The following is a 72,089-nucleotide window of genomic DNA, read 5'->3' as shown; positions in this document are numbered from 1 at the left end:
ATAACATTTGCATACAAAACGCGTGTTCGTATATTCATGCGACGACGCGCCATTACACAGCGGCGGCTGAGAGGTGGCGCAAATTCTACATTTAATTCAAATAAATAAAAAAAAATAAAATTAAATTAAAATTGTGCTTAAGTAGATATTAGTCTCAAAAGATTCAGTACAATCTACTCTGAACCGGCGGCGTGCGTGTAGGAAACGATTGATACGTAAATGTGGCGGAAGCAAGAGAAGTGTGTCAGAATAGAAGCAAATGGAATTCCGTAATCTCTGCTTACCCCGGTGGGAAATAGGCGTGAGTTTATGTATGTATATACATATTTTATTCTCATTCATAATTACGTAAACGAATATTTACCTTACTAATTTATTTTTCGAATTTCAAGTATTATTATTACAAGGTATTTCGAATTAGAATTATTTCTTTGTAAGTATTACAAAAAGCATTTTGTAAAAATATACCTAATCCTTCATAAGCCTGCGTTAGCAATTTTTGCTTGTTTAATAAAGGTACTAATTAATGCTGACGTAAAGTTATATCCGGGTTTTATATGGAATAATTTTAACGTAATAGACAAAATCATACAGGGTGTTAGTGACATCGTAACGAAAACTTTGAAAGATGATTCAGACTATGTTTCTGAGTGGATATCAAGTGGAATTTTCCGTCACAAAAGTATGGAACTGAAAATAATTTAAAAAACACTAAAAATTTTAAGAATTTTTCGTCAGAAATTCCACTTGATACCATTTCAGAATCATAGTTTTAATTCCTCAAGGTTTTTGTTATGATGTAAGTGAAATCGTAACCAATACTAAGGCGGATAATTCGGCTTATAATTCTGAGTTAATATACATACATACATAAACTCACGCTTATTTCCCACCGGGGTAAGCAGAGACTATAGAATTCCATTTGCTTCGATCCTGACACACTTCTCTTGCTTCCTCCACATTCATCAATCGCTTCATACACGCACAAATCGCTTCATATAAGTAAGTTCTAAGTTGTAAGTTCTGAGTTGTTATATCAAGTGGAATTTTCCATCGTAAAAGTATAAAAACAATAAAAAAAAAACAATTAATGAATTTTGCAACCGCTAAATTTCACTTGATATTAACTCAGAATCATGGTCTGAATCATCCCCCTGAGTAGTCGGTACGACGTCACTAACATCGTGTATATTATACTAGAGAAAACATTATCAAGTTACATGTTAACTGATATTTTTAGTGAATCCCGGATAATAGCCCGCCACGTCCATGGTAATAAAATAATATACTTGACTAACTATATCCTGAGAGTGCTGGCAATCATTCGGACGACCCTTGTCACGCCGGGAATTGAACCCTGGCGGGATAAGTGCTGCAAATGACTTCCAACAATACAGTACATAATATAGACATCATTGACGATATTATAGCCTCATACCACCCTTGGTATTATTTGGACTATTGTTCCCCGTCTAATTGGAGTAATAAGAGCCATTAGCGTCCTGTCAGTCCAGCTGAACACGGGCCTATATACCTCTACAAGATTGGGAATAGATACTACCAGTATTGTATTATTTTTGTCCCAAAACCTAGATTAAATACATATGTACATCATCATCAGCTCATTGCAGTCCACTACTGGACGTAGGCCTCTCCCAAGGTGCGCCATAAAGCCCTATCCTCAGCCCTTCATATCCAGCCACCTTCTGCAAGACGTCCACTCACACTGCGTTTCCCTAGACACGGTGTCCACTCCAGAACACGCTTGCACCAGCGGTTGTCGGTTCTTCGACAAATGTGGCCAGCTCACTGCCACTTCAGTTTGCTAACTTTCAGAACTATGTCGGTAACTTTTTTTCTCTGTCATACACACACTCATATGCATAAATCACACCTATTTCCACCTATTATTAGTTGGGGTAGGCAGAGAATAAGAATAAGAATAAAATATTTTTTTTGCCAGTAACAATTTACATTTGCTGTATGAACTAGATAATAATGAATATTGCGACACTTACTACGATCCTGACACACCACTTACACCTGCTCTTGTACAAACCTGCTAGTGTTCGCATGACAAAGATACGTCATTATACTGACAACCCTGATATATTGCGCGAGTCACGATATTCTTCACCATAACTGACCGTGTAAGTACCTCTACAATGAGAAAATTGAAAAACCTTATGTCTAATCTAATGGTGGTGGGTTTCGCATTTCCGCGGATATTGTAGAGTTCAGGCACAATATTCGTCAAAGGCAATAATGCTTTAAAATAGAATTCAGCATCTATCATATGAGCAGAAAACAAAAGTATTTATAACAACGACGCTACAGTAACAATACAATAACACCATTTAACAAAAAAAAACAAATATGATGTTGGTCGCAACTCTCAACGATCATAGGTAAATGGCGGTATGATGCTCAGCGCTCATAGGAATGGAAAAAAAATCTCATTTAAATCCTCTTTGATCGTCGTTTATTTAGACAGTATCTGCAAGTTGACTGTAGATGTGTGCAAATATAATTCCTTCCCTTAGCTTCTCTGGAAAAACGTGTATCTACGATATTATGTATAAGTAAAACATGTCCGGGTCAGCGCAGACCGAGAGCATCTTTTTTTGACGTGACCTATTTTAGATTTGTTGCTAATGGCATTATCTACTTGGCCGAACAAATGGGAAGGAGGAGGGCTTTCACCATCCGGTACTAAAATTTAAGATAACAGACCTGCGGATGCCCAATTGGAAGCGAATTTCGACTCAGGGCGTCGTTTGAAAGGGTTATATTTGAAAGGAATAAGCGACGACTAAGTCGCCCACGCCGGCGGGATCGGTATCGGGGTCCTGGAGTGTTTGTTGTCGCGAGCTGTTTAGCCGCGTCTACCCCGAGAGCAGCGAAGAGGCGAGCACTTTCCGAAACACTGAATAGTTAATAACTTTATTAACGTTACCATAAAGAAGTGCTCTGGTCCGTACGAAATATATGACCACCTCGAGGTGTCTCAAGCCCGCAATGATCAATTTGTCGTTGTCGAACTATATATATAGCATTTTATGAGTATGAATAACGTTAATGTTTCTGTGATATCAAAAAGAACCGCTCCTTCGCTGCTATTGGTTTGCGCTGACTCTATTAAAGTGATTTGGTTTAAAATCTAAGCCGACTTTTTTTCCTTAGTGACCCGATGTTACTTATATAAATCGATCCAATTATTACTAATTGGTTGAAATGATTTTAGAGGTATAAACACGTCATAAGCGAATAAAAAAACAAATGATCCTCCAACCTGACTATTAAATTATTTCTTTGCGATTTCCTTATTAAGATTTAAGATGGAGTTAGGCAATAGGCATATCTAGAGACGATTATGTTCAACAACCTATCTATAAATATAAATACGCATTCATACAACTTCCTTATACAATAACTAGCTTTCCGCCCGCGATTCCGTCCGAGAGGATTTCGTTTATAGCGCGCGATGGATACTTACATACTATTTTTTCATCCCGTTAAATAAACCCCATAAGGGATAGTTTGTATAAAAACTATCCAATGTTCATCCCTAGGTCTATCTTCATACCTCATCTAGATCAGTTCAGCGGTTTCAACAGACAGAGTAATTTTCGCTTTTATTATTATTTATGCTACGGTCTACGACGTAGCTGGATGCTGGTGTAGACCGTAGCAAGTCAATATATTTATGAAAACATTATGTATGTGCGTAAAAATGTATCTCTCCTTCCGAGAAACTGTGAAAGGCATACTTACAATACAAGGAATAAAAATAAAATTGTTGTTCAAAATTCTAGATTAAGTAAATTAAATTCATCTTTTTTGGGGTTATGTATACGTTTTTACAATAAAATACCAGATAATATTTTAGATTTGTCAGAGAATAAATTTAAAGCTTCACGTGAAGCTTACTTTATGTAAAAAAGCTTATTATAAGATTAATGATTACCTAAATGATAAAAATGTCTGGTATTGAATGTGTTCCTCTAGTTATTAAATAACTTGTAGTGTACCCTCATTGATTTAAAAGATGTGTTGCTGTTGCAGTTTCTTGTCAATTCTTCTCCTCAGCCATAACACCTTGCGAAATGACGTAAATTCAAAAATGTTACATTGACCTTCAACAAGTTTATCCATGATAATTACGTTGAATAAATGATTCTGATTCTGATACTGCTATATATACGTGCCACTGCTACGCACAGGCCTCGCCTCAATCAACCGTAGGTAGGAAACATTTACATTTTTTTATTTATTTCCACGTTGATTGATGAATGATCATTGATTAGCTAAATTAGGACGAATCTGTTCCCGACGCTACAAGGTCAGACGTCTGTCGGTCTGGTTACATTAATTTTGTACCTCTCCGGAAACGAACAAGTACTAATCACAATTGGATGGGGAAAAACAAGGGGAATATATAGGTACGTACTACACGTACCTTTTATATTAACGAGTTATATAAAAGGAAGGCAGACGAGAAACAGTTTGTGAATGCTCCACGGTTGTATCGGGCACGTGTTTAGCAATCAATAAAACTAATAATCGTGTTACTGGACAGAATAAATTGTAATTTTATATTTTTTCGCGACTGTACCCAGCCACCTAGGCGTTTATTAAACATCTCATAAATCAATACTGGCCGTACTGCCTCCGATTTTGAGGCGGAAACAAATGCACTTCATGCAGGTACACGTAATTCTTTTATGAATGTAATAAAAAATCAATTTCATAAATTCTTGCGTGTTCACGGCTGGATCCTCGACAGTTATATATCATATAATAACGGAATTGCTAACATACATAAAGGCACAGAAGATTCCCCCTATTTAGCAAACTATCTATGTCCTAAACACAGTTCGCTTTATAACTGCCCAAGTAGCCCAGTAGGACCCCGGTTAAAAAATGAACGCTAACAAAAATGTAAATGTTCCATAAAAACAAGGAGACACAGGCGTCCCAACGGAACGCGATTTGTCACTGTTTTACTGAATACAAATTATTTCTCATGAACTGTCAAGAAAAAAAAGAAAAAATATCTTTTGAATAATAAACGACTTCAATTAGAACATAGACAAATTAATATCATCGTTATATTTTAAAGAAAGAAAGAAACGTTTATTATAAAGGGACACCACAGTAACAAATATAAAACAAATAACAAATATGTAATATAAAACACGGAATAACACATAACTTACAATCAAAACACATAATAAAAACAACGTACACGAGCAATACAAATAACTGAGTGTATGGACTGGTCAACGATGATGGTGGTCCTTTATAAAAGGGCCTAAAGGAGCCGCGGCGCGAGGCACGACCCTGGTATTCTGTGGACCCTGCTATTTGGCAACACTGGAAATATATTTAGAAAAACATTCATTATTATGAACAGAGTGAACATAAATAACTGTTTATATACAAATTACAAACTTAAGTTTGATGTAAGTACTTATTAGTAATACAAAGTTTTGTAGTCACTCTACTTTGACCGCGAGGCCATTTGCTGAAATTATTTATATCCGAACACCTTTCAACCCACCTCACGTACCCGTATATTTCTGACGTCTATAGGTACTCTTAATTGAAGCGAAAAAAAGAATTTACATGGTTAAACCGCTAGACCAATTTGAATAATGATGACTTATAAATAGATCGACACCACGGGGTTCGAAATTGCTGCCTGAACAATAACAGGCTCGGTATTTGCCAGAGAACCATTGAACGTAGCATATTGGGCTTTCTACTGATAGACCAAGACGGAAAATTTACTATACGTTCTCAGAACAGAATGACAAAACATAATTATATTAATTTATTACCAATGGTGGAGATGGAGCTTCGTGGTAGACGACGTCTTTTGACAGATTCTACATTTGACATCATAGTCTACGTTTGAGAAATTCTACATTTGGATTGAGTTCATACCCCCGGTTAATTGACGGGAGGCCTGTGCCCAACAGTGAGACTTATGTTGATACATAGGCACAAGCCACCCCCACAGCCTAAGCTGTTTGTATTTTCTCTGTGTGTGTATGAAAACCAATAAAAATAAGTATGTCATTCGGCATGAGTGAATCTACTTATTCTAATACAAATTTTCTAGAACCTTGAAAGTATGTTTGCTGTTCGAGCGCTGCATACAAGTAGTTTCAAAGCCAAAGTCAAAATATTTTCTAGCTATTTTGTAGCTCAAGCATGTCAACTATGCAGAAAATAATTTCAGACTCTACGATCTAGCTCTTCATCTTTGCCCAAGCTTTATCCCGGTCATTCCGGCGCCCGGTTACCTATCCTGTGCTGGGTTTTCACAAAAGCGCGCCACTTCTAGCCTTCCGAATTCCAAATTCCAAACTTACCGAAATATTCAACAAAAATTCAAATTATGTCTCATGCTCCCAAAAACACTATTTATCCGGTTTTGAACATGATTTTCTTAATATAATCCACAGATAAACTAAATTTAATGTAGGCACATGCAGGACTTAGTCACGCAGCATCGATACAAGCACAAAAAGTCAACCTTTACTATCACACACTATATATTATATGCTAATAAAAACAAAACGCGATACAGTCGTGATGCTGTATGTCCCTTCCGTAACCCCCGTCCATATATTTAAGTAAGTAAGTAAGTATGTCAACATTGCAACACCGCTTTTGTATCGCTACTTAAGAGCATTTGCATCGATGTAAACGCGATACATCATCGATGTTGCATCGCCACTGAATCGATACGCGATGTTATCGCGCTGCTGTCAAACACTTTAAAATGAAGCAGCGTAAATAAGTTCTTGTAGAACCAGAAACTTTTGTTAGTAAACGTCTTTTTGCCTTTCTAAATACCATTAGACCCTGTCATCATTAGCTTTTTAACTTAATTTCCCAACTATATAACAACAAAAACACTACCCCACGGACGCTACGAACTTAAAAGCTTTGGTAACTAACTGAACGTAACTCTTTTTACGAAATGTGCGTGGAGGACTTTGAAGGGGTCTGAAAGCACATCCTCTCAGAGGCAAGCGGGATTCAATTAGCGGTTGTTTAGTGTGACGCAGTGTTTGTGTGTCAACACGGTCGCATGATACCACCCCGGATTGGGTTTTTTCACCCCTTCGCCGTCCCCCCGGATAGCCTGTGGCACACCCTCTAGGAGACGACAAAATGGTCGCCGTAGTAAAAAAAGTGTAGTCAATAAGATGAAAATATAATACCATCTATTAGGTACTTACTGTACCTGTATTTGATAAAAAAAATCTGTCTTTTTATATTAGCAGCATTAGGCTCACGATCTGGAGGTCCGGGTTCGATTCGCGATGTCAAAAGTAACTTTGTGAGACTGTCCTTTGTTTGTCTGGATGATTGCAGGCTGAATCACCTGTTTGTCTGAAAAAGTAAGACGTTTCCGAGCTTCGGAAGGTACGTTAAACCGTTGGTTTCTAGTCCAAATGGAGTATGCTCCATACACCCATCGGTTAATTATCGATCGAGATACCTATGCCCAGCAATGGGACGTATCATCATCATCATCAGCCGTATGACGCCCACTGCTGGGCATAGGCCTCCCCCAAGGATCTCCACGACGATCGGTCCTGCGCTGCCCGCATCCATGGGACGTATACAGACTGTTTATATTTTATGTTAAAAAGGGTGAATATTTACATCGGTGGATAGAGACGCAGTCGTGAAACTATGAACTTTTCTAACTTATTCGATTCAATTAACACATATCTAAGTGAAAATTTGGTCTGAGGCCAAGAGCAAACCCATAAAAGGTAAAAAAAAAAATAGATCACGAATGCCGTTATAAGGTGATAATTATACTATCGTAACATGAAACATATACAGCCAATATATATTATACAGTACCATCCCCCTACTGGGCACAGGTCTTCGGTTGATGTACCACTATGAATACTAAAATTTTCCATGTTAATTTTTATTCGTTAGTTCGCCTAACAAAGATCATCAAACTTAGTCTATTATACTCCGGGGATAGTGTAGGATTCATAAAGGAATTTCCCAGTTCTTTCAGAGAATAGTTCCAGTTCGCTATAAAGATTACCTCCTACGTACAAGGAACACTTCTTTACAACGCCTGGATTAGTGTAGACAGTTCCTCGTGGCGGATGCGAATACGAAATCCAAAGGGGTTGGTCTCAGATAGTCTTAGTACCTACATTAAAGACAACCGATTTAAATTTCAGGAATAGTTACAAAAATAAACGTTGTATTGAGTCATATAGCTATTCCAGAATCTAGTCGTAGGTATTGTACTATAAATGTCTCTAACAAACTGTTGAATAAATAAAACAAAATGAAAGCCACAATCCGTGCTGAGTGCGTGTACACACGCGACAACAGTCACTGTTTACATAGGTAAGTAGGTAAACCGTCACACGCAAGTTGCAAGGTTTTTGCATTTACCATGACTATACTGGGCATCAGTAACACTGTAACGAAAAAAAAACGGTTTTTTTTTGACGTGACTTATTGTAGATTTGCCGCGGATGGCATTGGCTACTTGGCCGAACAAAAAAAATTAGAACGTCTACTTGATTGTACTAAAAATGATGGTGGGTGTTTTTCTTGTCGGAAATGTTTTCGCTGCGCTGCAATGTACATCGAACCACGCAAATAGTCGCGACTACTATTTTATTTTAAAATTTAAAACTGAAAATAATACAACAACTATGAATTTTCCACTTGGTATCAACTTTTCGTTTAACCACGTTTTCGTTACGGTGTCACTAACATCCTGTATAGTTTAGGCATTATAACATAAGTAAGTATGTGGGAGTGTTCTTTACATTGCGCTCATTTTGAATTGTGCGGTATTCTTAATTAAAATTTAGGCTATTTTACACGACGTGGATATTGTAGCGGTGCACCGCGCGACCAGGCGGTATTCGTATATTAGGCATCAGCGGAATACATACAAGTCACTGCGATCTTACCGACCGCTTCACCGCCAACCAGGCAAATGCGTGATATCGTCTGAGAATCACCTAAATAAAACTAGTCAACGAATGTCTACAAACTTGGCATAAAACAGTCGATGGGAGACTCGATCCGTCAGGCACAGAGATGTGGTCGTGTCGGTCCTCAAATTCAACTTAAGCCGAGTTGGAAGTTTCAAGCCGCAGCGGCTACTCGGAGACTCGTACAAGCCGTCGGTACATTAATCAAGCCTCCCAATGAACGGACATGGATCTGTTTAATAGCAGAACTTCAGAACTAGCTCCATTTACCATCCACTGACTCCAGCACTCGGGGATTTTTAAAGTGAATTTTAAAAGTTAAAATGTCTGGCGACCGCAGCAAGTTTTATGATAGTTACTAAGTTATTCCCGCGGTAAGTGATTAATCTAGATTTTGTAGAAGTTTTTTATTTTAGTAAGTGGTTCACTCGCTGTATTTTAAGTTTTTAAATATAGTGATAAAAGGCACTATACTGCCACCTACCAGATATCTACAAAGCTTGTACGTACATTACAAACCTATTAGTAATAAAAAGAAACAACTTAACCTAAATCTTTTGTGAAGGTTCCGCGTGAAGCCTTTTCCCTGGCAACAGAAGTGTCCGGAAGTGACGTGACGTGCTCGAGGGTCTGACGATCCCCTCTGAAGAAGCAAATAATGAGATCCATTTGGGAACCATAAACTAAATTGAATCTAACGTATATTATATAATACAATAGAGAGAAAAATGTTTCCTTCCTCTCCCCAATAACGACTTTTCTTTTAAAATATTACATCTTAGAACGCAAGAAACACGTGGTATTGAGTCTTCATTATAAAGATGTAAATAATGCAAGGATATTATTTAAAAAAAAAGTGTTAGAAAGATGAAATATGCGTTTTTTTGAATGTTTGCAGATTTTCCGCATATGGCTTTAACTACTGACCGGAGAAATGGGGAACGGAAAACTAAGACGAAGTACGTACTGGAGGTATTTAAGTTAAAATATCATAAAAATAGATAAACGTTTCGTATGATGCTAGACAAAGTTAAATAAAGATCTTTGTAATGATTCCAGAGAATGATTAAAATACAAATTCTAAAATTTCAAATGTTAATTTAGTGAAATACGTCAGGTGCTAAGAAAACAGAACAATGTTAATTGAGGGCGCTCCCGACAGTTTGAACTTAATAAACTGTCTCATTTTACCTAACATTATCATTCCATTTGTTTATGTTCAATAAAACGAAATAATAAAATTATTTGATCAGAGACGGTCTAGTTAACAAAGTGAATAGATAGATTGTAACAATAGAAAATATATAATTTTGACGCGATACGATAAACTTAACAGAGTAGAATAATAAACTGTGCCATAAAATATACGTTACTAATATTTTTTTAAAAATAAAAATAAATAAAAAAAAATAATTTATTCATAAAAACATAACAAAGTTCGTTGACGAGACTTCCCAGTAAGTAACAGTAGTACTTGTGTTGGGAATGACTCGCAAGCTCCCTTTGGATGGCACAATCGGAGAATAATAAATTTTCCACACTATAATATGAAACACACAAACAATTATTACATTGATTATAACAAATACGTACTAAAAGTAGGTATTAAAGTATCTACTTACTAAATAGATATTAACAATTTATAAATCAAAGACATCGAATTCGATAGAATCTTTTGGTGAATAAGGAATTTATGGTCAAGAATCATTGGCTAGTTTTAAGTTCGATGCCTAGCTTCATTTACAAGGAATTCCAAATTTAAATGAATTGTAATGTAAAACAGTTGAAGTTTAATTAAACCCAATATTTCATTTGTTTTTCACTTTTTATTTTTCTTTCACGTCGCTGTTTCTGTAATAATGGAAAATCGACAATGCGTATTAACCACTTCGGTGAAGGGATACTTGCACTGCACACAACTTGTACTGTTTAAGCATTCCCTATGGTATTCATCACATAGTTGTGATCTGTGGTACTCATACAATAAATTCTAAACAGCCAAAATCGAATACCTACCTAACACAGTCGAATCTCGTTTTACATAACACAACATTACCTTATCATTAACGTAATATATCATAAACAGCCCATACACTTCCCACTGCTGGGCTCAGGCCTCTCCTCAATGAATCAAAGTATACTTACTACACAACGCTGCTCCACTACTGGTCGGTGGAGGTATTTTAGGGCTAATTGCCGAGCCCAACGGCTTAACGTGCCGAAGCACGGAATCATCTTACTTTTTCAGACAGCTCGAGTAATATCATTAACGATGCGTTCAAAATAACAAGACATGAAGACATTGATATTGCTTCCGACTAAAAAAACAAGTCTACGAAATATCAAGTTACCGCCCGTATCGCATTATACGTTTTGCCAATATGGTAAACAACTCCAACTTTTAGGAAAAATCGCTTAAGAAAATTCAATTAAGTGAAGACTACATTTTCAGACAACCCGGTTTAAATAAACGATCGTTGTAAACGTAATGGAATATTAAACAAGGGACCATAAAGAACTTAAATAATCAAAACAAACAATCTGAAGCGAAGTTCGATGGCAGTAAATCAGAGATTATTGCAACTTGTGAACAACAGCTCTCCAAGTACGAGCAGCTAGGCTGGGGGCGGCGGGGGAGGCGGCCACACTTGAAAACTGTTTCACATTTGCGCCACGCTTCATCTTGACCTGCTTCCGATGGGACGCGTGGAAATTAATGAGTTGAATGAAATTAATGGTCTTCCGAGGGAGAGCGGGGCGCGGCGGGGCGGGGCGCGGGCGGGAGCACATATTGCCGCCGAGATGTATGTCCCGAGGAAGATTGACTCGGCTTTTAACCGGCGGCGAGTAAATCATGCGCGTTGCTCCGCTAATGGGTGTTTACCACTCGATACCACCTGCACACTCCACTCGCAGGTCAATGCCTCAAGCAGCACTCACCTCGCTCTACACTTGATTTATTATAAGATTTTCAACACTCACTCTTCTCTGAACTTAACAGACATTTATGCAAATACATTCTTATTAAGTTCAGTCGTTCTCAAGTGCGCTCTCGGTTATTTAGAAGACACTTTAAATAATTAATTTAGGAATCTATCTAAAATTCATATTAAGTTTCAATCGAGCCCTGATTTCTTGGAATACATTCTAGTTCAAAATTAATATCGACATAATTCTCGACCGTCTGTCAGTAAAGGCCGCAGCTCTTGACAATTACTTCAATTACTAACAACGATGAATAGCTGTAAACTCGGATGGAGCTGCCAACTAGCAGATAAAGTAGAACGACTACAACAGGCGACTAGCTCGGAAATTAAATTAATTTCCAATAACTCGTAGGTAATCATACTTGGGATACGACTTTGAAAAGACATCAAAATGGAAGTGTTCAGACGGCTGAGCCGCTATTTGCAAAACCATCGACACTATCCAATTAAGGTTTTACGAAAGTTTGGTCTTCTCTTCAGAACGTTAAGATTCAAGATATGTGTGAGGAAAGTTTGGCGGGCGCACGAGTAAATTTGTCGATAGCAGGTTCATAGGGAGCGATCATAACATACGCTCATTCTAAAACGAGACGTGAGCTTTAAGGGGTGGAATTAGAGTACATTATAGTGTATATGCCGGTAGCTTAGTTTTTGAATGTGTAAATGTACCTTGGGGTGTTATCAGTGTCCGTCTGGATAGTTTCCAGCAGGGATTCCGGCGGGACAGTCCTGGTTGGCATTACGTTTATTTTGGGAAATTATCCCGCTATAAGACTCACTATCCGTCACATCCATTTACACAATAAATTGTTGTACAAAAGACGAACGCCGCGCCGCCCGGACCCTCCTTCACGAATATTATTACATTAAGTATGTCATATTAAAAATGTACTTAGGTAAGTACTTATAATTCTAAGGAGATCACTCCGGTACAATACACAACAGACCTTATTACAAGCTTAGCTATTAACAGCTCTCTGTAGAAAAATTACTTTGGAAAACATTATTTATGTAAGTATAATTCAATGTATATTATAACTTCTATAGAGAGTTCTATTATTTTAATTAAAAAAGGTAAGACTGATGGTATGTACCAGACTGTAGATAGATACTTAGTCTGGACTACCTACGCTCAACTAGTAAAAACCAAATTTCCAGCCACTATTGAGTGAACCTCCGACTGACATTCAATTACTCTTTTATAGTAAGTGCTTTTAACTAGATTTTCTGTAAAAGCTTTTTAAATGGATCAATCTCACCATTCGTGAAACGTGTCCAGTCATGGACCCATACAACGTCAGACTAACTCTAAAATCCGGGGACAGCATACATGCTGCCGATTTCATTGGCAATGTATTGTATCTGATCCGGGATGATCCCAGATAGGTAAACCTGTCGGTGCGGCAACACATTCGCAGTTGGCTTTGATCCGGCCCGGGCCGACCCTCTGGGCGAGCCTATATATGCCTGTACTGTAAATGGATTACTGTTTTACCAAGTGCGAACCAATTTTTAGAACCTTTTATGCAGCACTACCACAATGAACTGAGAAAAGGCCTCAATTTAGTTTGACCTAATATATTAAAAAAAAAACTTATATTAATATATAACCACTGCCCTATTTTTCCTTAAAAAAGTAGCATGGAGACTGCTACTTTAATTTAAAAATGGAAGGGGAATACAAGTTGTACCGTCTCCACCTGGAGTGGGATAAGAACAGATATTAATTTAAAAATACCGATGATGTAAAGTGTCAAGGTACACAAATAATAGGTACGTCTATTGCATTACAAGCCGCGGGCGCCAAGTCGGAAGAACACTTCACACTCATCGTGAGGACACAAGTTCAAATCCAGTAGGGGCCTAAATCAATAATTTACAAATACGACTTCATTTTTCCAGTAGCAGCAAACCCAACAAAAATACTTGACAGTCTGTTTTTCTGATAATATTACTTCGTACCTCCATCTATAATATTATTTATAGTATTTCTACTGTCTGCTCCACGAGGATATATTCAACAAGATAAAATTAACAATAGGTACCGTCTTTCGACTTCACTGCTTCTGTTCGAGAAGCCCAGAGCTTTATAGAAAGTGGTAGGATCGAGCATGAAACTTGACTTTCAATAGCGATCCTATATTCAATATTTTTTATTAAGTATGTTTTAAACGTTGATTGTGTTATAATACGTAGGTACCTAATGGTATTCAGCATAGTGGTTTGGTATTTTGTAAGCATAGTGTAATTAAATGTAAACGTTGTACCTCAATCAATACTAACATACATACTTACATAACTAATCAAGCTCGTAGTCTTAAATGGGCTGAGCAGAAGGGTCATCATCGGTTTGCAGACACAAAATGATATACGAAATCCAAAATTGATGGACATGTAGTCAGCTCATCGCCCATAATTATAATGATCAAAAATGTTAGAAAAAATCACTCCAGCTGCCGGTTAACACGTTTTTTAATAAAAAGTACCGCGTCATATCTCTTGAGGGTAAAGAATATGTGTACCTATTACAATAAGGAAGTGGGCAACATCGCCTTCGGTTTACTAAAACCATCGCCATCCATTACGCGAATTATTTTGGACATGCTCACTGAATGACACAAACACACGTTTGTGAAGAGCGAAGGGAGCTACCGCAGCGAGTGAGTGGAGCAAGCGGAGCGGCCGAAGCGAGCGGAGCGGGCGGTGCACGCAGGTGCGTCGTGACGGATGGAGCGGTATAAACCCGAAGTTCCTCCAAATATTTCACGTTTTCACAAATTACGTTTTTCTAAACCTGCCAACTCCACGGCAAGACATATTTCCAACAGATTATATTAAAATCTGCCAGCCAGGAGTCTGCTTTTAAGAATAACTAAGTTTTCCAACCAGTTGTTTTACGCTTCAACGCTCGCCGCCATCAAACTGAATTTGCTAGTTTCCTTCTGTTCGGAAAATGATAAATTTAAAGTTTGAGGTCGCCGCTGTTCCACAGGTCCTTATCGGAAATATTTCGGTGTGAATTTTAAATAACGGCGCGCATTAGCCTCCATCATAGAGTTCACAGGACCCATCGGCTTAATGTAAGTCAGTGTAGCTCGCATACTAAACAGCGAGTTTACGAGCGAGCAAGCCGGTAACAACCGCTTCCAGCCGGTTTTTTCCGATCGGGTTCCGGTTTACGGCGCTTTCAATCGTAAATGGCGGCCCGACTCGATTTCATCAATATTAGTTGCTCTATAAAAAGTTTCCTGAGAAAATTTTATTCATTATTTCTATTTTTATGCACTGTAAACTTGCCCTACTATCGAGATTGAATTTTTAAAATTCAATTTTTCGCAATATTGCTTTCGTAGATCTGTTTACCGAGTGTTGAAAAGTTTTGCAATTCTATCGTATTGTGTCGTAAAGGCGCGTACAAATGTGTCTTAAATTCTATCATGAAAATAGACAGAATATTATACTATAAAAGGAAATAATAATTCACAGAACCTAGATAGATAAAAGGACCTTTTAGACATCACACACTTAAGATATTCCACTCGCGGCGACGCGCTGCGGCGTTCACTTCAACATGTTTCCCCTGTTCCCTCGCTTAATAGAAACAATGTACCCAATATTGCTCTCTTATGTCGTTATAAAATTGTTATTTCGCTTGTGTTATGGTGGCAGAGAGGCGGGCAGGAGTCTGGATACTCTGGGTGAAGTGTTTGTTCTGCCCGCGTGTCCATTGGGGTGTAAAATGTCACGCACCTGCTGTCTAAATATTGAACCTTTTAGAACTTTCTGGCTTACATTATAAATCGAGGTTTTCGCCACATTCTCAATGGACTTACAAATAATTTTGGGTCGAATATAATTCAGGATGTTTTAAAGAAAAGCCATGTCAAAAGTACCTTCGACCATCGAGCAGAAACAAAATTGAAGTGAAATTTTCCCAAGTGAGGAACCACTTTTGTGACACCCTCATCGTAACTTTGGGTTGGAAATTGTTTAAACAATGTTGAATGACTAGGTTATAAATCGATGTAGATGTTAGGTACTCACAGGATTTCCTCCTTAGTTGTTATCTTCTGACCCCAGGGTGCCCTGGAAGCTGCTGATGCACTTTTCAATGTATTTTAGACGAGTTTACTATGTAATATGGGTCTATTATCACGTTTTTTTTAAAGTTCTTGCTAAATGCGCGCGCGATGACTGTCAGCCGACTGATTTTATTTTTTTATTGGAGGTAGAGGATATTTACGACGGGAACCAAAGGTGTTTTTGGCCGGGTTTCTTAGTCGGTGTCCTAACATATGGCAATATGTTAGACCTGTTGTATGTAACCAGGTTAAAAGTTCTCGAGTGCTGGCCAACCAACTCATATTTTGTTAATGGTAAACAACTTAGTATTTTTCTATGCCACTGTTAAACGAGGTTAAAGTTGCAATTGGTATTGCCAATTGGTATATTGGTGTTAAGTTGTTTATAAAGGTAGTTCCTTTATACACGTCACATATTATCACACTCAAACTTCAATAACTTTTTTGTGATTGTGTCTTGCAATCAGTCTCATTGCATTCAGAGTTGGGTTTCTACTTCAATTACTTAGGTTTTTATTAAAGAATTTATAGCTATTACCTGAACATTTATCTTTTCAAGTTCCTTTTATCTTTATAAAAGAGACAGGCAGGTAATAAAAGTTGTCAAACAATTAGCACGCTAAGCAATAACTTATTCACACCGTCCCCCCGAATTACCCTCCAGCCATTCTCTTCACTCCACTTACAATCCACCAAACCTGATAACGTAGCAAATTAACATGCTTTGCAAACTGAACAAAGCAATATCATCCTTATTAAGAGGTAAAAGTGATTTAACAGCAGCATTTGATAAGATGGTCATTCCAGAAAATACAAACTTCGACAACTTTACTATAAAATCTGAATTACTGGATAGTCGCCTTTGTGTCACTGTGAAAGAGATAGTAAAGTATGTAAGAAGTAGGATTGTGAAAGCGTAAATAGGAATCTAATGATAATACGTAGTCGCACACTCAGAGATCAACGTAGGGCTGTTGACTGAAGTATTACGCGCAATAAAATCCTTCTGCATCAGACGCACTGTCAGAATTGTAATTTTATAGGGAATTATAATCACTAATAGGGAATAGATAACATCAATCTTCATAAAAAAAAAGGAAAATGCTGTCATTGTCGCTTTTTATAATCATTTACAAGTTGCAAGACTCCCTGCTTGCGCAACTAATTTAAAAACCGAATCCCGAATAATTTTGTCTGGAAATTTCGACCTTAGGAGGTTAAGAAGAATATGATCTACTTACCAATTATGGTGACGATACTAGGGATCATGTTGACGACAATTTTATATCATCCTTTTATTTCACCTGGCTCATTATAGATTTGCCGTATCGCCGGAACAATTTTATCGTCAACTAACGTAGGTACCTACTACTAAGTACTTAACTAAAAAAGAAATATCAAGGTGGACAATATCTTGATTAGGTGACCTTTATAATAATAATATTTCCGGTTTCAGGCGACTGTTACGTACTAGGCACAACAAATACCTTTGTCGAATTTTTCTACATATCACCGATGAGGGTCGAGCCGCTATACCATAACTCTAAGTATGCGTCCCTTATCCCAAAATATTAATTTGTTAACTGCTGCACGGAATCCTAACTATTTGCGGCCGGAAACAAGAATCATCCTTTCCTAAGGCTCTTTCACATTACACGATTTCTCGGGACACATTCCACTCTAGTAAAGAGTGGAATGAGTCTCGATTTCGCCGTAAGTACTAAATTATTCCTAATCGACGCGTTGAAATCGTAGTGTAATAGAGCCTTAATCTACATCGACACAAACTAAGTATTTATATCATTTACACTTAGTAGAACATTATTATTTTTATGTACCTACCTATCTCTTTAAATAATCTATAATATTAAATTAATATCTTACCAAGAAGAGACAAATAAAAACCGGTCAAGAATGTGTCGTTCCGTAGTCACCACGGGCAGCTTTGTCCCAACTTTATGTAGTTTGGGACGAGAACCCCAAAGCTATAAGGATTCCCAGTTGACTTCGGAATCATAAAAGTAGCGAAAAACAGCGACTTTGTTATAAAACCGAGGTAAAGAAATAGTTGTGAAACTTGGCCGGCGGCCGGGGAACTTACTAGACTTTAGCAAAACTAAAGCGGGCTTCACGCACAATACACAGGTTATTTTTAGCCTTTTACCTCATACCTGTGTGGCTGTGTGTATAAGGTTGTGTAAAGGATTCATTACACTAGTTAGCAAACACGTGGTTACATATTTGCACAGCCCTGTGGGGGACGGAAAGGGCAAAAGTGGGGCATTGTGTCGCCGGAACAGACTACGCGTTAATCCTTCCCTTTGAATGACAATGCAGGCTGCTCCGCGTGCCCGCACTGGACTCCATAATATTATGTTGGTAAACTTTTCTCCTGACGCTATACAAACATAACTTTATTAACTCACGCCTTTTTCCTCTAGAGTAAGCAGAAACAATGGGTTTCAATTTGCTTCCATGTTGATATCGATACTTCTCTTGTTTCCTCCAGAAGTTTCATGCACGCGCGCCGCTTAGGAGAAGACTATCGTTTAAGTATCTACCATAGACCTTTTCAATTGATATCACGTCCTTCTTTCATCGTCTGGGTTGTGAGGTGGAGTACCAACCTCATGTAACTACTGCTTACTTACATCAGTAAATAATAACCGGGACCAACAGCTTAACGTGCCTTTCGAAGCATGGATCATCCTACTTTCGGACAATCAGGTGATCAGCCTGTAATGTCCTGACCAAACTAGGGACTACAAAGTAATTTTTGTGATTTGTCCCCACCTTGAATCGAGTCCAGGACATCCCGATCGTGAACCCAACGCTCAACCACTGGACCACGAAGGTCCTTGTCTCCAGGATTCTGGCCCGGTTAATAGCGATAGGGTCACCCCCTATTACAATGGACTTAAACAGCTGGCGAGGAGTGGGTGTGTATCTGTACACCTCTGGAGTCAAACAACGCAATTTTTCAACAATTCATTTCCAATGTTATTCTTTCCTTCCGCTCCTTTATTTGAGTCATCATTTACCGTGAACAATTTGGAATAAGTACTTACCTATATATAATGATTTATTACTCAACCGTGCCCAACCGTGGCTCAAACGTATATCAGTAATATTTTTAGATCAAATAGAGGATTTTTTGAAAGTAAGTATTTGATTTAGAAAGATAGAATTACTTTCCAACTCAGTGAATTTTGCTGACTAAGATAACACCGTACCTAAGGTACCTTTTCGATTTCTTTAGACTCCAGACGGCGACAATAAGCCACATCCAAAATTTAATAACTTTGCATCTGTTGCTAAACTTTCAAATATCGGTGCCTCTGCAAACTGAGCGCAGCTGAAGTGCAATAAGTGAACTCATAACACGAAATTCATAGCAACTCTTAGGAGTGCGCCAAAACTGGATTACTGGCGTAGTTTGCACGGGGCGTGCCGCAGGGTGCTACACTGGGGCCACTTCCATTCCTGTTAGCTACAGTTAGCTTCATAACCGCCACAGATAACATAAAACTTAACTGGTGCGCTCCACCGTCACTGTGGCTTACACTGGCAGACGGGATTAATAAAAATAAAAGACATTTGGTCAACGAACATGACACGATAAACATCATTTTTTTAACAGTAGGTACAAGTTTTCTGGCTCCATCGTTGAGAATTTGAGATAACTTTTGTTCATGAAGAATAAGTAATATAAATTGGAACTCAATCCAAGTTTTGTTTAGTTTTAGGTATTTTTCCTTCGCTTTTCATAATACTCGAGCTATTCTAGGCAATGAAGTGGGATGAGGAAATAAACATCTACAAATTGATATTAAACAAAATTGATTGATTGGTTCTAGGAATTGCTGCGGAAAACAAATTGTCCCACTTCATAAATAATTGCCACGAGATAATTGAGGCGCAAACCAAACAAACGACCCTATCCCCGCCACCCTCCGTCCAATCTACCGACAATCGGCATTGGAACTAGCCGACTACAGAAACAATTATAGGCATAAATAACTTAGTACGGCTTAAGGCCTTCGAAACCCTATTCGAAAGTCTTTATTTGAACGAGTCAGGGCCCGTCTGTAGGGATTATATTTGCCGCTGTACTTTTAATTGAAATAAAATTATTTTCAACTCAATTTTAAATTATTATACAGATAGCTTAAAAAGACAAGTGATATCGGATGTTTTCAACTTTCACTTGCCTTGAGTTACATTGATAGTTGATGGAATTGCCTTATTCACAGCCTATGTAATTGGATATCTGACTTCCTGAGGGATAGATCGATTCGGGTAGTCGTTGGCGGGTGCTCGTCTTATCCACGTGGCCGGAGTCCCTCAGGGGTCTGTTCTCTGCGCTACTCTTTTCCATATCAATGATCTGCTGATTATGCCCGGAATCTTTGGGTATGCAGCCGATAACACAGTGACGGAGTCTATCACAGATTGAGGTGACAATAACCTGGTTAGATCCAACGCTTCCAAAACCCAGGCGTGTCTGTTCACCGCAAAGTGGAGGCCATTGCTCCTAACTGCGACTTTCCGGAGTGTATCTATACCAATTACCGACCATCTCGAGCTCTTGGGTCTGGACTTAACTGCTAACCTAAACTTCGGCCGCTACGAGACGATAGCAAAAACTGCAGCTAAAAAATTTGGAATCCTTTCTAAGGTCAGACGACACTTCACCTCAGAACAGATGCTCGATCTATACACAGCACAGGTTCGTTCTTGTATGGAGTACTGCTGTCACCTTTGACAAGGCTCTGCCAGCTCTCAGTTGGCCGCTCGACGTTGTCGACTCGGTACACAATGACTCGTTAGTGGAGACTCGGCTCTAAAGTCTAGACAGATGAAGGGTAACTTGTCTGTAAGTCCTTATAGGATACACTATGGTGAGTGTTTCATTCTTATATTGTGGATATACTAAATGTTTCGCGTCTTCCTTTTTGATGGGAACAGCGAAGGATTGCAGCTGCCTGCCGTCGTCTGTTTTCCAACTCGTTATAACCTGGAAGTTATCAAGGCTATAGTGAATAGGCATTTGATAGGTAAGCGTGATCCATCCTAGACCACATCGTCACTTACCATCAGGTGAGATTGATTGTTAAACGTGAGCCTATATTATTTATAAAAAAATAATGCAGATATGCCCATCTCCTTTAGGAACTACAGCTGGTACAAGTTTTTGTATGTACTTACGTAGTAATGAATTAATTACGCAGCAAATTACTAAATGTTGCGATAACCCGCCAACAATTTCCCTCATTCAGCGCATATAGCTATCGACCCACTAGGGTCGATTAATTCTTTCAAATATTATCCTCCCAGACGCCGCCGTGAGCCTAGGTTCGCGCCCAACTGGTCACCCTCAGGCTTGTTGTCTTAAATATTGTCCTTGGTGAGAGTCCTCAGCGCTCCCCATTTGTCCGGCCAAGTAGTTAATGCCATTTTCGGCAAATCTACAATAAGTCACGTCAAAAAAATCGCTGTTGAGATAGGTGTAATATGAAATCCCTTTAAAGCAAATAATTATATCGAACGAATAAAGATTTTTTTAATTTCTTTTAATTCAACTAATACGAAATTTTGAAATGCTACCCAGACAGATCATTAGCAATCGTTATTCGATTTATCAAATCCACTTTCTTCTTTGTAAATACTTATTGGAATTTGTTTTTATACTTACTTACGTGGAAATCTTATACTTACAATATTCGTAGCTCAAAGATTGGTTTGGCATTTCCTCGTATTATAATTTTCTTCCTGGTCTGTTGAAATAATCTCGTAAATATGTAAAGGCCTGAGTTGATATTTTGTTGTTAGCTATTGCTAAAATGAACACTAAACAAAACTTGTTAACACTATAAATGTACTAAGCATAAGCAGGTAATGAAATAAATGATGAGTTTTATAATGTCGCCCTCGCAATGACGACAGTACAACGTAAAAAGCAAAACGATGTCGTATTCATCAGGATGTTGAGACGTAAAGCTGCGTTCTCATCGAAATTCTACAATAAAAACAGGATCGTGATTCGTATATGATAAAGAAGATCAACTTTATTCTAACCAGATAAATATTATTGTTATGTTCTAACGTTTTATTACATTATATTAACTCTGCACTGCAGAAACATGAGTTCTACACGGCTTTTGCGGAACCAATTGAGATTCACAACGTCTGAGTAATGGTTTGAGAGGAACCGCTTGATTAGAGCACAAAGCTGCACAAATGCAGTGAACCGGGCGAGCCATAAGTTGAGGAGTGTACATGGATCTTAATGAGACTGGGCGGAACTACTGCCGAGAATAAAATACTCTAGCGCACTTGATTGTACGAATTTACTCGTCCGCTCATTGTATTCCAAATATTTGTCTTGCGGCTGGAAAGCTGAAAATGGTTTTCATAACGAGAAAATCTCAAGTTTTCACTGGAAAACAAGCCAACGCGTTAAATCACTTTCTAGGAGACATTTTTACGAGTCGCCCGCCGCTTATTAGGCGAAAATTGGGCATTTCCGACGTTAACGTATATATTTATCACTAGTGGCGCAATTCGTCGTACTGGGCGGTGCTGGCGAGAGGACGCAGCCTAGGAAATCTGAGTTTAACGACCCCGATAAAGCGCGAAACGGCCTATAAAATATGACGCCGCCCATTGTGTCGGCCCGCCGCCGCCCGCGCCGCTCACTTGTTAGAACGCCTCGCCTCTGTGATTCAAACGAGACGCTTCCACCCCAATACAGAAACACTTTACAACTCCCTGCTGTTTGCGTAAGGCGATATCACTGAGAAATGAAAACAACCTACTTTTAGACCTGTCCTAAATGTAATCAACGTCTAACAATGCTCGTTGATAGCGTAAACTTAAAGACAAAAGCCACCCCAATTAACTCGCTCTCTACAATTACCGACTTTTAAATTAACTCTCTTCTACTCGACCTTCAAAGGAACTTTTTGATTACAAAAATACATAAAACGTAACGTATCAATTCAAACTCCAACGAGCGACTGCTTATGATTACGATTTGGATTCGACAATCCAAAGCTTTTTGTTGCAACGCAATAACTTTTTATTTTTTTATTCACAAACGTAACTGATAATGGAGTTACAGCAACTGGAAGATATTTGCTCACAACAGATTTCATTAATTTTCACATTCCGACACCCGCTTTGACTCTTGTAACCTTCAGCTTACGAGGCACCTTTATTAATCGCTGCGCGCCGCAGGTTTTATTACTACACCTCATATTATGATTAGATTTTATAGAGAGAATCGAGGAGAACATAACACGAAAAAAATATAATTCCAAATTTTCCTATGTTGGACATACAACTGTTTTCAAGGATTTGGGCCCGGTAAATGGCAACAGGCTCTCCTCATGGAACTTAAACATAGGTGGCGAGGAGGCGGTATACCATACACCTTTGCCTGCACTGCTACAGTTGATGTAGACATAAAAATAAACATGAACAAGAAGGTTTATTCGCCGTGACTTACTACGGTAGGCATTAACTACCTGGCCGGATGAACATAGAGAAAAACGCGTTCAGCTGTTTGTTCTCCCGGGCATATCGTCAAACCCTACGGCTGACTAGCTGTCAGCATACGATTAATTAATGAATAATCTCAATCTTAGAATGTTCAAGGTAGTTCCAAGTCAACTTCGGATTCGGGTTACTTTGGCTCTATACACGCTGGTAACTGATCGCAAGTGAGCGTAAATGTATCGAATGTTAAAACGTACGTTATGTTATCAACAAGTTAGTCAATAAGATTTACGATGTTATGGAATAAGACAAAGTGGATTCAATACATACCCATAAGTACCTTCCCCCCTAAAGTTATTATCGGTAGCTGTCACCTCGATGCGAGCAAACGGCGCGGGCGCGTTTCATCACGCGCCCTAATTGAGTTGGTTGCATCAAAGCCTGCTGGGATCTGTGCTGCGTATAACAGCATTAACGTCGACCCATTTAATCCGATAGATACCCCATAATAAAAATGACGTATTCAATTCTCACCAACAATAACACTAAGTAAGTACTTACTAATTACCCTATACCTTATAAAATATAGATTCGTTTCGCTAGACAGAGCAAGTTGTCATCTGATAGACTCTACCCACCCAATTAGGGATTACGGACGTGAATGTATGTATATTAAAGACAATTAACGTAACCAACTAATAATAATAGAGCACCACGGATTTTGTTTAAGGGCTGTACTTATAATATAACCGGTACATAACATAATTATTAGGTAAGATTATTAGAACGTACGTGACTTATTTTAATATTATTTTGTTTCGAAATAAGTACCTATTTATTTTCTCAATTCCTCCAATCTGCTCCAACCTCGAAGTTCAAACTTGTTCAAAAATACCACCAATGCCATCTAGTGTGTGTTGTACTAAAATGATATAGCGCCATCTACAATTTTTAGTGGACTAAAATGTTACTTTGTGTAATAAGAGATGGCGCTACAGGAAGAATAGATACTTTGAAGACTTACTAGATGGCGCAACTAATAATTATGTTAAGTTTCATAATCCAAAATAGACATAATATACAAAAGTAAAAAGAAGAAATAATGTTTTCTCATGACATGTGTTCTTATTTTATATTGGTTTTTACATTTTGAAATATTTTTTTAAACGAATATTCTTCTACGTACTGGCAACACCAATTTGGTCTATGGATGACTTGGAAATCGAAAAAAAGAAAAAGTTAGTTTATGGTTTTTTATTTGTGTCGAACAGAAATACGTCGCGAGCTTCGCCGGTGATCAATTTATTTCAATTATCATGAGTAAGCTCGCTGGAGACGCCGTACGTTATCTCGTTTTGTAGAAAAATCTTTCGACTACAATATTAGAGTTATAAAAGTATTCGTCGAGTGTCGTGTTACGAATAATGGTGTGGGATTCATCGACAGTGACGTCTCGAGTTGCAACCTTGGATATTATGGTTACGAGAAAAAGTGTATTTTGAAAATATATCTTAGTGTTTTCTTGTTAAGAACGTCTGTAAGGTGTAATCGGGCGACGTTGTGCTTTTCTGGGAGAGGTGTGTGAGAAGACGGTGGTATGTCGGGCGGCAGGAGCATCGACAAGGAGCGCAAGTCTCCTCGCGAAAGCGGAGAGGACTCGGAAGATGAGAGTGAGATCCTCGAGGAGAGCCCCTGCGGTCGGTGGCTTAAGCGCCGGGAAGAGGTGAGTTATGCTCTACTTTTACTAAGTTACATAGATCTCGTGTAAAATGTCAGTTAACCGCACAAAGGCCGTCACCCGCCGTCGCGTCAGCTGATTCACAAGGCAACTCGATTCTGACGCACATAACACGCAGTAATGCACTAAGCGTATGCATACGAAGTTTGTTTTGAGAACTGCCTCTCCAGTAGCATTGTAGGAATTCCAAGCTGTTCTTCAAACATAAATAAACAGACATGCTGATGTTTTCCTCTAAATTCCAAACCTTCACATTTATGCCAGAATTTCCCAATAATAATCATTATCATTTTCATTGGTATGCAACATAAATATAATTATTTACATTCTTATTAATATTCCGTATTCACAGATATTAACTGTAATTTGATATTAATTGGAAGTCAGCAAATAATTAAGAGCTAGTTGAAAATATATTACTATTTTCATTTAAATACAATTATTCCTCTATGGTGTATTCAACGGACAAATATTTTATTATAACATATGCCTGTCATTGTCATTGGGGATCCACAGATACATAAGTTGTCAAAGTCAATGTTTTGACACTCTTGTTAGTGTCTGTAGATATAAGAAATCACTATTATAAGTGTGCAGTCCATCACATTTTCATATTAAATCTACCATAATTAAGTTTAAAATTATTTTTGAAGCTATGGATTATTCTAAGTGCCAATGGTCAGGCTCTGTTGCCATTCAGTCTGTTGACTTCCACAGTAAACATGGGACAATTATTATTTTTATGTCGTTGGACTTTAAATATTTTTTATATTATACCTACCTAGTACCTATAGTGAGCATTAATACAACTATTAATTATGTTATTGTTTTATGCAACGTCAGACATGTAAGGTTGGTGATAAATTATGTCTTTTAGGATGTACCAATAGGTATAAAACTTATTAAATCTACCATAATTAAGTTTAAAATTATTTTTGAAGCTATGGATTATTCTAAGTGCCAATGGTCAGGCTCTGTTGCCAATCCAATATTAATTGTTATCTGATCTAGAAAGCTAACTCTAGAAATTCACATTGGAATACAGGAATTGTGTTGCTGTATATACACATTGGGTTGGTAGCCCGTGCTTCAGAAGGCATGTTAAGCCGTTGGTCTAGGTTACTAATTACTGATACGGCTCAATAGTAACCCTGACACCAGTGTTGATGGGGTAATCCACCTTACAACCCACACAACAGAAGAATAAGAATTGGTTAGTTGTATGTTCATTTATATTGACAATACAGTAGGATTATATGGTACAGATAATTAGATGATTACGAGTACCTACTCCTAAGATAATTTCTCATTCAAAAATTATAAAATGAAAGTTTCATATTGAGTAATTGCCAACAATAGCCTGTTATTTTTATACTGCTTCATATGAGGTTTACGTCTTCTGCTGAAATGTTAGTGAAAGTGAAGTATACTTTTATGTAATGTACTTTAGTATTTGGAAGACCATTTTTAAATTGGACTTTTTTATATGTTAGTCTCTTTACATTAATTAGGCACACTATTTTATTATATCGGTTTTAGCTAGCATATTAAATATCGGTTTTAGCATTTGCGAAAATGTAAAAATTACAGCTTAACCAAAATGGCTCATCTGTCTTATCACCCACTCATATTTTCTCCCCTGATCACGCTATGGTCTGCAACTAATTGGTTTACTCTCATAATCGGTTTAACCCACAGGCGGGCTACTTTTTACACACAGTAGCTAATTACTAGACACAGTAATAGCAGACTTTCCCCCGTCGGCGTCGCGTCGGTCATCGACCGCGTTCGGCGCTTGCGCAAGATCACTGTCGCTTTCTAGGCTTAGGGCCTCAGCCTCCTTCTCCACAGCCTTCTGGCCCATGAATTAGCTCATGAAGATTTACACTAAGAATAGCTTATAGCTGGGAAAGTAAAATTTCGTCAACTAGAATATGTTTTAGAAGAATTTCAATTTGCTAACATATCTGCTCTAGATACCAGAATTTGATATTAAACACGTCATGTTTAATGTCATACCTGAAACGCTTGAGCCAGTATAAAATCAAATCGTCACTATTGTGATTGATCTAACAATGATTGACCTAAAACTTTAGTGCGAATTATAAAACACGAGGCTAGTGATTTAGTTACGATGACGATTGAACCTTATAAGTTCATTGTTAAGATTCTTTTTTATCACGATACATGCAAATATAATTAATAACAGAGTATAATTGAAAAAAGTTCATTAGGACCGTAGCACCAAGTCAGACTCAGTTGTCTTGGCATTTTCCTGCTATAGAACAATGGATATCCGAGAATCCGTGGTACCGTTTTCCAAATACTGTTTATGTATACCTACTTTATTCTTGCAATTCACATGGATTCGAATTATAAGGCCTAGTAGTATACGCGGCACTGACGTCACACGTCGAAGTTTCACGTGATATCTAATTCAAATTATCTTCCAGTTGATTAGTAATTCAAATAGGTACCTGTGAAAAACACATGTGTGACGAGCCGAATCATTATTTCCTTTGCTCTTGTATCAAAATATATTTCAGTGCGGCGCATATCTATCACGAGAAACTAACTAACAAGAGAAATAGTTAAACGTTTTCTTAAATCACGTCAATGGAAAAAGTGTTGTTAACGTCAAGGTCATTTCTGTACGTCAAGCGCATATATGAGTGTGTGTAGTGTGGATTTGATGTAACGTGTGCGCGTTGATCGAGTTAATTCATGCTCAAGATGTGGGCTAATGAGTGTGGCATTGACGCGCGGCCACATCGGTCACAATTGACGAAAGCTGGACGCGCCGTGACGTCGGCGCCCGCGCCGCCGCGCCGCTCGGCGAGGCCGCGCCGGAATACAACTCATTGCTAAACGACAGACTTTAAACTGCAATCTTAGCTTGCCTCGGAATGTCTTGGCTACCTAATACAATACAATACAAAAACTCTTAAACTCTAATATTTATATTTTTTAAAGCATTATTTTAACCTCCGGTAGGAGACATAACTAAAAGAAGGAAATTTACTTAGATAATGTGGTGTGATTTGCTGAGCAATGAACAATCATTGAAGACAAAATCTCACACCACTTTGTGATCTACACAAATAGACAACATCACGCTTATTTCCGGTTGGGGTAGGTAGACACTATACAATTGCACTTAGATACTACGATTGATCTGACATTCGCTTCTTCTACTTTGAACAAAATCCATCGCCAATTCTATAAATCGTTTAATTAGTTAACAATTTTTAAAACGGCTACAGCTACCACAGCAATATGGATTGAAAAATATAATTTATGTATAACATTAAACATCCTAATTGCTTCCCACAGCTGGGCACAGGCATCCCTTCAATCAACTGGAGGGACAGAATACCGTTTAATGAATCACGACAAGACGGACACCCATTAAGACTGTAGTGCTATAACCATAAACGTTTAACACATAATCGACCCTAAATGTATCATATGGCAAGGCGAAATCCCAGAAAGTGGGTGGGTATCATCAGGCGAAAGGCCAAGTTGACCCGAATTACATTTGTTACTTAGAATTCTAGCGTTCACATTAGAAATTGACACAGCGAAACTCACACGAACTCATTCGTCATAATAAATGATCGGCCATTTTTTACCATCATTTTTTCATATCACATCTTGCAGCCGGTTATAACTTTTATTTCCAGGCAATAGTTACCATATTTTAGCGTCAAATAGTAGTTTAATAAGTGGCACACTTTCATCACTAGGTCAACGACTCGAGCTCGAAGACAGTGGCCTTTTTTCTAAGCTTTTTTTTTTGTATGAAAGTGAAAATAATCCATATATCGCTATTATATTATGGCAAGAAGAAAGTTGGCGGATTTCCATTGAGTGTTTTTTGCGAACCGTATGTGCGTAATACAATTTTAAATCAGTTTACTAGTGTCTTTTTCAAGCGATGTCTGCAAAATATATCTACAACTATGAATTTTAAGAGGCCAATATCTACCTCATCATTACTCAATTGAAGTACCTAAGTACTACGTGAAACCGCAAAAAAGGAGCTACTGTAAAGACGGCAAAAAACACATTAAAAATAAAATTCCAATATCTTAAGACTTCGTATCCCCAATGTATAATCGGCAGTTTACACACAGGACGGCTTATTACGTCGTAACTAGCCAAAGGTCGAACCGCCCTCGGCCATTAGTTGTAACGAGACCCCCAGGCAATACCAGCGACAGTCGTACTCGTTACTTTTACGGTCGCGGCCCTGGCTGTTACACAGAAGTACAACCCGATTATGGACTCTCTTATAGTCTGCCTTATCTGCCGCTAGATTCAGCTTTACCTGTTTTCAACTCAGAAACCCCAGAGAATGTTCAGTTAAACTACGAGAAAAAAACTGCCGTGAAAAATAGAAACCATTTTAAACATAATGTACGAAATCAATATAAATATGCTGTTCAATCACCCTTTCTAACAGCCGAAAACTACAAATGTATCATTCCAAAATCACAAATACAATTCTTATTCTTATTTGCAGTTTGTACGCAATAGGGTGCCAAGCAAAACATGATCGATTTCACAGTCAATGTACGGACTCCGCGCCAACTGTACTTGACCTTTGATGGAGAGAAACTACAGAGGAAAACTCCTCCGAAAATCATTAGCTATTTGGCTCCAGAGATAATGGACAATACTAATAGCTATCATTCGAACGAGCACAGCCAAATGACCATTTTACCTTCTTCACTTTTGGCATCGTGATTATTTCACCCTCAATCACTCTGTTATTAAACGAGTGATCAAATTAGATAATAGTACCTAATTGTCACAGTTATAATCATTGTTTACAATAAAATACCAAGTTACTACAAAATTTTCCGATCGATACCACAATATATCTTCAAGACAAATGATTCTAGATAAAATGTTACAAAATATTGTATTACTCTTTAGATCTAGATTTGATGTAAATAACCCAACTTTGCACGAAACCTTTCAGCAGTTATTCACCTTAACGTGCCCTAACCTCCTACTCGCAAGCTACCCATGTTCACGCCAATTCCACATAAAGCAGAACCTTCCAGAGCCATCAACGAGCAAGCATACGAATTACGACGAGGAATGTCCATAATAGGCCCTGAACAGCAGGTCGATGGAACCAGTTTGCCACCGAAATAGGCGCTTGTGGTTTCATCTAGATTGCAGCTATCGCTCTCGCGGCAATCAAGCGGCCGTATTAAGATAATACACACGCGAACTGGAAACATGATATTGCTGTCTTTTAATTAAGCGCTTCAGACTCACGATTAATTAGCACTGAGCCTTTTAAATTTTTTGTTTTCATACTCGTGGAGTCCGCATACTTAGTCTATTTAAGTTATTAAGTGGTTACCACAACTCTTAATGGATGTTTAGAACTAGTTCTCGATGTTGATGCTCATAATATATGGATGTGCTTAACGTCAATTTAGCTTTTGCAGCGAGCGCCCGATTAATTCCAGAGACTCCTTAGCTATGAACTCAGAGGGGCATTCATCGCATGAAGAACTAATTACCCACACCTCATCGAGCACAGATGAAGAGCAGTATTAGGTACATGTTTGTTCGAAACTACAAGTGTCTGCACTTTACAGCTACCTTATTATAAAAGCTATAGGTACCCCTGAAAGCTTACAATACGCCGTCCACATTAAATGTGACGGAAACTCACAGTCATTTCTGTCCTGATATCACTTATTATATAATCCATCACGGGTAGCGCTCCCACCTGATATTCAATTCAAGACTACTCGTCAAACACCCGAAATAATAAGCATTGTTCTAGACACATTGCGACACCAACAAATGTCAGCGGGTGTAGCTGATGTAATGCGCACCTACACAGAATAAACACTCCAGAGTAGACAGTCGAAACCCGATAGAAGTTTGTACCTACCTAACTAAAGCCAGAAACTTTAGTAAATATAAGCTCCACTACACCGATTAAATAGTTGTTTTATTAGCGTTAGAAGAGTCTTGTGGTCTCGTTAGCTAACCTAATAAAACTCAGTTTACATTGTACGACCAAATATCACGCAATATCAATCAGTAACAATGTCCGCTGGGAACAGTTCGGCGAATCGATGGGCCCACGCAATTGGCTTTCCATTTTGACCACTTCAGATAATTAATTAAATATGCTACCGTCCTTCGCTTAACTATTCCAAAAGAGAATCATTATGATGTATTATGTTAAATAGTGGAACTACGACAAGTGATGTTTGTTTCGCATTGCAAATAGACTCAAGGACCGTTTCGCACACGTTCGTTAATTCTAAGAAGTCGCGTCCAATACACCTATTAAGTCGGTTCAAACGTTAAAAACATATGCGGTCATTTATTCATATTTAAATATACAATATCTAAAGTTCCATTTATGAATTTCACTGCTCACCTAGCTCATCTTTCTTGCACAATGATGTACGTACTGTAATGAAACCGTGCATTCGCTTACGAGAAAGCTGTTAATATCGACGCCGTTCGTCGCGTTGTAGAAGCGGCCTCGTAGGCACAATCTGCAAGACAGTGGTGTCTATATTCGCCATGGCGTGACCGAGGCCAGACGGGCCGCAGACGAGAGAAAGGCGACGACTGAGTCAGTGTTAGCGAGTGCAATGATCCGACCTCACCTCCCTGTTACGTCACCATAGTTACGGTGGAGTGGCTCACTAGAGATTGTCGAACTGAACTTGATCAATTGAAAAAAACGATTACCTAATACAACTTATAAACTAAACAAGACACACATTGATTCTGGGCCATTATAGTGGCGATGAGCTGCTCACCTATTATGCATCTTAAGACGTCGCATCATATCCTGATAATCAAGAGTGGCTGCAAGTTGTCGTCCGATTGCTTGAGACTCTGCTAAGTAAACGTTAAAAGGAATCTATTTTTCATTTACTAAATGTTCATTAATTGGTCTTCGAACTGTGACGGAGTCGGATATATTAAAAACAAACAAGGGTTCGTTAAATGACTACACAGTTACTCTATGGTATGACACACCGACACTATTTTAGGAGACTTTTAGGTCGATAATTCTATTTACTAAACGTTGGAATATTGCTTTCTGACAGCAATATCCTTAATGTTCTGTCATCCTGTAGTATAGACTTATGAAGTGTAAAACCAACGAAAAACCAACGAGATCTACAGCAGAAATCTTTGCAAATGTAGTATACATTGCAATAAAATCCAGGTATCTCTAGCATGTGACATTGAATGTGGCCAATGGGCCGTGACAACGATAAAACCGCTGGCTGGCTCTAAACGCCCATACATTCCACTGACTAATGACTCGCGCTATTACCTGTCATAATTTCTTACTAAGTTTGCTGTAAGTAGACTTTTCCTGATAGTAAATGCTACAAAGAAACAGCAATAACTGAGAAATATTTCAACAAGGTACGGTAAGTCTGCAACAGGAAAAGAGCAAAATATAATAAAACATTTGTACAGCATTTCTAAATGCTAGCGTACATGTCTTGAACACGGCAAGCGTGCGCCCGCGCAGGTCCGCATTACAGATCAAGTTGAAGGCGACGATAAATATACCGGCGGCTGCCGTGCAAATTGTCGCGTAAGCGCACTGCACACTGTTACTCCGGTGCGGTATGCGGTACGAAGGGTAATATACTTATTTGTTTAAAATTGACATTGTCAACTGCAAACTTATTTCATTACAATACCATCACTGAAAAATGCAACTTTTCGAAGCATTTGTATTATCCTCTAAAACACGTCATACATACATAAACTGACGCCCAGAATCTCTAATGGGGTGGACAAAGCCACAATTAATCAAATACAACTTGAAGCCGCACTGTTAATATGAAGTCCTAACCCCTAGTAGTTTTATTTTCCTGTAAACTGTTTAAATTGCGCTCTTCGCTTAACATTCCCACAGTAAAGAGAGTTTGTACAGACAAAAGACCCTTATATTCATAGCTCTTTAAGAATACATAATTCCCCATACATTTACAATTATGCATTATGAATACAACATGAATAGGCCTCCGTCCGTTTTCTATAGCTCGGCCGAAGTCAATATAAATCTGCTGACGTTATTTATATTGCAGGGTGCTTCAGTTTCCGATTATTCAAGTTATATTAACTCCGGTATTACATTGTATTCGTGAGCGTCCCGAAGTCCTGAACCGTACACGCCCACACGCCGCCATTATTCCACTATCTCCTCGAGTTGTCGAGCCCGATAGTAATTTATCGCTACAATAACGACGCAAGGTACATATTACTGAGAGAATTTTATTCGGTCAGATTTTTTACCGACCGCGGACCTGTAACGAAATTGTACGAGTAACTTCCCAGTACCGAGTGGAAGATATTCCGTGGTAACGGTAATGTCTCCCGAAATGCGGCGGTCTCGTTTGGGGATACGAGCTAATTCTCCAAAACTGCATTTGGCTTAATGTTCCTAACCGGTGAGACCAGTTACTACAATTCCTTAGAAACCGCAGTGATATTTCGTTGCTAATAGCCGTCTAATTCTCATGCGGTTTTCCTCAAGACAGGCACTAGTTCGCTTCTTTCTTCGGAGCTATTTATAATCGCGCCCTCACAAACCTTTCCGCCATCCCTCCCCGAAGTTGTCTACCTAAACGCAATTAAGTGTACGCATAATTTAAAAGAGGTAATTTACATTAACGCCCGAAGCACCTCTTGATAACATCCTTTATAGCACGTTGTTATAAGCTGCAAATTTACGACGCGAGCGCCGTCAAACTGCTACTTATGCATCGTACGTCAGATTCATTTTTTCGGTAACCTTGAATCGATATTGTTATCGGCTTAATTATAAAAGTAAAACCTTCACCCTAATGAGTTTTGGTAACATTTTCACTGTAAACTAATAATACTATCTTTATTGGATCTACGAACAAACGAATACAATTTATGAGGTCGTTTATATTATTCGTCATCGGGCGGTGAATCATCGCTCCATTTCCGTGGAGAAAGGCCGAAGTTTGATCGTAACGAATAGGGGCGGCCGCTGAGCTATATAATCGATACTGCACTCATAGCGGCCTATCTCTCGTATGCATCAGATCCCGCACAACACTTCTTCTATCTGTGGGTTGTGAAGTAAATTGCCAACCTCAGCAATTCTATCATGGGGGTTATTATTAACCCGCCCAAGGCTCCTGATATGGCTCATGTATCGACTACGTATTTACATCAGTAAGAAGTAATTCGCACCAACAGCTTAATGTGCCTTCCGAAGCACGGTTCTTCTTTCTAGACTTTTGATCGAAAAGTTTCGCTTTTAATAATTATTTTTTACTTTATCTCTTTTCATTATTAACCGTTGCCGGAAACGAACAAACCTTGGAATGTGATTACGACTGACAAGACGTAATTCATTAATTGCCAGTTATAAAAGTTTTGCGTCGATTTAATTAAACCCATTCGATTCGAATCTGACGCAGTTTGTCCGTGGCACTGGTATAGTAGCTGGTATAAGTACGTTGGTATCTAGCAATACGCTGTGATTCACCGTCGCTGGCGAGGTGATTCATACTAACTGACGTGTGCGGGTTACAGACCCAATGGTCACACGTGTCGCGACAATATTCGTCATTATGAATTAAACCTTTCGGTGAAACAGACAACCTATCCATTACGATTACTAACCTCATGACACTATTTTGGACAAAGATGTGCTTACTGCGCTTTACTTTTAATATAACATAAACTCACGACTGTATTCCTAATTGGACTAGACAGGTACTGTCACAATATGTATACACTTTGCAACCATGTCACATTATTATTATTTTTTTGACAATTTAAACCGTAAGCCTCATTAAATGTCAAATATGAGGTTCTAAAGTGGGTACATGGTATTGCTCATGACTGTGCATCCATCGTAAGATGGACTGTGTACCCACGAAACACTGAGCTTTCTGTTGGACCATCGTGATTGGTGGCGAGAAAATGGCACTTATGATAATTAATAACTCATTGGTGCAAGTCCGGTAACTTGGATCGAACCGGCGTTTTATAAGCAAGCCAGTTGCACAGGACCAGTGACTATCCATAGAATCAATTGTGTTTATTTCAATAACACTGCTAATTACAAATGCGCCCCAATCATGGAGTTGTCAGCGTCAGTCCATACATCAACAAGCTGGATCGTTACCACTCGCGCACCATCACTGTATATTTTTTCCGTGTTGCGCGCAAAAAAGCGAGAGGCGCCCACTGAGGCGCAGGCGCCGGCAATCCGCATAGAAATGGAGTCTCAGTCGTAATGACATGCGTCGACATCGCTCATTTATCATGCTCACGCGCACTCAGTGGCTCATTGATACCTCTCGACCGTTACAAGTTTTTATTAATGATTTGAGAAATCAACTATAACCAGACAACATTTCAGTTATGCGAAGCAAGCGTTTTATGAAACAAATGTTCGTTTAAGATAAATATATTTTATACCTACGTCGTTTGAAACTTGAAACATAGCGCTTTCCGGAAAATGGATTGCATTTTTCTCGTGTAAACGTTTAGCTGAAGTACATTTTCATTACCTCTTTCACCGAAGAAGCTTAGTTCATAAAAGCTTCTAACAAACATATGCTCTTGATGTTAAATAATCCTTTGTACTGCTACTCCTTTTAATGGAATTTTCCACTACAACTGTTCCATATTTATTTTCGCTTTCCTTTTTTGCAGGTACTTAGTTTTAGGTAGGCAATTGTGCTGTAAGTTTTAAAATGTTTTGTGTATGTGTAAAGAATACTTTGCTATTCGAAGAAATATATGTTTACTTTTAAAATTAAGGACAAGTGTTGTATAGTGTCGTCCCCTAGTCGTGAATAATCTCTGGTGACGGAGACAAATAGCTTGCACTGGGGTGCGTCGGCTGTCCTATTCCCCGCGTGCGTTGCATGCGTGACTCTACCCACGATACATACTCTTGTTGACACCTAAAAAGATTCGGGAAATTTTCCACGAATAATAAACTAAATTGGTACCGTGGATTGAGTTTTATAACACTTGTTGTCAAATAGTTCGCCAGACAAAATTGAATTCAAGGTCAGTAGTAACGCCCATTATTAGCGTTAGTTATTTTTAACGTTATCGCATTATTTTTTACCTGTGGTATCATTACTGCAGCGCCCTCTGGCGAGCCACTTAACTTTTGGTTGCCAATTTCAAAATGGCTACAATCCGCGCCTTCTAACTTCTCCGCACCCCGCAATTTTGTTTTTGTTTAAACCGCTGACGTTATTCAACCCCTTGTGCCACAAACACACCTATTGTACACACAACAACTCAAAAAATACATCATAACACTTCAAACGTTCGAAAAGTGGTGAGTGATAGTTTTAGTTCCCGCGCGAACCCCTTGGTAAGTGATTTTACTTTTTTGTAAACACTATTTTCATTATTATATTCCCGCCTAGCCTACGCTCAACGGCCACCAGGGGAAGCTGGTGCCCGGCGTAGCTATAGAATTTGGTGCCTCCTGTGAGGATTAGTCCTCAAAACATTGTTTGTCGACCGCGTTTTCTCGTGTTACCCGCCATTTTCTTGTTAGAAAAAATTGGAAATTATTTTCTATGTATTTCAGCTTTCTTCGAATTTAAACCTTAATAATCCGCCTTATAACTACTACTACTACTGTAATTTACATATTTTTTGTGTGTGTAAAGTTGCATAATCGCATATTTTCTTATAATTTTGTCCACCGCATTTTTCTTGTGTGTTGCGTCACTATGGCGCCACCCACTGAGAAAGATTTTCGCAAAAAAATATACATTCTCGAATCACGCCGCGATGCTTATTATGCACGTATGCAACGTATTTATGATAGCCGTCCTTCTATTTCAAAGGTAGAATCTTGTGATTTATTTCTTTCACAATGTGAAACAATTGACGACATCCGCAAGGAATTTATGGCCACCATTAACGACATAAATTCACTGAATATGGAGTTAGATCCCGAATTCATTCCTGATTTTAATTCATGGAGTGGTTTTGAAGACATTTATTGTGCTATTCGACATACAAAAAATGTATTGAATCGTAATGTAAAACAAGACGAACAGCCTAGGTCGTGTTACGCGAAATTACCTCCCATCGAGATACCTGATTTCAATGGGAACCCCGCACAATGGAGTTTATTCTATGAAACCTTCAAATCCACTGTTCATTCCAACATGTCGCTATCGAAGTCTGAGAAGTTATATTACTTGTTGGGACGTTTGAAGGGACCCGCGCAGCTAGTATTTTCCGGCATAAGTCCCACCGCTGATAACTACGAATGCATTTGGAACGCATTAGTAACCAAATATCAAGACAAGCGTTTTTTAGCAAATGTATTTCTTGACAACATTTTTGATTCAAAGGCTTTGCCGAACCCCGCTACCGCGTCTCAGTTGGAAACGTTTATAGATAAGTTTGCCGCATCTGTCGCCGCGCTAAAACAATTAAATATTGTAGGCCTGAGCGATTATATTTTTATTTATCTCGCTTTGAAACGTTTGGACCGTGACACCGCAAAAGCATTTGAAATGTTTGTTCGTGACACTGACATACCTACTTATGATCAGTTTATCGACTTCATGAAGGGCCAAGTTAAGATTATACAACGCACTAACAACACGGCTACTTCGTCGAAAGTTGTTCAAAAGGATGTTGTTAAACCAAAAATGGTTTCCCCTCCTAAAATTACGCATACTTACATTTCCGCGACTTCTCATAATAATTCTGACTCTGTATGTTCTTTGTGTAATGCAAATCACGAACACATTTACAACTGTAAAGCATTTCTTGACATGTCCCCCGCAAACAGACATACATTTATTATGGAAAATAAATATTGTACTAACTGTCTCAGTTCCAAACATAAATGGACCGCTTGTAAAAGCACGAGTTCTTGTCGCAATTGTGGCTATCGACATCACACTTTAATTCATTTATCTAAAACCGCTTATGTAAACGAGGATAGAAAGTTGTCCCGTACTCCTCTCGTAAAACCGCAGGTGGACAAACCGCAGCAAGTCTCATCAACGCCGCAAGACGCCGAGTCACCCCACCACGCTGATCGACATGCAACGACGTCGTGTATGCCGGTCTCTCTCCCGCAAAGACCTCAGCCGCATAACCATGTCTCTTCTCCCGCTCCCGCACACTCGGTGGACGTACCCATCGCAGGCAGTGTTTCTTATCTGTCTGCTGATAATCCGCGCGCGAATTTTAACTCGCAGAACCCGCCACTTAGTACATCTGTTGTATTAGGTACCGCTTGTGTTTACGTCCGCGATCGTTATGATAATCTCGTCCTATGTCGTTGTATTATCGATCCGGGCTCGCAAAACAACTTCATTACCGCTTCTTGTTGTCGCAAATTAGGGTTAAACATTGAACAATTAAACCGCAAAACTATTATTAAAGGTTTAGGTGACCATTCGAGTACCGCTCGCGGAAAAACACATTTAACTTTTCATAGCCGCGTAAACGCTGAGCAAAGCTACTCGATGGACACTCTAGTCCTCAATACAATCACCGAAAAGTTGCCAACCGTCCCGATAAATATTTCATCGTGTGACTATTTAAAAACAATACCGCTCGCTGATGATAACTTTTCTTCGCCCTCTGATATTGAGATTCTTATCGGTGCTAAACTGTTTGTTGACATTCTATTACCGGATAAAATAGTCGGACCGCCGTACTGTCCGTCCGCTTTTTCCACCACTCTCGGTTATATAGTGATGGGCGATGCTCAGGTTGATACGGAACCCATAAGTTCTGTTTCTTACTTCGCTACCGGCGAATCTATACATGACGATCTGGAAAAGTTCTTCAAGTTAGAGGACTTAAAAGATAAACCCGTTTTGTCTCATGACGATCGAGAGTGTGAGTCATTTTATCAATCGACAACCTTACGTGACGGCTCTGGACGTTTTACCGTAGGACTACCTTTTAAAGAGAACCCTAATTTACTAGGCGATTCATTAAAAACCGCACGCAATCGTTTTTTATCTCTTGAACGCAAGTTTCAAAAAAACCCGCATTTTAAAGCCAGATATGACGAGGTCATACGCGAGTACCTAGACAAGGGTTATTTACTAGAAATACTCGAACCCAAAACCAATAGTGAGGGTTTTGTTTTACCGCATCACGGGGTACTTCGCGAAGATAAATCGTCTTCAAAACTTCGCATTGTTTTGAACGCAAGTGAGAAAACCAGTTCCGGTACCTCACTCAATGACATTCTACATACTGGCCCCGCATTACAATCGGATTTGTTTAATATTTTATTGAATTTTAGACTGTTTGGTACCGCTGTAACCGCAGACATTCGTCAAATGTATTTACAAATACTTACCCGCGAGCAAGATCAACCTTATCAACAAATCATTTACCGTTTCGACCCCCGCGAACCTCTACGTTTCTTCGCTTTTAACCGCGTTTGTTTTGGGCTTCGCTCGAGTCCTTTCTTGGCTATCCGCACCATTCATGAGCTCGCTCATCAAGAGAAAGAAAGGTTTCCTCTCGCAGCGACTCTCGCGTTCCGCGACTTATATATTGATGACATAGCTAGCTCGTTCGCTACAACGGACGAAGCAGTTACCGCCGCGCAACAGCTGATTGATATGTTCAGCGCCGGTTGTTTTGAAATGGTTAAATGGTCGAGTAATGCCCGCGACGTTTTATCCGCCGTTCCTGAATCGCACCGCTTAACAGACCCTGTCGATCTCGATAAGGATGAATCTTTGAAAATATTAGGAATGCAATGGTTTCCCGCGAGTGATTTATTCAAGTTCACGATCACTCCGTCCGATCGAGTTTGTACAAAACGCAATATGTTGTCCACTATCGCCCGCTTATGGGACATTTTAGGTCTTGTAGGACCGGTGATTGTTACCGCGAAAATTCTAATAAAGGAGTTGTGCTCGCTCAAGCTCGACTGGGACGACACTCCACCCGACTACATAGTCCACGCGTGGGATCGTTTCCAACTGGAGTTACCGCTTCTTTATAATTTTAATTTCCCGCGACATTTAAATGTATTTTCGCATAGTGATGTGGTTATTGTAGGATTTAGCGATGCAAGTGAGAAGGCGTACGGGGCTTCTGTTTATTTACATGTTGACAACAATGGTACTCGCTCCACCACCTTGGTGTGTGCGAAGTCAAAAGTGACCCCAAGTAATCATGTAGTCACCATGCCGCGACTTGAGCTGATGGCAGCGTTACTTCTCGCGAAACTTATCCGATCTGTTGTTGATACCTACTCAACCCGCTGTCATATTAGAAATATTTACGCGTTTTCGGATTCAACCATTGCCTTGCATTGGATTAATTCATCCCCGCACAGATTACAGACCTTTGTCGCGAATAGAGTGTCTAAAATCATCGCTTTGTTACCCGCGAAACACTTTTGTCATATACCGGGAGTGACAAATCCTAGTGATTGTTTATCTCGCGGCTTGTTGCCTTCGCAACTTATAAATCATTCGCTGTGGTTTACGGGCCCTTCTTGGATGTCAATGGACGAGAAGGACTGGCCCATAACACCGTTCAAGCCGGACGCTTCAGTCGACGTTCCTGAGACGAAAGTGATTTCTCTCACATCTACTACCGCGGTAGATGAAACTCCACTGCTGTGTCAACTCGCCGCCCGCTGTTCCTCTTGGACTAAACTTTTAAGAACGACTGTTTATATTTACCGCTTTTTACATGTTTTACCCCGCTCTGACTTTATTTCCGCAACAGATTTAAACTTCGCTGAAAATAAAATTTTATCCGCTTTGCAATCCGCTCATTTTAAAGACGAACTTAAAACCATAACCGCTAGTAAACGCTGTCAAAAGAAAATTCAAAAGCTCAGTCCTTTCATTTCACACGGCCTTATCCGTGTCGGAGGCCGCTTGAAAAACTCGCACCTTTCTTTCGATCAACAACATCCCATTTTATTACCACGGAAAGATCGCATAGTTGATCTAATTGTCGATCATTATCATCGCAAGCACTGTCACGCCGGCCCGAACTTGTTGTACAGTTTACTTAGACAGCAGTACTGGATTATTACCGGGCGCCGCACTATTCGTACACGGATAGACAAATGTAACTTTTGTTTCCGCACTTGTCCAAAACCCACGTTTCCTATTATGTCCGATTTACCATCTGTCCGCACTCAGGTGGTTCCGAAGGCTTTCATACATACAGGATGTGACTATGCCGGACCGCTAAGTATTACGCTAAAGCGTGGACGTGGTATACACAGTCAAAAAGCGTACATTTGTCTGTTTGTGTGCATGACCACCCGCGCGATTCATATAGAATTAGCATCCGATCTAAGTACCGCTACTTTTATCGCCGCATTCAAACGTTTTCTTTCCCGCCGCGGTCCCATTTCAGTTTTACATTCGGACAATGGTACCAATTTTGTTGGTGCAAAATCATTTTGTACCGAACTTTTTAACTTTATAACTTCAGATAGTTACCGCCGCGCTTTAGTTTACGAACTTTCCGATTATAAAATCGAATTTAAAAATATTCCGCCGAATTCACCGCACTTTGGTTCTTGGGAACCTCTAATTAAAACGGTTAAAACGCACCTGTTTAGGGTGATAGGATCACAAATCCTCACTCTAGAGGAAATGAACACGGTCTTGTGTCAAATAGAAAGCATTGTTAACTCGCGCCCTCTATGTAGTACATTGTCACAAGATCCAAGTGAACCGCTCGCTATAACTCCCGCGCATTTCTTAACACTAACCCCGCTTCAGTTTTTACCAGCGGCCCCAGTCGACGACAAGCCTTTGCATCTATTAGACAGATATCAGCTGTTAGACAAACTAGTTCAGTCTTTTTGGGACAAGTGGTCCCTAGAATATTTAAACACGCTTCAATCGCGACAGAAATGGAATTTTCCTGTTTCCAATATTAAACTTGGTACTGTCGTTCTTGTCATTCAAGACAACAAGGTTCCGCCTTTGCAGTGGGAGTTAGGCATTGTTACCGATGTACATCCTGGTAAAGATAATGTTATCAGGGTTGCTACAATTAAAACTTCTAAGGGTAGTTTCAAACGGCCGATTGTTAGGTTGTGCCCTTTACCCACACAGTAGTTTTAGTTTATTTTTTATTACCGCAGACACTTATGCTGCGTTTAGGATAGTAGTTATAAGTGTTTCTTATTTTATTTTTATTTTATTTTCGCATTCGCGTTTTTTACGCTAATTCTCTTTGAAAGTTCACCCTTTCAAGGCGGGGTGTGTAGTAACGCCCATTATTAGCGTTAGTTATTTTTAACGTTATCGCATTATTTTTTACCTGTGGTATCATTACTGCAGCGCCCTCTGGCGAGCCACTTAACTTTTGGTTGCCAATTTCAAAATGGCTACAATCCGCGCCTTCTAACTTCTCCGCACCCCGCAATTTTGTTTTTGTTTAAACCGCTGACGTTATTCAACCCCTTGTGCCACAAACACACCTATTGTACACACAACAACTCAAAAAATACATCATAACACTTCAAACGTTCGAAAAGTGGTGAGTGATAGTTTTAGTTCCCGCGCGAACCCCTTGGTAAGTGATTTTACTTTTTTGTAAACACTATTTTCATTATTATATTCCCGCCTAGCCTACGCTCAACGGCCACCAGGGGAAGCTGGTGCCCGGCGTAGCTAGTCAGAATACGTTACTACGAGATTTTTTGATTTATTTTTCGTTCCCAAAGCAAATATTAAACTTTGGCATATAAAAAAGTATGAGTCGGAGAAGGAATATGAAATAGGACGAAGCGGGAATAAAATGACTGAAATTATATTTTGGAACGAAGGAAGCATATTGTTTGGGACGACCTAGGATTTTTTAATGTGGGACAAAACTAAGTGGGACAAATGAAGAATAAATATTTTTTTCTCTTCAAGGGAAATTTCTCAATATTTAATTCGATAAGTAATAAATCAAGACAAAATCATCATAGATTAGACGCACTTTGTTCGTTTGTACGTATTAACTAGAACAACACATGCAAAAGGTAGCAAACTAGCAATACCTAGTAAAATATTACGCCAGCCTGAACTTGATAGGTCGGCCGGGCTTGCGTTTGTGCTCGTTGCCTCGTCAAGCCGTCTGGCGTGAGGTGGCAGCAAAGTTAATCCGTCCGCTGGCACCGGATTACCGAACGGTAATCCGCTTACGAATTTCGCATAATGAGAACCGACGACGTTACACCACTGCAGAAGTGTGGTTTGATCCCGCTTTTACAACCGTCTAATAAACGAGCTGAACAGTTAATAACGAAAGTTTTAACTTGTTTGAGGTTAGATGAAACTTTTCTAGTCTGACGTCGTACACAATAAAGCAAAAAAATACATTTGCAGGTACATTTAATAACATACCTAGGCATTCAACCAGTCTGCGTTAGAGAGTGGATGTAGGTAGTCGGAAAACCCCATCGTCTACAGTGAACCATGTAAACTATGGCCTTTTAAAAGTCAAGGCTGCGTACTCCGGTTTGGCCGCGCGACCTTGCCGGGGGGTGAAGTGGCCCGCTCTGGACCACAGCCAACGGCATTATAAACACGTACACCAATAAAATAGCACAAGGACTTTACAAAGACAATTATAACAAAGCAGGTGTGAATAACTACTTCAACACAGACAATTGAATTGACGTTCGGTTTGTTTTGCTCGAGCGCTCCTGACTCAGCGAATATGTTGGTCTGCGATGGTAGATAAGTCACAACGCGGCCCTTAACAATAATTCCAACGGAGTTGTCAGACATTTGAAATGGTAACAGTTCTTTGCTTTTAATGGTGCTTAAACTTGTATCGATCGGAAATATAGTAAGTTGTATAGAACTATAAAATGTGCTTGTGTAATTTATTTTGCACTTTTTTGTGTAACAGCCAGTGTAATGTTACTCAGACACGTGTACGTACATTGCGAGTGACGTCACTATTGTAACACTTGCGCACATAAAAGCTGACAATAATTTACTCTTTGCTTGCGACACGGCGAACACAACGTCACGAAGTACTATTTTCCCATAACTTGCAGAGAGTAAGGCAAAACATTGACGATGACGTCTGTTGAGGAGTTCAGCACGCTCCACTCAATAAGTAATAAAATACGTTTTATGATATTTGCATTATGTATGTAATATTAATAAATCTTATATGTTTGGATCTGATGCAATATCGCAAAATCGTTTCCTGTGACACGGTTTCAGCCGCAAACTTAATAATCTAGCATACCGACCCACGGCGTTGCCTTAAGCCGTACGATCTCGGCATTCCGTAGAAAAGCATTTTATAATGTTTGTGTATTTATTAAATATCACATTTATAAAAACATCTTTTGTTTACTTTTATTGGAGGTTTAACAACATCTCTGTAATAATATATGACTCAACTTCACTTCTGTTCGTTAATTGAAAATAAATTTAACGTGGATGCGTCTTAATTTTTGGCATTAATCTAACATTATATTTCTCTCACTTACATCGCAAGTTATACTAGGTAATATCTAGAATAAAAAGAACTTTTAAACTATAATTTCAAATTATATTATCCCTACAATGAAACCGAATAGCCGGGTTGTAGACATATTTCCCCGGATTATCGCGGCGGATTAGTGATGGTATTCGCGTGGCCCGGCGCCCGGGGCTTCCATCGCTCACAATATATCAATCAGTCCTGACACTACGTCATAAGCTCTCTAGTCCTAGATCACCGTTGTAACGGTTTGTTGTGAGCTCTACATATACCACCTATGATAACTAACTACTTTTAGGATACCTGGGGGGTTAAACATGCCACATGAATTGCTTCGTCATTTAAAAAGCAAGCAAGATGCGCAAGTCTAAAATTTCAATATTGCTTTTTAGATGAATTGCTTCGATGTGGCCTTTTTACACACTCTAGGGGTTTATGCATCTCCTGCATAAATGTCAAATTGCAAAATTTCTCTGTTAAATTAATTGTTTTAGTGTGGTTTTTTAAACCCCCGGTAACCTCGAACTTTATCTACTTTCATCTCTTTAACCAGCAAGTAGACACAAATATAGCCATCTACTTCGTTTTCGTCTAGAATTTCCTCAGATATGTTTTTCTTTAAATCCCAGACGCAAAAACAGAGGTAAAAATTTAAATAGGTTTTTTTTATGTAAGAGTGTCCGTGTCGTTGGCAGTGAAACCTCAAAGCAATCAGACTAAAAGCTTGGACTTATGAACAGTGTTGTTTCTATCTGTGGCGAGCGAATGTAACCTAAATAGTTTCGTATTAAAAATTAAACTAGGATGTTCCTCACCAAGCGAAACGCCTAAAGGTGCGGATAACAAGAGAGATGAATAATGGTTGTAACAAACACAGAAAGAATAAGTTATTTTGCGTCTTTTAATTTTGTATTAAAGCCGAAGAATTATCTTAAACCACAATATAATAATAGTTTCCTATAATAGAGACCCCGAACAAACATAACATAAATAGCCTATAAAAAGATGTGTTGCTACCCTGCTAACCCTGGTGTCAAGGTTATTGTTGAGCCGCCAAAGGCCCCTAACATGGCTCATGTAACGACTACTGACTTACATCAGTAAGCAGTAACCGGGACCAACTGCTTAACGTGCCTTCCGAAGCACGGATCATCTTACTTTTTGGATAACCAGGTGATCAGCCTGTAACGCGCTGACCAAACTAGGGATCACAAAGTGATTTTTGTGATACGTCCCCACCGGGATTCGAAACCGGGACCTTCGGATCGTGAGCCCAACGCTCAACCACTGGACCACTAGGGCAAATAGGAAGTAGAGACCGGAAACCACATTTCGATATGACTGTACGATTAAAGCGAGAATGAGCGCGATGTTTTATGACTTTGAATTCATGTTTGGATCATGGATAATTGATATCACGTGGTTTACAGAATTCGTGCCCGGTTTAAAATGGCGGTAGGCTCGTCCCCTATTACCTACACGATCCATAAACATAGCTGGCGAAGAGTGAGTGTACTATACAAGTATACACCTCTGCCTACCTCTTTAGGGATACAGACGTGTTGTTATGTGTACAATTAAAACAATCTCTATGATGACACCCTATTCGATTTGGAGACACAGAATATACCATTAAACCATGACATAGAAAAATTATCAGGTCAAAATTATTATACGCTATACGGGTTATTACGTGAAGAACGTGTAATGTAGGTATTTCGTCGTCACCTAACCGCACCGCAACTGAGGCTGAACCACAGAAACGCACTATAATATCACGATACAAAATATAACCTATAGGTATTGCCCAAAGGTCGTATGCAATAGATACTAGGAAGCATGACCCTCGATATGGTTATCTCACTTTGCCTTGTCACATACTACCTGTGAATCCTGGGTAATTCTTGTAAAAAACTATTACATGTTCCTGATTGACATTATTTTCTTTCCTATTAAAGGCATCAAAAGTCATTTACGTGTCTGATAATTCAATCTACCTCTGTTCACTGTTTCTAATTTCTTAATGATAATGAAATCTTTTGCAGAATTAAACTTAATTTCTGAGTTTAAAAACAACCTTATTGACGTTGCTAATTTACGTCGCTTAAAGTCAGTCCCAGTTTAAACTGCTTGAACTTTGCATCAGGCGTTGTAGTTGGTGAGAGCTAGACTGCTTGTCTGCTGTCTTATCGCCAGACGATGTAACCGCTGATGGTAGACGGTGATTTCCCAGAAGTAGACAGGTGTCCAAACCCAGCGAATATTGTAGTGCAGCAGTTGTGTAACAAACAATTAACGACAATAAACTCAAACGTTCTCCGGTTACATAAGCATATCGACTTCGGTCAATGACTCCACTCACTTTTAATACGCATACGCAACGTCAAACAATGCTTGCCCGATAACAAGCGAATGCAAAGTAACTTGTAAACTCTTACGTTCGAACTGCGTCAAAACCACAAACATACGTAGTTGCCAATATAGGAATTTGCAAAATTCTCAGAGGTTACCCTCTGGGTAGAACGATACATGTTTCTGGAAATTGCCGATAATGAAGATAAATCATTGAAAAAACCGTCTTATTACAATGATTTATCTCAACCTTTGTTTTTTTTACGTCGATTTTTGCTAAATAGAATCTTCCTATAGTTTTTAAAATAGATAGATTATTCCAAACAGCGATGAAATTTAGAACCTAAAAATTTCAGTTAGGTAGGAACTACATTAAATTTTGATAATTCCAAATCCTTTTATTGATGAACAATCCTATTCAAGTCGTTGTCTGTGGTGGCGGCATTGATGCAACTCATGGTAGCGTTACATAATGCCATTTCGCTATAACTCGTGTTCCCCGTATTTTCAGTTCGATAAGTTAATCTAACCCCATGATCTGCTTGTTTCAGGTGAGTGCGAGTCACGACAACGTCGCCAGAATGTCGGCGAGCCTAAAGTCACGAAAGCAGCACTAAACGGTAATAGGTTCCGACAGGCCTGGCCTGATCCACGAGGCGCGGCTTTCTTCACATTATTCTGACCTCAATCCTCAAAGTATCAATTAGCAATCTATAGATTCATGTAAACTCGACTTTAGCGAACACTTGTCTTACACCGTCATTGATGCTACTAAAGTAAGAAGTTTTATCAATACGCCGATTTTCTTCAATTAGTCGGAAGGATCCCAGTTGATTTACGTAATCTTAAGCAATCAAATGTAATCTTCTTATATCGGTATTAAGTTAATTTCGAGCATTACGAAAATTGGGCAATATTGTCGGTATGTGGTAACTCGCAATTGTTCGTATAAACGTAACTTGTGTATATTTGTACTTGGCTAATCAGCAATTAGTGGGCTCGCGTGCCCGTAAAGAACCTCCCACGTTAGCTAACAAACTAATCAATTAGCATATTGAATGTATAATAGGTAGTAGTAAGTATGGCGCGCGCGAGACACAAGTTTTGGAGCCGCAGGGTCTATAACTAACTTGAAGTAACAATAATGATCATAATAATATTATGGTTCTATTAGAATTCTATATCAATATGACTTACAATCTCTATGCATCTCAGATATCGATATTTTCTTTTCTCTTGACCGGCAATAGCAAAGCTCCTAAGTTCAAAGAATACAATAATTCCAGCTTTATGAAAAGATAAAAAAGAGTATTTGTTTGATTCTGTAATAATGGATATTTTCATTGTATAAAGTTAGGGTCATTGAATTTGTTCTAATCATGATTTCATTATTACTTAAAGATAATTGTGAAATTACACTTACACTGTGGTAATACCAATCACTTACCTATTCTAAAAAACCTATAGAACTAAAATTACTCAAGGAGCATAGACACATTACTTGTCAAAGAAAGTTTACTCGAGCGAAAGTACTTAGAGGTACTTTCGCTCGCTCTCTAAGCCTGTGTCTCTGACAAGTGAACTTAAGTCAGGTCTCGAAACACTTGAAAACAATCACTCCAAATCTTTAGAAATTGTTCCCAAATAAATTTTCATATTAAATGTAAGAGTTAACAGGCAGTTCACGGGCTTCTTGAGTTGTGCTCTTTGACTTTACTCCAGTGCCTTAAATAAAATCAACAATTGTGCACATGAAATGAGACAACCAATCTCACATTTCAGATCTTTGTCTTCAAGCACTACCATTCAAACTCTACAAATAGAGGCATCAATCTGAGTTGAATTTATATTGCTTTTCTCATCTACATCAAACGTTTTGCGAGGGTTACGTAAAACGGAAACTAAATGTAGGCAGACCGCGAATAGTAGAGTTGGGTAAACATAAACGCAGAAACCACTGGCTGGCTTCCAGTGCTGACGAACACACGTCGACCCCAGGTTCAGACCTGGGGCTTGAACTGGCTGATCACGAATCAGAAACATGCAACTCAATGAAAGTATTTGATAAGTTCATGTTTTACTAAGGTTAGGGGCTCCGGGTTGTTCATTTTTTATATGTATGCGTTTGACCACTATCTCACCTGTTGGTAAGTGACGAAGACAATGCGGTTTAAGGTGGTAGTCATGTGACCTTAATAGACCCTTTACATAACTCTAATATCCATAACCTACAGGAATAGTCAAGGATGAATGGTTCCATTGACCCCAAATTCAAGAGTGTAGTATCTTGCCTCACTGTCTTCTTGCCTCACAAAATCGATTTCAATTACTATAAATTGGATCAAGAAACATGCGCACAACATCTTCCTTTAACACCGATTGATTCCTCATTATTTACATTAACACGTCAAACCGTGATATTTGTCTCTCGCACAAATCATGATTAATATGTACCTCTAACCTGTTGAAAATGACCTCATTTTGCACACGATACAACATCTAATAAACATGTAATAAAAGGACCTTTAGTATATCTAAAAAAATCTTGACGATGATCCTGAAAAAAACATTTTTACAGTGCATAGTAACGCCTCCAAAAATAACTTCAGTATAACAAGCCTCAGTAGCTGCTCCTCACGCAATGAATCATCGCATCCTCACAATTTACGCATTCTCCCTCATTCCCGTCATCCAGCAAGTATTCCAGACTTGCAAATATTTAGCTGATATTTATAGCCCCATCTCATCGGACAACGGGAGCAAATGCTCGTAAGTATGATACCATCTGTGTGCAGAAAATTAAATACTTACTGAGTAGATTATAACTATGGTAGTCTCGACAAATGTTCCTATTCTGTGCTAATTTTTTGTCTGGCTGGTTTAAATGTTGCAGGAATTTAGGCTGAGTGCGATGAATATTTCAAGATCCCCAATGGTTCCGTTCCAAGACTAGTTATTGGTGTTTTTTTGCGGCGGAGCGTTATGATAACGACTCGTCGTTCAACCCCAATTTTTATGTATGAAACTTCTGTTGTGCCAGGCCTGGCAAATTGCAAACCTGGCAAACTGGCAAAGCCTGCTGTTGTTTTATTCTCCTCATGATTTTATCCAACTGCGTAATGTTGCTATCTCAATTTTTCTCAATAAAATTTGAATCTGACTCCGAATTTCGATAACGTAGTTCAAACTAAAACCGATAGGTGTATCCGTAAATATCAGCCAGGGCACTAGACCGTAGCCAGTCGATACGTTCATTCCGTCTTGCGTTTCTTATAGCATTCCGGAGAGGAAATGTGCCGACAGACCGCTCTTTGTCTCAAAGTCGTTTTGGAATAGAATCATTTCGTTATTTTCTTTCCCGACCCGGACTCGTAAAAGTAAAGTCAAATAACTTTATTATTCTTAAGAAAAGAACATAAAAAGAAAGCGTACGACGTTTTCCATAACTTCGATAATTACAGTGACAGCGAACATGGCGCTTGTGTATTTTTACCTTTTTGGCTCTTTTGGAGTTGATCAAACATAATGACGTTGTTTTGTTTTACCTAACGGCGATGACGTGTCCTGGCTGACACACTTGGCTACTCATGCCGCTTTGAAAGGTGGCTTGAAAAAAAAGTCTGTAGAACTCTTACGTCACTTCCTCGCCGTTTCCAGAAAAATACTAATCATGTGCCAACGCGTTATCTTAGTCCGCAATCAGTGTTATGTCGATTTTATCATTTGACACGTTATATCTGTTTGTTTTTGTAGTTGTTTAGTAATCTAATACAATATTATCTTCTATTCGGAGAAACATTTTATGGCTTGGAAACACTTTCTGTTCTAAAACTGTGAAACAGTCATTGCTCCATAAATTGGTCATGCAATGACGGCATTCTAGATTAAAATTCTTACATCGGTGACTTTCCATAACGAAAAGTCATAACAGGTGCGTCAGGTAGCATGACGTCAGCACTAATCACTGCATTCTGTGAGGTAACGTGGTTTCGTTTATCGCAATTGGTATTGTGAGGATATTATCGATGTCTACGTGATAAACGATCGGCTGACATCAGGAAATCCCGCAACATACATTTTACGCCTACCAATCGTAGCCCAAACCTGGATCAAACCAAGTTTTCGACAGATTAGAAAGTTATTACTTTATTTGTGTTAGTTATTGTATTCCATAAATACAGTTTTACTATACTTCTATTTTATTAGCCACAATAATGACAATATTTACAACGTATTTCTTTCCTTGTCCAACGAACTATGAGCTTTGTCTCAAACCAACCGTGATTATCAGCCGCAACCGGAACGGACATACACTTGTCAAGTACGATTGGCGAGTAAGGGGTTATTGCGTCGTATTTCAATCAGCTATATTCATATTTGCGCACTTACGAGAGCGACTCGTGGAACAACCTTCGAAATTACTTCCTTAACGTGTGAACATCAAAGGACGACTGCCTCACTCTCATCTGACAGGCCGATAACGTTGTTATTGCGGTAATCTATGTTTGGAACTTAAACGTTGCCTTTTCAAATTCATGTGCTATTTCGCATTAGCGCCTAAAGAAACATTACACTTGGCGACGATTGTTGTACTATCGTCGTTTTAATAAGAGCAACATTGTAATTAAAGTTTAGTGCCGTAAAATGTTTTAAATTTAGAGAATCGTGTTCCATTAATGCGTGTACAATTCTAGCTCTTAAATGTTAGGCACGATATCATTCATTGTTGGAACAACCGCGCTGCGTTCATCCACCAACCGCGCATCTGGCATATCTCTGATATTGCAGATGCAAGGGAGCTTGAAATATAATTCACCCGTAGTTGTCGGTCCGTGACCGCTTCTGGCGCTTAATAGAACACTTCCTAAAGAAATGTTTCGCTGTAATGGGGAAGGCGAAGGGATAACGAGTGCATGTGCAGGCGAAGTATCGACGGCAGCCGGCGCCTGGCCTGCTGCCAGGCTATTGTCGACTGTCCTACAGGTCGACGACACCTCTCGCGTGCCTAACCAGAACAATTGCACTACAATCGACACATTAGCGCCACCAATTCTAGATAATGTTGAAAACTACCAGCAGATGTTTTTTTGTGATCTATACCTGACTTATGCAATTGCTACACACGCCTGTTAATAATGATACGTTCTGCTAATCCCTTTGTCCTTACCGATGACATAGACTGACACACTTAATAAAACAAAATATAGAATAGAATTTGATTAGATTAACTTAAGTTTACTAGTTTCACAAATTCCCATGGCAAGGTCTTCAGTTGAAGTGAACCGTGCTTCCAAGTTTTTGTTTGGATTCTGCCAGGGCTCATTGCCAGTTCCCGGTTAATTAAATTGATTAATTATTTGACAAGTTCCATTATGAAATGTTCCATTGTTTCAAATCTTGTTGTATAAACGTCGTAACAGCTACTAAAATACGTCAGAAAAACAGACGCGCGTCACACTGCAAGCTATCAGATCTATATTGTAAATATTTTCATCATGTTCCATGTTAGACAAAAATATATCCTTTAAAAATAAACGTTGCCATTAATCAAACCAAGTACGTCACAAGACGGGGTGTCTCCGCTTCATCTTTTATTAATTGCGGGTTCGACGCGCGGATCCCGTAGGCGTACATTACGCGCCTATCAGATCGTAGGGCCGCGGCGCGCCTTGTGACGCCATCAATGGACAAGAATAGTCTCAACCTTGACATTGAATCGCTCGTGAAACGGCGCCTGTTTCTGGATTGCTCTTAGAGGGTCACACACAACTGAGTTATATCTTTCTAACGAAGAATTCTTATTGAAATATTCATTTATGCATTACTTGACTTGATCTCCGTTCGTTTCAAATTTAATGTGTTTCAAAAATAATCGTATTGATATATTGGTATTTAAATTCACTAACTAACACACACACAGCTGACACACACATACAGCTGTTTTTATTTTATAAGTGGTTCCACTCCACCCCACAACTGTTCATTCGCAGCCCTGGCTGCCAACAAGTTCAATGTCGTGATCGGGGGGGTTATTCTGCATTCGATTACGATTCCATTTAGATCTGAAATCGAATTAATTCGACTTTGTAATTGTCCTTCCTTATTGGATCCACCATGCGACAATCGTTTGTAATCTCGACGAGCAAATTGCAAATTGTCTCCGACTTTAAATCGTTGTCTGCAATTACGGGAGTGGAGTAATCGTTATAGCTGCAATATACTGTGAGAGCTTGCCAAATATAAGTCTCGTTGTAAAGTGAGATAATTCGCTGCAGTGTTTACACCGGGGCGGTGTGTCCATCACATGACAGGACTCGTCACAATAATATTATTAGCCTCGACCGTCCTCTCTTGATTCACATTCACGACGACGCGGACGTGATAATTGTCTTTTGTTCTGGTTGATTTCTAAATTGGGCTTGAAATTAGAGTGTTTTTTCAAAATGATTGATTTGTCACACTAGGTTGTAATTGTTCGGAACTATAAATAATAAGTCACAACTGTTGTGTTCTACGTAGTACTAAGTATATGAATATTGTGGTTGCGATAAACGATTCGCTGCAAAAATGTGTGTGAATAGAAATAGAATGTGAAATCTAGGTATACCAATTTTAGATGATGCAATATGCAATTTTGTCCAGATTTTTCCGAGAGACGGTATTTCTGAACGTCGACGTAGCAACAGGGATATTTCCATCATGTTTAGCCTAAGCGATTGGATACGATACCAGCCTAAGTGGTGTCTAGACTAGTTGTCAGACGGAAAATGTTTGCTTACCGGATTTAGGTTTCGGAAATGCTTACAGGAAATTGTGTGATTTTCTGGACACACTGACACCGCGGTCTTTAAAAAAATTCGTATTGATCAGCACCTTTGACATTGATAGTGTTTACATTACAGATTCTTTCCTGGAGTATTTTTATCTTAAATGCAACTAGACTATTTAGTCTTAGGTTCCTGCGTTTCTCTTCACAATTAATTCAATAACATAGATCTGCAACCTTTTTTTTATTCCCGAATTAAATTTAATGAGGAAAACAACAAATAATTTGTATGTCTCTTTTACCTTCTATTTTATTTCTGTTTTAATTTCAAGACGAAGTTCTCAATTCGCCGCGTATGAATTATTTATCACTTGTTAATTTGTTTTGTCTCTATTTTCTTGTCTCTTGTTATTAATACTACTTTATGAGTCTCGTTTAACATAAATCTGATAATATTTAGTACAAAATATGTTTATTTATTTAAACCTCAGACCCATACATACGGGGTATAACGTTGAACCCTTGCCCAGGGTTACTGGTGAAGACCTCAACGGTTGCAAAGGCAGAGATGGGACCCATCGGTCAGAGGACTGTTGCCAGCATTGATTGATTAAGGAAAAAATAGAAACCCTATTTTGCACATAAATTTTTTAACCCCATTGCACGTGAACTTAACGATCAAGCCTCCAATCGAGGTCCGTTGCACTTGATAAGCTTCACCTAGCGGGAGTGAACGAACTGCGCGTGCGCCGATAAACCCGCGTTGATTGTGCGCGCTAATTTTACACGCACGTCCGTTTGTCTATCTGTTGTTATATTATTGGTACAACAAGTTGTTGTTACAACATATACGATACATATGTAGTGAACTATTTTTAGGAAACAAAGGTTGCCTTTTTTTAAGGTGGGGTCAATTACCGGCTGGACAAACAATGGTTTAAATGGCTTTTTTGCCTATATAGGATTTTATTTTACGCCTGGGTCTAAGTACTCTTTCGATCCACGAAAAAAATCATAGTTTAGTGTAATATTATACATAAGCTCACGACTATATCCCTATTGGGGTAGTCTTGAGGTACATCCATCGCAATATGATGAACTACGTACAGTCATGAGCAATATAATGTACCCACTTCAGGACTCTGTCGCACTAACATATTTGACATTTAATGAGACTTATAGTTCAATTTGTCAAAAAAGTTAATGTGACAAGGTATACATATTAATGCTCGTGACCGTACCCACACCTCGCGAGCTTTCTGTTAGGCCAAGGACCACCTTGGCCTAACAGAAAGCTCGCGAGGTCGGCGACATGTCGCCGATGTCGCCGTCTATATTGATCGAGCCGCTGTGGTCCAGTGGTTGAGCGTTGGGCTCACGATCTGGAGATCCCAGGTACGAATCCCGGACATATCACAAAAAGCACTCGTGATCCCTAGTTTAGTTAGGACATTACAGGATGATCACCCTGATTGTCTGAAAGTAAGATGATCCGTGCTTTGGAAGGTACGTTAAGCCGTTGGTCACGGCTACTCTCTGATGTAATTAAGTACCTAGTCGGTACACGAGCCATGTCAGGGGCTTTTGGCGGCTCAATAATAACCCTGACATCGGGGTTGATGAGGTAATCCACCTCACAACCCACACGATAGAAGATGAGGGTTGAGCCAACTGTGTTAGTGAAACTGCACTTAAGATAAATTATCAACTCATTGGTGCAAGTCCGGAATCTGGGTTCGAGAAGCAAGTCTGTGTATCACGGTGAATAATATCACTGATTGTAAGAAAGCCGAAGTATTTATCAGCAGCACAGGATAAATAATAGTACCTACTATGTCTGCAGTTCATTGCCTAGGCATTGTATCTTCCTTTCACTCTACATTGCATTATATTAAGGGCGCTTTCGTCACAATAGTATAATGATTATCCAGGTACCTAAGCTAAATGATACTACATTATACCGTAAATTGAACGAAGCTCGGCTTAGAACTCCGCTACAAGGTACGGGCCTGCAATTTGTGCGTTTGTGCTAAAACATAAATCACTCGAAGAAAGTGATCCTCGTGAAACCAGAGGTAGGTTACTACCACAAGTTCTCGAAATATGTTTTAATAGAGATTTGTAGCTAAGTATAGGCTTGCTCCCCACTACATGAGACACAAACATAGATGGTCAGGAGTGTACATACTGTACGTACAACTCTGTATTATGTCCCTTCGAGGATGCCGCGACTTTATTTTATTACATTATATTTTTTGTTCTGTATCTTTCAAATCTGTTAACAGTGAAAAATAAACAATGTGTATACAGAACATATTACATTTTTTAAGATATTGCATAAAATCTATTTTATTTGTAGTAACTACCTAGAGCGTCTCTTACGCCTTGTCATTGCCAGGACGTTGGCAGAGGTGGAAAACATTCTCACGGTAATACAATTATGATGGTTATATATTGTATTTTTTATTATTTCCATGTGGGATGTTCGAGAACTGGTAGTACAGGGGTTTTGCGCGCAATACTCGTGGGCGACCAACGAGACGGCAAACTGCAGTTTAGTCCATAACTCACTACGATTTTACCTATCTGAATAACTGAAACTTTTTAAGCTTATATACCTACGTCCCATACTCTACTGCGAGTTGGTGGAAGCGTTTTGAGCTAGTAGCCCGGGGCCAACGGCTTAACGCGCCTAATCAATCATCTTACTTTTTCGGACAATCAGGTGATTCAGCCTGTAATGTCCTAATCTAACAAAGGACAGTCTCACAAAGCGATTATCTACAGAGAGAGATCGTGAGTCCAAGCCTACTGCTACATAATGTATTGTCTGATGTTAAAGGTTGCCTGGAAGAGATTGCTACTTAGCAATAAGGCCGCCTATTGTACTAATTCTTTTTCTCTTTTGTTTTGTATTTTGTTTTTTCCTGTTTGTGCAATAAAGTATTTGTTATGTTATGTTATGTTCACGAAAAATAGGCGCTGAAAGATATAATTCTTTGTTTATTTAGTTCGATGTGACTTATGAATCCCTTCAAGATATTTAGGTAATTTACGTCTAAATCATTTAGGTTCATAAAGTTCATAGTAGAACATAATCCATGGTCACATGGTCGTATGTTAAGGACGAACGTAATAGACGAAAGTTCTATGAAGTTGTTAAAAAACTCAAAGTATCAAGGCTTCCTAACAGCAAACTCGTTAAAGTTGTCACCGTAGCATTAACTGCAGTGATGGATATTGTACCATTCAATCAACACAGTAATGAAAATATATATCGTCGACATAAATTTCAATCTGTCTGAAATGTTATATCGTAACGTCAATTTGGACCTATTAATGGATTCTGAGTACGAGCGCCATTGCGCCATTCGTGTGCGCATAAATAAATACAGAGTTAACATGAGTGAGACATAAAATCATATATTGGTGCTAATTCCTGCAGACACCATCTAATTTGATTTTAAGTTATATCTGTCATTTTCTCATCCGCCGAAAAGGAAAGGAACGGGTAATCACAGGCATAAATTTTATGGAACACACGTCAATTTTAGGCAGAAATTTAGAAATCCTTCCAAAGTTTTATATTGGCCGATAACCCAACAGAGTTAAGTAGACAGCACACGTCAAACGGGCGCAGAATGCCTATTTTATTGCATATGAGCGGAATGCCTATTTTATTCCCCCGGGTTATTCATTCATTTTTAAATTAACAATAGAGTATTTGACTGGGTCGAAGGTAAATTATGAAATAGTAATCTAGAAATAGAAACAAGTCTAACATGATGAAAAATCAATCACATTTTTTTTTTTTACTTATTTTCGAAATTTATTTATGTATTAAGTAACAATAAGTACGACTTTTGACTGCTTTTATTAATGACGTCTCAGGTCAGTATTTCCATACAAATTCAATAGAAAGTTTTCGTTTTGACGTTTCGTAAAAAGTATCTCATTTGACTAGGTTGTCAATCATCTGTCCATTTCCATTTCAGTGGGTAAGAAAATGACGTGTATAACTTAAAATAAAATTAGAACGGGTCTACCAGGAATCGGGGCCATTATCACGATTAATCTTAGGGTAATACCACACTCCATGCAATAATCTCATTCTTACCGTTTGAATGTGCGCACTCCCCCTTAGCGGCTTACGGCCATTTAAGACTAAAGTAAGACCAAGAAGGGGTGAAGTAAACCTAATTACCTAAGTATTGGTGCGGGCGGAGAATTGCCGTTCTATACGTAGTATTCACTGCTCTACAACTACCATTGCTCTATTTTTCCCTAGATATGTAGCATGGAGAATGCTACACCGACAAGAGCGTGGCTCTTAAATTAGTGATGACGTAGTATTATTCTTTATTCTATGGTAATACTAAATATACGACTACTTATCGTAAACGGAATTACCTTAATAATAAACAATTACGTACAAAATATGTCCCGATGGGGACATTGTCGAAATCACTTTGTGAGACTGTCCTTTGTTTGGTAAGGGCTTTTCAGGCTTGAATCACCTGATTTTCCGAAAAAGTAAGTTGATTCCGTGCTTCGGAGGGCACGTTAAGCCGTTGGTCCCGGCTATTAGCTGTAAAAACACCTCCACCAATCCGCAGTGGAGCAGCGTGGTGGAGTATGCTCCATACCCTCTCCGGTTGATTGAGAGGAGGCCTGTGCCCAGCAGTGGACGTATATAGGCTATTTATGTTATGTTATGTACGTACAAAAAAAAATATTACTTGTTATAGTTCTAGGTATATCGCCCCATATAGATAGATAAAATACTTTATTGAGCACAATGAACACAAAAAAATAATAAAAAAAAATAATAATAATTAATATATCTAAGGTAGGTACGTAACAAACGACGAAAGATAACATTTTAAATTATAATATAGAGATATACTTCACGTTGAATCTGTTCTGGCAGTAATGTTATAAAGTTGTCAAGACGAATGTCGCCTATCTCCAACATTATCTATGTCTAGTCCTAATGCCAGGGGATTTTTCGTGTGTCACATTTAATTAAATCGATATATTTCAACGAGATAGTGAACATCTAAAAGGCATCTATAAATAAATACAGTACATACACAAACACATCATCATCACTAATTAAAGAGCCACGCTCTTGTCGGTGTAGCATTCTCCATGGTACTTTTTAGGGAAAAATGGGGCAGTGGTTTCCCTGTTGCCTTCCGCCCCGCAGTACTCTGTCTGACGCGAGTGGGATGGCGCTGAGTAGTCTATTGCAAAGCCGTACTAGGACTCCTGTCCTCCGCCTCTGAATAGTACTGACAGTTACTGCTGCTCTCTGTCAGGTTCCAGATTATAGTCCCTAAAAAACACTCCACTACCCACTGCCCTATTTTTCCCTAAAAAAGTAGCAATCATGCTACACCGACAAGAGCGTGGCTCCTAAATTAGTGATGATTAGGTTGCTGACAGACGTACGACTGTGGTAGTGGTGACGTCGTCGACAACACCGTCGCTAGTCTGCAAGCGCCCTTAGGTGATATTTCTTGAAATAGCTTCTATGCCAAACTGGAGGCATATAAAAAAAACTTGCCCCTTCCGTCCTGCATTGTCGTATCGATGGCTCCTATCTCCGCCTCTGCAACCGTTGAGGTCTTCACCCGTATCCTTGGGCAAGGGTTGTACGTTATACCCCGTAGGTCTCGGTCCCTATCCGAACTCAGCCACCATCTCACTCAGGCCTACTAACATTCGTAAATTGCATTAGTGATCTAAAGTACTTATTAACTGTAGGTAATGTTTAATGTTAGGTTAAATACCAACCTTTTTCTTCTCGTGTAGGTTATGAGATAAATGACCGACTTCACCAACCCTGGTGTCAGGGTGACTATTGAACCGCCAAAGGCTCCTAACATGGCTCATGTAACGACTACATACCTACCCACTTACTTAGGTAAATAGTAACCGGGGCCGACTACTTAACGTACCTTCCGAGACACGGGTCATCTTACTTTCGAACAATCAAGTGATCAGCCGTGCATTGTCCAAAACAAACTAAGGATCACAAAGTGTTTTTTTTTTGTGATATGTACCTACCGGGATTTGAATTACGGAACTCCGGTTCGTGAGTCCAACGCTCTTCCACTGGACTACTGAACCCTCGGGGCTCGCCCCAACCCCAACCTGTCGCCTATAAATATTATTTGTTCATGATGTTAGTTTAATCCCTGAGTCAACTTTCATGACATACCTATCTCGAATGAGGTTTTCTTTTCCTCTCTATGGAATTCCATAGATGAAATTATCTATGGAATGTAATAAAGACCAAACATAAGAATCAATAATGCTCTCAGAAGATTACGAGAAGAATACAATTCCATTAGCTTGAAAAAGTGGAGACTGGATTCTCTTATTTATTTATTTTATGGATCACTTACAGCTATGCACATTATAACATTTAGTTAAGACATAAAGTAAAACAGTACTAATGTGTAAGCCAAATACAAGTGAACACAACATTATCATTAAAAAAAACAACAACTCAGCAGCTAAAATTACATTATTAATGATAGTACTATATCATAATATTCTCTTAGTTAATAATGATAAGTAAATAATGTATTTTCTCCATTTTCGATCTATGTATCGTCATTTACGAAATGCCCAAGGAATCTTAAGTCCTTTCCGATTGTTTCCAACTTGTTCAAGGCCGCATGTAATTGAAAACATACTTAAGTAACCACATTGTAACATACAATAAACAAATGCAATAACGTTGATAACTGTGTCATACTCAACTGCAATATGTGAGGGACTATTGTACAACTTTATTACCATACAGACTATAAATTAAATACCTTTAAAAAACAACAAGTACCTACCTATGTACGAGTATTTTAGGCAGGAATACTAATACTTAGAGCTCAATAAAATCACCGTCTTGCTTCTCAAATGAAGAGCACCGGTTCGATCCCCGGTTCCGGACTTGCATCAATGTGTTATTAATTTATCTTATATGCGATTTTCACTAACACATTTTGCTCTACCATTATAAAATATAATTTTTAATTTTACAATTATTTAAAATAATAATAATAATAAAAAAAGTTTAATTTAATTTAAACAATTAAATTTAAAATTTTAAAGCAATTTTAATTTCTAAAATCTTACTTTATATTTTTGTATTTTAATTGTAATTTAGGTACTATGAGTCTGTGCCTGAAAATTAAGAATTTATTTATTTACTACTATTAATATAATGGCGATACGGCTCACCCACCACTTACCTATCTCGTTGAAAGCTCAGTGAACCGTGGGTCTTAGTTCATCGTGCGATATATGTACTACCTATTGGAAATGTAGTTGTGAACATGCTAACATTACCGTACCTATGAACACTCTTTAATGTATAAATGTAAACCATGTGGCAGTACTAATTAAATAAATAAATAACAATATTTAGTACCTGTATTAGTTTATGAACACTTGTATTGTGTTTAAGTAATTAATAAATCTCGGACAAGGAGCTCGGTGGCGCAGCGGTTAACGCGCTCGGTCTGCGATTGTTGAAGTTAAGCAACTTTCGCAAAGGCCGGTCATAGGATGGGGGACTCCGTGCTTCGGAAGGTAAGTAAGCCGTTGGTCCCGGCTGCATTAGCAGTCGTTAATAACCATCAATCCGCACTGGGCCCGCGTGATTGTTTAAGGCCCGATCTCTCTATCCATCCATAGGGAAGGCCCGTGCCCCAGCAGTGGAGACGTTAATAGGCTGATGATGATGATTGTTTATATTGAAAGTTTCACGGCGAATTGGCGCTTCTGGACTGTAAAGTCGTGAAAAAATAGGTGCTGTCACCAAAGATCGATTTTAGGTTTTTCGTCCAAACATTTTGAATACCTAAACCTTATGCACCTTATGTGTAGTAGGTATACGGACTGTACCTGAAGTTTTATTACACGGTTTTATTGTGCATTAATTAACCAGTTTATATTACAATCAACCTGAACGAACACAATCTGACGACTCCAATTGGAATGGGTTCCCTAAATGATTAAACTTGCGAACCACAGCCATTAAAATTGAAGTTTATTTCATTAGTATGGATTATCTTCGCGTGTCGATACACATAAAGACTGGTAATTGCTAATCGAAGGAATAAGCACACTGAATTACAATTTTCCACTGCTTTTTTATTTTTTACATTACCTTAGAACTATTTACCCTATTCCTCACACGACCCGACATAACAAACAAGCTATAATTATAATTGATACAATACTAAATATAAGCCACTTTTCTTGCCGACTTTTCCTGTTCACATTACACTGAGTAATGCGAGTAATTTTCCCGCCAGTATAATCTGTGCGCGGGCGCATGCTCGATGACGATAAATGAGCAATTTATGTCCCGCTATCGGTTGATAACCCCTTTAATTGCCGATGCATATAGTTAACGAGTATCTTATTCTTATTAGATCATAATGTTTGTTACTCTTATTCAATTACAATAATTAATCTTAATTATAGTAAACAATAAATAGGCATCTTGCAATAAATAGTAATTGATCAATAGTTCAGAGTGTGTTTAATTATACTTTAATAATTATGTTCATACAAGAAACCAGGAACATAAAGAACAAATTTATAACAAAAAGAACACTTAATTTGACACAATGCGCTCATAAATAATCACTGTAAAGCCAGGATAAGAACGCCTTGTATAAAGTAGTCATTGCGCACAAATTAGCCCACAAGTCCGTTGGAGAGCCACATTGAGGGACTCTTAATGAGCGCCCGAGGGACTGCGAATGCAGTGACAAAACACAATTTATGAAGCGAATAAACCCTCGATATTGAATTACTCGTGTTACATTTGCTGCTATTGAAATCAAGACTTTATATTCAGTCTGCAAGTCTTGACATAATCCTGCGTATACGTGTACAAGTTCGATAGTGTAACTTATCGCTATGCTATATTTATAATTGTTAGTGTTAGTCATAGAACCCACTCGGTCGCTTTGTGACATTAGTCCATTGAAGCCTGTAAATACCAATTTACAGGTTTGAATCACCTGATTGTTCCGAGAAGTAAAATGATCCGTGTTTCGGAAGGCACGATAAGCCCAAACAGATGTGGAGATCCACCAACCCGTTCTGGTGCGTGTAGGCCTATACCCAACGGTGAGACGTATAGAATATAGGTTATTTATGTTATGTTATGTTATAGAACACAACTAACATCGCTGATGTACGCTGAAGCTTGTCTACAATTGTGATATGATGTATGTAAGCTCTCGCATCGCCAAGGACCTTGGAAATCTCTTTGTGCTCCGAGTCCCAACCGCAAACCTCGCCGGTTATTGAATAGAAGTGACAGTCGGATATTGGATCATAATGGAACAAAGAAGTCAGCCGTGTAGGTTTTGTTAGAGGCAACTTATTGCGTCCTAGTGCTCAAGGGGGATCACCACAATCGTCGACGATATAATCTCTAGTCAATAACAGACAGACGAGTCCTGACGACACACCTGACTAATAGATCAGATATAAAATGTCGTTCGAAACTAACGTTTCACCAATCACGAGCGCTTCCCTGACTTTTAGGATCTCTAGAGAGCCAATGAGAACGTAGTGTCCCGCTTCACTCTTCCCCCTTTCCTCAACTAGTTGACAGGAAGAATTCTATGCGAATAATCAAACATAGCATCTAAGTATTTGGTTGTTTATTGGATGGGCACAATTGAATGATTGCTCAGTGTGGGCCGCGGGGATGTCGGGGCGAGGGGTAATTCCCATCGACAATTTGCCAAGATTGCTTCCCGCTCCGCAGAGTTCCGTGTGGTCATTGTGTGCAAATTCTGCGGTAAACAAGTTTAGCTGACAATTTGACTCGTCCAGAGTCCACAAAATTGTCGCTGAGTGTTTCCTACTGAGTTAGATTCCTTATTTAAGAGTCCTATTTTCAGTCCTGTCGAATTCTTGTCTAAAATAAAACATTCGAATTTGTGTCTTCCATTTTCAATTATATCATGATCTATCCATAACATGGGTATAATGCGTTGTGTTTGTTTTAACTAACGAATAAAATTGATTCATTATCTACATTCTTATTAACCTCTCTTGAAATCTCTCTTTCTTGTAGTTTAAAATTTGCAAAAGCATACGCTTTTGCATTGTTTTAAGTTTACGCGGTAAGAACCCGTTATTATGTGTTTTAATTATCATACGCTTTTGGTTTAGACCCTAACAGCATGCAACAGCAGATATTGACCACATTGTGGTCTCGTTTTTGCGGTAAACGAAAAAAGCCCTAAACTCTACCTATATAGATCTATCGACGTCCAAATACTGCTCTTACAGACGGATACTGCACCTAAGGTCATCGTAGTTACTTTAGAAGCAGCTCAATTTTTTGGATGACGCTGTCGCTCTTGATTCTAAACAACCCAAATCAAGATCAAGAGTTCAAGTTCACCGTACAATCTTGAACTTCTTCCCTCGCGTGGATTGTGAGATCAATAAAAAAAAAAGTGTTTATTTCTTGTTTTCAAGCAGTATAAAGTTATGAGGCAACCCCAGGAAGCAAGGTTAATGCTTGAGTTGGGGATGTCTCGCTCTTACCCTAGTTGCTAACACTAAATAGTTGACATGCAAAGCAAAAATAAATAAAGAATAAACAAAAAAAAAACAAAAAGAAAAAGGTATCAATTAAAATTAACTATAACACGTCTAAAAGCCAATAACAAGACTACCAACCAATGTCTATAACCCTAACTTATTAACCATGAATATATGTTGCTGTGCTTGTTCGTATGTGATCGTGTGTATGTGTATATGTGTTTATGTATGTGTGAGGGAGGATGTGGTAGGTATGTAGGGTGTTGTAGGTATGTAGGGTGTACGTCTGTGTGTCAATGACCGACCACATCAAGGCTATCAGGGTCCTTAACTTAACAACTCCACTATCCATTGCAGGTGGAACAGCGGGATGTCCCCGGCATCGACTGCGCGCACCTGGCGATGGACACGGAGGAAGGCGTCGAGGTGGTCTGGAACGAGGTGCAATTCTCGGAGCGCCGCAACTTCAAGGCACAGGAGGACAAGATCCAGATGGTGTTCGACAACCTCACCAGGCTCGAACACCCCAACATTGTCAAGTTCCACCGGTACTGGACTGACACGCACAACGATAAACCTCGGGTAAGATGACACTTAATAGTATATTTGGATTCAAGGCCCGGAGGAGGTAAACAAAACATAAACGACGTTCACACACACATACTCTCACAGACACACGCAAGCATTCATGCACAACGCATACTTACAAACACAAACACCTCCCAATGGAAACAAACCGAATAATATGAATGATGATAACGGATATAATGGAAGATAAAACGAAAAGCATTATTTGACATGGAACTTAGCATGTTGAACATCTGAAAGCCATGTCCTGTAAACCTATTAAGCTTTATAATAGTAGTTCTCTCTAAATGGAGCTATAATTATGATCGGACAATGAAGTGATTTACTATTCATGGAACAGCATAATCATTTATTGTGATTCCCACATGGCATAGTTTTTACTAGAGTCTGCCCATTCGTCACTTCAGTTCGTTGTTCAAAGGAGCTGTCTATTAGGGCATCCTTCATCAATGCCAACCTCTGTCTCCTAACACTTCTCTTACATAACTCATGAGTTGTACTAATATTATATCAACTTCCAAACTAAGTTGTCTCGCCTTCTGAATTAGTAAATGGTACGGTCCATTTTCAGTATTTACAAAAAAGTTGGTACAAAGTTATGAAAGTTTGTATAAACTGTACCAGACGCTAATGTTTGTATTTCGTGTTCATCTAATAATAAGGCGTAAATATTTCTTTAACTCGAAGTAAGCTAATTTATTTAAATACAATAATTCGTTAATCACCATAAATATACGTTTCTTAACGACGGAGTTTTTTCTTCAAGAAAAAAGCTGTATCAGACAGAATTCGAAGCTAGGACGACCGTGTTAACTATAACACCACCAGGTCTACCTATCCATGCGGATTTTCGATCTGCAATGCCATTATGCCAATTCGATATTCGATTCAGGTGCTTGCACCCCTATAAGGATCACCTTTATTAGAATCTTTATAAATTGAAAATGTAAAGATTTTTCAACGTATAATCTTTAAAAAATCTAACCATAGCAATGATCCTATGATGATGATCATAGGTTGCCTGGCAGAAATTGCTATTTAGCAATAAGGCCGCCTATTGTACTTATGTTTTTATTCGTATGTTTATGTCCTTTGTATATGTCGTTGTGCAATAAAGTATTATTGATTGATTGATTGATTGATCCACACACCGCCTCCGTGATCGTTGGGTTCGGGTTGAGTGTTAGGCTCACGATTCGGAGGTCCTAGGTTCGAATCCTGGTTCGAAAACATCAACACAAAATCACTTTGTGATTTCTAGTCTGATTAGACCATTGCAGGCTGAACACCCGATTGTCCGAAAGTAAAATGATCTGTGCTTCGGAGGACACGTTATGCAGTCGGTCCCGGCTGCTATTTACTTCTGCAAGGATGTAGTCGTTACATGAGCCATGACAGTGACTCAATAGTAACTCACCAGGGTGAATGAAGTCGGTCATTGTGCTCAAAATCCACACGAGAGAAGGTCTACAGAAATATGGTATAGAATTATGTTGCTTCTCTTTATTTCGATCAGAATAATAATTTGTGGAAAATGTTTTGTGCTTGGGTGTAAAAACAAGGTTGTAGTAACATCATTTATCCCCAAAAACAAAGATATAAGATGCATATGTGTATTATCCACGAAATTAGAAAGTTAAACGAAGGCAACTCTGTACAGCGCTGTAGAAGCACCATAAAGAAAATTCTGTTTTATTACCTTACACAGAATGTCCCGCAAGCTTTACCAGCTGATGTGTTGTATGGGTTGTGTTGCAGGTGATATTCATAACGGAGTACATGTCGTGCGGGTCGCTCAAGCAGTTCCTGAAGCGCACCAAGCGCAACGTGAAGCGACTGCCGCTGCAGGCGTGGAAGCGGTGGTGCACGCAGATATTGTCCGCGCTCAGGTACTAACTCAACGAATACTGCTTCTCCCTTTACCAATGGTCTGACAAACAAACAGACAGACGACTTCCGCCCATAAACCTTGACTGTGTATTTACTCAGCTGCACGCTAACGGCAGCATTGACGTTTATCCCGTTCATTAAAGCTGTACTTTATTATGTTCATCGTATTAATTTTTAAGTACCAAAATAATCAAAACAGCCATAATATAGCATGCCGTTAGTTTAGTAGATTGTGATTGTGGGGAAACGCATAGAACCTATTTGGAATTCGAAAAGATACCTACATTGTAAAAAAGAATAAAACATTTTCATATCTACATGGTCATGATGCTCGCAAATCATCAAAGACAAGAGCTCCAATCATTCATCCGGTTTTCACCTACTTCCAGCCTTCTTAAGCACTTAGGTATAACAACTTACTATAACGCCGAGGATTGGTTCTATGTAACAGGCGTATTAGTCTACCTCGGCATCTATTCGAAATATTTTTTTCTTTTTTCGTCTTTACCTAAAGGCCTTTAACAGATTGGTCACTTCAATGTACCCGAATTCTAGTTACCTGCACGGCTGCGTGCCGCCGATAGTGCACGGCAACCTGACGTGCGACACGATCTTCATTCAGCACAACGGACTGGTCAAGATCGGCTCCGTGGCCCCCGACGCCATCCACCACCACGTCAAGACTTGCCGGGAGAACATGAGAAATATGCACCTTATCGCGCCTGAGTATGGCTGTAAGTACTATGTTTGTTTGATGTTCCTTATTCTTTTGTTAATGTTTTCACCGAGATGTCATTAGTAGAGTTGTGCAATTCATTTCTAATAGTAAAATTGTTGTAATTCATACTCATTAAATTTAATACTTATAACAGCTTTTTATTGTGTGTGCCATGTCAGTGGCTTTTGGTATCTCAATTAAAGCTCAGCATTTCAATTAAGACACCAATGTCTGTAAAGTCGATTATTTATTTATTTATTTATTTTCGGAAAACCAACAGCTACTTTAAACAATATACATATAAAAATACATACGATGCAGGGGAGCCAATTATAGGTTTCCACAAATAGACATAGTACAAATCGGTCTGATAGCATTAATTATACAATACTAAATACAAGTAAGGTGAACAAGCATAAGCACTAAACTCATTGAAAACTTATAGAAAAAAACATAAAATAATAATAATAATTACACAACACTACACTACACACACACACTAGAAATAAGGTAAACAAGCTTAAGCACTAAACTTATTAAAAACAAATGATACAAAAAAAAAAAGAAAAATAATAATAATATGCAAAAAATAATAACTAACAATTCATTATACCGTGCCAGAATAAAACATGTTGAATTAAAATAAACTATTTAAAAATAAGACGAAAGAAAAGAAAAATGTCTGCAGTAAACAAAACAACGAAGAATCAACGTCATGACGTCCCCAACCAACACTCTTTCGCCAAATTACGCTTAACTGTAAGCAAACTACAATTAAAGATATCAAGATCCAGGTATTTATTTGCGTCATTTAAGCTTCTACATGCACGCCATAGAAAACAATCCTGCCGGTAATTAGTGGATGCTGAAGGCAATGACATCGGTGTGTAAAATCTACGGGATCGAGTGGGAACACTAAATGAAAGCTTGCTAAGCAGTTCCGGGCAGTCAACGGACCCATTAGTTAGCCTCAGCAAATAAGCTATGTCCGCAATATCACGTCTCGCTTTAAGAGGTAAAAGGTGATGCTGCTTACAAATACTATAGTAAGACGAGGAACTATAAGGTTTCCTTAATTTATAGCATAAGAATTTGATGAATTTTTTCTGTATGGATTCAATACGGTCAATATATACTTGATACCTGGGATTCCAAATTTGAGATGCGTATTCTAACTTGCTTCGTACAAAAGCACAATAAAGAATTTTGAACGTTTTTGCACGCACAAAACAAGAAGAAGTACGCATAATGAAACCCAGAGCTTTCGTAGCATTCTTTACTATATTATCAATATGTGCATCGAATTTCAGCTTAGTATCGTGAACTACACCCAAATCTCTCATGTCAGGTCTCTTTACTAATGTATGTCCTCCCAACGAGTAGGACGTTACGACATTAATATGTTTACGTGAAAAAGTAACAACAAAACATTTAGAAGGGTTTAAATCTAATTTGTTAGCCCGACAGTATTCGTCCAGGCGCACAAGATCCGACTGAAGTGCGCAGGCATCATCTTCGGATTTAATTTTAGCGAAAACTTTCATGTCATCCGCGAAACACAGCAATTTTGAGAAAGAGAAACAATTGCTGATATCATTAACAAAAATATTAAATAATAAAGGACCAAGCAGAGATCCTTGGGGAACCCCACTGGGAATATTAACCCACCCTGACATATAATTGTTAATGACAACAGCCTGAGAAATTACCTGAGAATTATACCAATTCTACAACTCACACAAGATTTTAATGATTAGGACTTGAATAACTTACTAAAAACATTTTAATTTGTTCTTTAAACAAGAAAAATAGGATAAATTGTGTTACACAAATGGTAAACCAGTAGTACAAATTTCATTAGCCACTAATGCACGTGATAACTTTTTATTACGTTTTTCCTCATCTGTCTATTTGTGTCTATTTTACCACTTGCTGATAAACTGTCCGATAGGCTATCTGATTAATGTTTGTTTGTACTGTGAAGTATAGTATCTGCCAGATAAATTCTAGATTTAACAGTAAGTGCTAAAACAGCCCCTAAAAATATTTTTATGTATTTTTCAACGAATGAAAAGGAACTTGTGAATCTGACCCAATGTAGTATTGAAATACCCCATAAAATGTTAACCAGCTTCACAAATGGTAACACCAGCGATGGACATCTACTCGTTCGGGATGTGCGCGCTCGAGACGGCGGCGCTGGAGATCCAGGGCAACGGAGACTCGGGCAGTCACGTGACTGACGAGCACATCGCGCGGACGGTCGAGTCGCTCGAGGACCCACGACAAAAGGACTTTATTTATAGGCAAGTTATTTATTTAACACTATTATACACCAAACATCATCATCCTCCTTCCTTTACCCCACCTAAGTGGGGACAACATGTATTCCTCTTCCGTTTAAGTCTGGCAGTCGTAATATATGTCATATACGACACATATTACCGACAAACACGTTATTCCTCGAACGAGGACCCACATTACTTGTTGAAACTGTCCCTAATCTTACTGGGAAATCGCATGTTGAAATCGACAAAACGGCAAAATGCAAAATCATTGTAGTCCAGCCGTTCTGAAACGATGATGCTCTTACAACAAACAGCAATTAATACTTATAGATATGAAGCATCACACAATCAAACATTACACACCAAAAATTGAACTGCGAACACTGGCTTTTGGCTCTGTTAACCCTAACAGAGGTTATAGGTGTGTTTATTTGTGTCATATAATAAGACAATTCTCATTACAAGCTAGGAAACTGTCTCACAACAGGTCGCTAATTGGATCAAGTCAATTTAAGGAACAGCAGTGAACCAAATTAAATTGCTTTACTAATTGATTTTTTAATTATAAAAACCGTGTGGCTATCGCAATAAGTTTGTTTTAAGTTGTATCCCATAATATAATATATAAATAAATAACGTATCCCATTTTTCTATATCCATCCTGAGGTACTAACTGGGTGATGATAACACTACCGAATACTTTGGCTTTAAAATGGTACAGGTTGTGCTCATATAAACTTTTTATTAAGTAACGCAGAAAACTCGCAAGAAACAATATTCAATACGGATCAGTTTCTATCACAACTTCAATGCTAGCGAAAGGTATGTTGCGAAAATTTGTGTTGTTACATTAGTATAAGCATGAAGTAACTTATACTAGGTACCACGTAAAATAGACGACGATTAAGGATCGATTTCGCTGAATATGATAGAACATTGATGATAATGAATGTGTGTGTGTACATTGCAGGTGCATCAACAAGGACCCGGAGGCGCGGCCGTCGGCGCGCGAGCTGCTATTCCACCCGTTGCTGTTCGAGGTGCACTCATTAAAACTACTCGCTGCACACACGCTCGTCAATACCACCGGTAACACATACATCTATCTAGCTTCTAACGTTCTTTTTCAAAGGTAATTAGAAAGTACTTTTCTAACTTGCACAAGATTTTGTTTTTTTTATGACCAGGACATTTCTTGAGAAATTGGTATCAATAGATAGTTTTTCGCAACTTCTTGAAAGTTAAACAGTAAAAATGTTTTATGTTATAGACTCAAACAGCAGCGTTCGAAAGCTCTTTTATAAAAAAAAATATAGATGTCAGGGGTCAACACCATCCTTCTAGCATGGCACATGACATCTGTGTAAACACGAAAACTGATGTGGTCTTCGATCAAAAGACGCAGCATTATGTCGTCTACGTATGCAAAAAACAACGTCTTTTGGTCAGTTGCGTCTACATACCAAAATAACTCGTGCCTTACTAATGGAGCTCACTTACCACTCACCTTCATTTCCTCACTCACAATAAAAGAATATCCATCCTTCCAGCGAACATTTCCGAGACGATAACGGACGAGGTCTGTGGCGGCAACGCGGGCGGCGCTCTGGCGTGGTGCGTGCGAGGGGGGGAGCGTATTGAAGTGTCGGCGCGGGACCTGCCGCACGCTGAGAAGCTCGAGAAGTTCGTCGAGGACGTCAAGTGAGACATTATATAGCTTGTTTTCATTGAGACCATGAATTTTGATCGTCTTTGGAACCTTTACCGCATTAGGGGTCAACTTTTTGAAAATTATTCCCTAAGAAGATAAAGTCATATTCAAACAATGATTTAGTTATGATAGGTAGATTTTAGTCTTTTTTTATAGGTGGCAAACGAGTTTGGTTTCCGAAAAATAAAAATCTTACATAAAGAAAAATATCTTCAAAATATTTTCTGGGGTTAAAAGGCTACAATTCATTTTGCACACATAAAAGTGCGCAATGTTTGCATTGCCAAATTGCAATTTTGCTTTGACCCCCCCCCCCCCCCCCCCCCTTTTTATAGGAGGGTTCCATTGTATATATTTGTGTT

General features: G+C 38.8%; 1 protein-coding gene across 1 annotated transcript; it reads left to right on the top strand.

The window, feature by feature from the left end:
- Positions 1 to 25,171: 25,171 nt before the first annotated feature.
- LOC126367679 (nuclear receptor-binding protein homolog) lies at positions 25,172 to 71,721 on the top strand. The gene is made up of 7 exons (XM_050011322.1): positions 25,172 to 25,297; positions 64,890 to 65,114; positions 66,879 to 67,009; positions 67,566 to 67,744; positions 69,860 to 70,034; positions 70,987 to 71,105; positions 71,567 to 71,721. Exons 1-7 carry the CDS (start codon positions 25,172 to 25,174, stop codon positions 71,719 to 71,721), a joined length of 1,110 nt encoding a protein of 369 aa, XP_049867279.1.
- Positions 71,722 to 72,089: the final 368 nt, after the last annotated feature.

This window comes from Pectinophora gossypiella, chromosome 6 (assembly GCF_024362695.1).
Source record: "Pectinophora gossypiella chromosome 6, ilPecGoss1.1, whole genome shotgun sequence".
Taxonomy (NCBI): Eukaryota; Metazoa; Arthropoda; class Insecta; order Lepidoptera; family Gelechiidae; genus Pectinophora; species Pectinophora gossypiella.
Note: the sequence above shows the minus strand (reverse complement) of the source record. Positions and strands in the feature narration are given on the sequence as shown.

What these genes read in the sequence shown, in the direction of transcription:
- LOC126367679 (XM_050011322.1), top strand. Translation starts at nt 25,172, where the DNA reads ATGTCGGGCGGCAGGAGCATCGACAAGGAGCGCAAGTCTCCTCGCGAA. An exon ending in TATCGCGCCTGAGTATGGCT is followed by an intron (nt 67,745 to 69,859) that starts GTAAGTACTATG and finishes AATGTTAACCAG; the next exon opens with CTTCACAAATGGTAACACCA. An exon ending in CAAAAGGACTTTATTTATAG is followed by an intron (nt 70,035 to 70,986) that starts GCAAGTTATTTA and finishes TGTACATTGCAG; the next exon opens with GTGCATCAACAAGGACCCGG.